General features: G+C 39.7%; 1 protein-coding gene across 11 annotated transcripts; it reads left to right on the top strand.

The window, feature by feature from the left end:
- Nucleotides 1-1757: 1757 nt before the first annotated feature.
- Nucleotides 1758-46669, top strand: LOC116061847 (serine-aspartate repeat-containing protein I-like). Of its 11 annotated transcripts, none has more exons than XM_035995255.1 (36): nt 1758-2456; nt 10198-10413; nt 13927-13977; nt 15940-16065; nt 16184-16210; nt 17626-17688; nt 18013-18039; nt 19940-21363; nt 21463-22222; nt 22364-22798; nt 23548-23688; nt 26619-26825; nt 26914-26976; nt 27164-27202; nt 28132-28173; nt 28309-28377; nt 29712-29753; nt 30479-30526; nt 30677-30730; nt 30823-30870; nt 32441-32779; nt 33955-34002; nt 34096-34134; nt 34317-34349; nt 35354-35401; nt 35496-35546; nt 35665-35712; nt 35945-35992; nt 36094-36144; nt 36604-36636; nt 36797-36919; nt 37521-37556; nt 38601-38645; nt 38738-38764; nt 42130-42174; nt 43833-46669. In XM_035995255.1, exons 1-36 carry the CDS (start codon nt 2438-2440, stop codon nt 43976-43978), a joined length of 5061 nt encoding a protein of 1686 aa, XP_035851148.1. In that variant the 5' UTR covers nt 1758-2437; the 3' UTR covers nt 43979-46669. The 11 variants fall into 11 exon arrangements, with proteins under 11 accessions (XP_035851148.1, XP_035851150.1, XP_035851149.1 ...); XM_035995257.1 differs by having other exon boundaries at nt 21463-22359; nt 22663-22798; XM_035995256.1 differs by adding an exon at nt 40325-40357 and having other exon boundaries at nt 21463-22798.
- Nucleotides 46670-52035: the final 5366 nt, after the last annotated feature.

The raw sequence follows: 52035 nt of genomic DNA, 5'->3' as shown, positions 1-52035 counted from the left end.
GTCTGGAAACATCCACGTGAAAATGTAATCAGCCCAGATTAATAAGCAAACATTTTGGATAATGTCACCTGCCACCTAGTCTCGCTTTGCCAGACCCTCCTCCAAAGTGCGCTGAAGGAGGGTCTGGCTACTCCACATAGCATTCGGGGATGGGAGGAAAATGTGCTCTGGTTTAGTGACATTTCTTTAAACCAATCAGAATCCTCATGGGCGGCGCTAAACTCCGCACAGAGCCGCTGCAAAATAGTCGTGCTAGAGAAAACTCAGATTGGACAGATAGTCTAGCTAGCTGTCTGGATTTACTCTGCAGAGATCTAAGGAGAAGTTAACAATAGTCCTCATTAAATTTAAAATTCCAACACAAAGAAAGCGGAAAGAATAGGAAAATACATGCATCCGGCGGAATTTCCTGTGGCACCGGAGCAATCCTGGAAGTGGAACGTCAAGGATATAGATTACCTGCCACCTCAACTCCCTGAACCAGTCTGGCTTCGTAAGCAAATATCAAAGGAACACACTGACTAATTGGGACTTTAGCTTATTCACCGTATCCCCCAGAGTTAGATAAGTCCATACATACCCTTCTCATCTCCGTGCGTGTTGTAACTCTGTCTGGCGCACCCACTGCTAGCCTGGTTAGCACAGATCCTGGAGGTAACCGATTCCAACTAGCCTACCTATCCCAATAAGAGACAAAATAACGCCAACATGTTCCTATTTACATGTTGTGATTTGTATAGTCACAGCGTGTACAAATAACAAGGTCACATGAGACACAGTCATCTTCTAACCGTATACATACTGGGAACTATATTCTCAGAAAGGCGAAGCACTGCTACTTCTGCTACTTGGGCGGAGTGATTTGCTCGCAGCACCTATAGCCCTGTGGTGAGGAGCAGAGAGTTCGCCTGGAGTTCGCTCAGAGTTGGATTAATAGAGTCAACAATTACTAGATAGTAAAAGCAAAAGACTACACAAATCACAACATGTAAACAGGAACATGTTGGCGTTATTTTGTCACTTCTTGGGAGCAGTAAGCTAGTTGGAACCGGTTACCTCCAGGATCTGTGCTAGGCTAAGCTAACGCTGGGTGCGTCAGACAGAGTTACGACACGCAGAGAAATGAGAAGGGTATGTATGGACTTATCTAACTCTGGGGGTTACGGTGAATAAGCTAAAGTCCCAATAAGTCGGCGTGTTCCTTTAAAACTAGGTTCTGTAGAGACAGTTTTAAACAAAGCAGGAGTCAGCAACTGCATTGCCTATTTGTCAGAAACCAGTTTTGGTTGATAGTCCAAACTTGCTGAACCCCTCCCCTCTGGCAGGAGGCTGCGGTCCATCAGGACCAAAACTATGATGGCAGGCTTTTTGCCCCACCTTCGAGTGTGGCCATTTGGAACAGGTATAAACACTTTTGCTTTTAGATGTGGTTGGATAACATGTCTGTCGTACGATCTAGATAGTTTGAAGCATACAGAGGCTTCAACTTTGTGTTTACTTTGTACCTTTACTGGTCGCTTACTTGCAGTGCCATGAAAACACTGCAAATTCGACTCAACTTAAAAAGTATATTTCCCGGCACTCAGCCATTCTGATCTTGCCTCTCTCTCTCCCCTTGATGACAGCTCTGCACTGAGCAGTGGAGGTCTGGAGGAGGGGGATTAGTTAACATGGGAGGTGGGGGGGGGGGTTAAGGTCACGCCTCTGGCCTAAAAAGGCGAAGCAGAATACCAGCAGCAGCGAGCCGCTCTAAGAATAACTCGGGGCCTGAGGCTCAGAAATATGGCTTGAATGTAACAATATAATTAGATTCAGACTTTAGTTTGACTAATAAAAACTAATAAGCTTGATTGATTGATATATTTAGATCTAATAGTTGTTTTAGCAGCATGAAACCACTGTCCATATACTATAATCACATTACTCCAGCAGCAACACTGACTGGTGGGATAAAGTTACCTTGAATATCTCTTCCCTCTTTCCCTTCCATCGTCCGTCAGTCCCCGCCGTTGATCTAATTCTGTCAGAGCCGGTAGAGGGAGGGGGCAGGCTGCTCTATCTACAACCATTGCTCCAACCAGTGACCACCTTAACTTGGTCTCCGTCTGTCTCCCCTGCCTCATCCACTGGGACGGAAGTCAACTCTCTTTGGACCACACCGCAATTGGACCCATGCAACTTTTTTTCGACTTCTGGAACAAGAAAGGAAAATGCACATTAAAGTACTGAGAATGGAAAAAGAGGTGTAGAGTTTCTAGAGGGGGGGTCCGGTTTTTCCACATATCCTCAGCACCAGCCACACATGAGACGTTGCTAGGTTGGAATTAAACACTGGGATTAAATCGCGCAGAGGAGTTGAGGATCTACCAAGAGTATTTGTTTTCATGGCAACTTAATCTGCACAAAGGATTTACTGTTGGAATTTTACTTTGAAACTATGACTGAAACAGTTGAAGGTAAAGTATTATCACATTAAGGATTCCATTTCAACACGTTATAAGATAAAGGAAGCTTTTCATAATGTATTTATGAAGCTCTTGCAGGGCTCCGTATGTTTTGTTTTTGCACTCTGATGTTGTGCTGTCTAGTGTGTAGAAGAATTTCATGATTGGAAGTATCTAAAAATATGACGCTATCATGTATCGGCTATTTGTAATGCAGCTTTAAGACCCCCTGTGACACTGTACAGTGTCGTATACGATCAATCAGCATCAACACTGTGCTTTTTGTTGGATGTACATCAAAGCTACTGTAGTTATACAAATATATACATATGTTTTTTTTTTTTTTTTTTTTTACATTTGTTGTGGTTTAATAATGAACTCAGACAAATAAGAGGAGGTGGAGGAGTTGTCACTTATTTTTGGTTGATTAAATGTCTTCTGACAGAGTGGGCATGTGCAGACTGTACTTGATTGGCAGCCCCATCACCTGTATGATGTCTTTTTTTAACGGAAGACACAGTTGGAAAAACCTTATATTCTCACAAGTAAATGGAGTTTACGCGAAGCTCGCGTAGTGTGTCGAGTATTCCGTCTGTAATAAAGTGTCCTGCATATTCTCCGATCTGTACCAATGTATCCCGGTGGTACACATGTGCGGTAGTTTGAATGCACATAATTGTTGTAAAAGTTTTCTGCTGAAAAGACGGAGCCTGTTTAGCGAAGCTTCGAGATGGCTGACAATCGTTTTGCTTCGGATATCTTTGTGTAAAGACGACAGTCCAACCCTTTATGGGCGGGTTGAAAACATGCGGAAGTAGCTCCTACTACTGGCTGTAGTCCATTACCTCTGGGCAAAAAATCTTCCGATGACGCAAAAATCATTGTTTTCCGTCATCGGAAGATTTTACAGAGATCTATCGTCTCAGGGGGACATGAGGGAGGGAAGCACGCTCATTAGAAATTACTACCGTGTTTCTGCTGATACAAAACTTAATGCTAAATCGGTGAAGTATCCCTTTAAAGCTGTGGTAGGCAATTTGTTTTTGGCGTCGTTGGGCTGAAATTCCATTACAATCTTTTAGCATATTGTAATTCAAGTGATCTGAAAGAAAACTAGACTTCTGCATCTCCTCTTGGCTTTGCTTTCAGGCTTTAGAAAATCCAGCCTCTGACGGAAGACTTTGGCCAATCACAGATCACTTCAGAGAGAGAAAACGTTTCTATAGGGTGTTCTGCGCATGCAACAAAGAGTGGAGATGGAGAGCAGGAAGAGGTCTCACTCTAATTCAAATCCTGGCACTTTTCTGCTTTCCAGTTACTGCAGCTTTAATCAAGATAACGAGAGATTATCCTTGAGCAAAGACTGTTTTCCTGTGATCACAATTTACATGTCATCACTGTGTTTTCTCATTAAACATGTTTTTTTTTACAAAATCCACTTATTAGGTTTTCAAACACATTGTGTAAGGTCTTCATCTGTGGATGTAGTTGGAGATGACAACTGAGAACAACATGACAACTTAACAAACTCCAGCCGCTGATGAAGACTGTGACATTTGGTTGAAAGCTCCGGGAAAAAGTTAGTGTGTGGAGAGAATGAGCTAAGAATGAAATTCCACACTCACACGTTATGCTTTCATGGTGTTTGTTTATTTCTTAAACATCTCTTTTCTCGTATAACGTGTAATTGTCTCATCATCTCAGGATTTCCAATTGTTGTCATATGATTACCTTTTAATCTCCTTATAACAAGAAAAACCAATGATGGTAAGAGGCTTATGTAGTTCATATTCTTTAATTTTTGATGTCCTGTCCTCCTCCCTCTGACGGCCATGACGCTTGAAACACATAAATATAAGAACTGATTTGAGGTAATAAAGTCCAGTTAGTTAAGTCAAGATAACAAAATCAGAAATTTTGAGATCTCAAGATAATTAATCTGTTATCTCATGATAACAGACATTACGGTTTTACTGGAGAATGGCACTTTTTATTTTGGCTTTTTGAACATTATTAACATGTTTTGTTTTATAGCCTGACTTTGCTGTGGAAATATTATATTGCTGTTACTATGGCGCTTCTTGCATTTACATTTAAAGGCCCACACAGGTGTTTTCAGTTATTCTGGCTGATTAGACCTCTTCCCAGGACTCTGTTGGTGTGTATAAACATAGATTGATTGACATCTTCCTGAGCCTCCAGTTAGCTCTGTTGCACCTGTCAGGGCAGGACACATGACATCTTTATCATTCTTATTGGTAGATACAATTTGTGAAGTAATAAATTCCCATCTATGCTCCGGCCCACCTTTATCCTGGGCAGACGTCTAATCAGCTAAAATAACTGACAACACTTGTGGGGTGTCCAGGGCCTTTAAAAGACTATTCACGTAAAAAAAGGCTTTTGAATACATAGATTCTTATGTAGTTTTTGGCAGCAAGTGTGTTTAAAAGTGATCATGGGAGTTATGACAGGTCAGTCAGGAGTGTTTACAATCCTTTTGCTATGAAAATGGTCCACACTTGGGAAAGTGAGTTGATGTCTGTGAGGCAGTATGCAAATCCAATATAAATTTCTGACTGCAAAATGGAAATGGAAAATTGTTGTTTTCCAAAAATAGATTACAAAGAATAATCTTTGGCATTTGTGACTTTTTTCTGTGTAAAGATTTCTCCACTTCCTGCCATCCAGACCAGGCTCATAGTCATTATTGCACCCTAAACAGTTTGCAGTGTCAACACTGACATTACAGCAGATGCACGACACCTATGCTATCTGGAGACATGGAAATAGTGGTTTGAATCCAGCTCCTAATCTGATTAATAGCACCACCGTGCTCAACCAGCCGGATCGTAAAGGTCTCTGCTGTGCTTAGTTCAGCTCTGTGCACTCATTAAGGAAATATTATGACAACACTTCCCTGTAATCTGACTGAACAGGCAACCACTAGCTCCTAATGACTGCTCCGAGCGGAGCTGTCATGGATACCTAGTGAGAGCAACAACACAAATGTCATCCACAGTGTGGAGACAGGTCAGCCATAAAAGGAGGAATCGTACACGGATGGCTGGTCAAATCATTTAGAGGTGGTGGTCAACAGAGCCTAAAAAGGGTTTACAAGTTATTAATGTTTTGATTCCCACTGATTATGTCCAAAAAGTGCTCACCAGATATCATCCAAAACCAAAATGAAGAGTAAACAATCTGGACATTTAGAGTTTGATATTTCTTGAGTGTAGGTGGATTTCTTGACCTGATGTTGGCACCTGAGGAAAAGTCAGTCAGTGGTTTATTGTTGTATCATTAGAAGAGAAATCGGTGAGTGGATTTTTGCATTAGTGCAGCCCAACATGACAAAAGCAGGAACATAAAAACCACAACACAATATTTCACAAGATGGCCACAGAGCAATAATTTGACCTGACAGTACATAAAAGGTCACGGGGGGCCCCTGCAATATTAATGACTGAATATTCTACTCATAACGAATTTTATGGAAATCTGATCAAGATATGTTGTGATGACCAAAGTCTTGAATGGACCAGGTGGTATTCTTAGGCAAAATGTGTGGTTTTGGTCTGATGGCAGGTTTCATAAAATGATACAGCAGCAGGTTAGGAGAAGTGGATACAAAGGATGACAGTGCAACCGGGTTGCAACATTACGTGGTCAAGTCCATCCATAAAAGCCTGGAAGAGGAAGCAGGGTGTGTAACAGGGTGTATAACCACAGCAAGACCTCAGTGAATACCGTAATTGAACTTGGAAGCCTCCATTCAGACTGGGGTCTGTTGTTTGAACTACATTTAAGTTGTAGTCTAGTTGTTAATGAGTAGGCTACAGGTTTGGAAGTAATGTGACTGTAATCTGTAAGACTTTTTTTATTCAGTAGTTTGTGGAACTTCACAACCTCTTCATTGAGACAGAGCACAGCTATGAAGAGAAAAGTCAATACAGACATGAGGAATCAGCAGAGAGAATGGGGAGACTGGGGGATCCCACAGCATCATCACACTAACCTAACAATATGTCCGTTGTTACGTGTCTTTAACTTACAGACATATGGTTAGCCTAAAACTAACATTTGGATATTTGACATAGTAACGTAATGCTTGCTGCAAATGTAACGTCGGGCATAGCGTTAGCTTACTGTCAGGAAAGACTTGCCATTCTCTCTGCTGATTCCTCACATCTGTATCCACTTTTGCCTTCATAAAAATTCAGTTTTTCGGGTCGGCAGTTTATAAAAACTTAAGTCATGGGTTATTTACTCTGTTGATATGAATATCACCACACAGCAGCTTTTAGGCATTTTTCTGTTGTTTGCTAGTAGATGCGCTCTGTCGCTACAAACAAGAGCAAACTGGCAGCTAAACTTAAATGTTTACATGTATCCACTATGAGCTAATAAACATCAATGCAGGACCAACGGTACATCATTGATGGTTGTTAGCTTAAATTGTTCGTTAGCATTACATGATAGCTGAAGAAAAAAGATGACTTTGACTTTAAATTAGATTGCACCTGTCATTATTACATACCACCAACTTAAAACATGTTTGTTTGAGTAGTACAAAACATAAAGTTATGTTTAAGTAACTCATTAACTTTAAAGCTATAGTGCGTAGTTTCTGTCGCCCACATGAGGAATTAAGTAATGACAACAAAACTGTCGGCGCGCCCACCCTCCTCCACGCAGTTGCTAGTAGCCAAGGAGGAAACAGGATTATCTTATCACTCGAGTTTCTGCATGGGAAAGTCACCGGACGCCACAATCTACTGAACATAGCCATACTGAGAAATACAGAGAGAGTTGTGTGGAGCTAATAGTCTTAATTAGCTTTGTAGCAACTCATTTGGCAATGGCTTGAATGTAACGGACCCTCATTAATATCAAAAAGTTACACACTAAAGCTTTAATTATGATTACATTAAAAATAAACAACAGTGACTGTTATTCAATAGCTTTTCCTCCCTTCCAACTATTTCTGTGCATTGCTTTATGCTGTTATGAGAACTGCTGATGTCTTATGTATTAGGTTAGAAAAATTATACAAATATCCAGCAATATTTGTTGTTTTTGTTTTAAGCTCAGTGACAACATCAGTGTTGGTCAGGGGGGAAAGGTCTTGGTGATGGTGACACTTGATAAATGTTTAAGGCATATCAAAATCTTCAGTAAGCATCCTCCCAGGAGCTGGAATATTTTTTAATAAACTTCATTGCAGTGTGGTCGGTAGTTGTCAAAATATCTTGTTCTGGACAGGCGGAAAGGCGGACATTAGCATGCTAAAGCCATCGTGCAAGCGGTTAAAAGAAGGAAAATTCATACAGCAGAGGCCATTTGGGTATTTTTTTCATCATGTTGGTCTCTGAGAAGGGTGTTTTGTACTCTTTCTAGCTATATGTCCTTGGAAAAAATCACATTTACTTACTCAAACCAGCCATCCACTGCCATGACAATCAACCCACAGTAGCCACCGGCAGGTTTTGTAATGCCGTCACTCATATTTTGAACTGACCTGTTGGAGTAAGAGTAATGAGGTTAGGCAGAGAGTGTGTGTGTGTGCATGTGTGTGTGTGTGTGTGTGTGTGTGTGTGTGTGTGTGTGTGTGTGTGTGTGCGTGTGCGTGTGTTTAGAGTGCTGCCAAGCTGTTTGAGTCAGCAGTAATGGAGCAAACCTACTGCCAACAGTGAGCTGAAGAGAGTCAACAGGTGGCCTGAGCTTCCCTAACACATCCACAGTTACTTTAGCAACTACAGTGTTCCTGATGTTACCTGACAAACCAAACCATTATCTTGCATCAGTGTTTACAGGCACAAAACGTGTTGCGTCTTACTAAATTGTATTATTGTGAACCATATAACTCTCATTGTAAAGTAAGTGAAAAAAAAAGATTGCACTCTTTCCCATTTAGTAAAGTGGCTATAATAACAAGACCATGTAAGACTGGAAGAAGCTGTTGGTAAACGTGGTCCGAAATGAAACATTTGACCGGACCATAAATGGTACTTGACCCACTTTCCACACATTTTCAGGTAGATACTTTCTCCCTTTAAAATGTGTTACCCCGTGGCATAAAATGAATATGGATTAAAGTGCTTGAAATGTACACATAGCCTACTGAAAAAGTGCTTATAGCCTACTGAGAAAACTACACTATCTAATGTATTTGCATTTATCAAAAGACAAGGCTAGTTAGTTTTAAAGAGAAAACTAACTAGCCTTGTTAGTTTTCTTGTTTTTCTAAAGCAAATTTTCTATACATTTACTGATGGGTTAATGTAATGTAGGCAGCCATTTACAGCAAAAACGGCTCTAATAAACTCACTGTACCTTACCTGCCCAGTACCAAACGGGAGACAAATACAGTTAGCAACTAAGCTAGCTTGAGAAGAAAGTGGAGCATGTAACGTTAGCAGCTAAGCTAAAGAGCCAGAAATTTTTCTCAGGAATTGGTAGAGACAAATATAGAGCTAAAATGACATATATTGGACTTACAATTCTCAAGTAGACAGCAACATGACTCCAAATTAATGCTAATGTTGGTCTGTGTCTAGTCTGTGTCTAATGAATATGTAGGCCTAAGTACAGGGGGCATCTGTTTTGCTACACGTTAGCATAGCGCTCACTGTCTGTTTAACCATTTATACAACCATTTTCTATAATTAAATTAAAAAAATACCACAAAATGCTACAAGAAACAATATCACCACTCTGCAAGAGCTAAACATAGGTTACTACAGTATACATGAATAAATAAATGAAACTATCACAAGTTTTACTTACAGTCAGTGACCAGAAAACATGAACCCCTGTTTATTGGAAGAACATTTGCACCTTATTTACAGCTAAAAACAAATCAATTACTTTTTGAAGTTACTCTCTTTGGGAGAAACATTATGGCCATAATTGGATAATCCTGGTCTGCTACAATAAGTATTAGAACATGATTTAACAATGCAGTCTCTCTAATTGTTTTGTTTTATTCTCCAGTTTGACCTTGTCGGCCCATTGCCAACCTATGCTCCTTCTCTCTCTTAATAGTTTTTTTGAATTGGTACCTGCTGATTTATTTTATTTTATCAGTTGTACTGTTGATTCTGTTGGTAAAGATCAATTTCTTGTTTCTTTCTTGTGATCAGAGAGCCCTGATTGCGACGTCAAACTATTTTTCACAGCTCAATATCACAAAGGCTCTCTTAATGTTCATAGAATTATTATGTCGGGAAAACTAAAGCAGAAACGAAAACATGAGAAGGTTGTCAGTTTGATTTAACTTTATGGTCATTTGGAGGATCTAGTTTGTGGTGCTGTTGTAATTGTATTGTGTTCATATTTAGTCTACCTTTATCGATATTAATGAACAGCTGACAACATTATAACTTTCATAAAGGGAGTATTCATTGCAGGACTGCTGTATTAGACTGCATTAGTTCAATCTGTCAATTTACAATAATGCTCTCGTGACAACTACTACTCTACTTCTAATATTAATAACGATAATCATGTTGATAATGACATTAATGGAGTAATATTTATAGGTATATATCAGGTGACACATTGTAAATAACCTGATGTCACTTCCCGGTGTTTGCACAGGGCAGCAACTAATGGCTAATAATTGTGGAAAATGTATTGATATGAAAGATTGTGTTGAGTAGTAGAATATTAGGAATTGAGAAATAAAAAGTATTCTATGAAAGGCCATATTTTATACACTGTATCTGACCACAGTTTCTTTGCTCCTCAGCGCGGTCGTCGACCACCACCACCACCATGGTCATCGACGGTAAGCATGTAGACGCCGGGTCGGCGTCTTCACGAGGACACAAGAAAACTTTTTCAGATGATCTCCACTCTACCTTCAGCTCCCCACTAGCCTGGATCTTGGTTCTGGCTCTCATCATTACATGGTCTTGTGTTTTTGTCATCATGTTTGATCTGATGGACTACAAGACCGTTTCAGGTAAGGAGAGGTTGGCTGTTTATTGCGCTTCTCTTTATTGTCCCCTCAGAAACAGATGTATTGTGGAACATTTGCCAAGCCAAGTCAGGCAGATTGTGGCTAAGTGTTGGCACACTTGGCTCTGTCCTGGCACCAAATGTGGACCTACTCTGGCTCATATATGTTTGTCAGATTGGCTCCATTTTAAGGGCTATTACTTGGGTGAAAATTAAAACAAGACTCTAGTTAGTGACATTCAAAGCAGTTTTGGGGATGATTTACCTCAATAACAGCTCAATATTTGTGTCAAGTTTTTTTTTAATCCAGGCTACCAATATGCTGTGCACATGGTGTGATTTATTGTTGTAGAGATATAATTTGGTTAGAGATTTTAAGTAGATCAGTTTTCTATGGTCAAGTGCAAATTATTGAAGCAATATAATGCATTACTGAGTTCAAAGGGCTTTTGACTGGACTTGCAGATGTAGGTTTGGTTTCAGAAGTGGCCGGGTGGGTATGTGTGTATGTGTAATATACACACACATACAGCAAACAGATGTGGTATAGAGGTAGTATAACCTTTGCACATTTCCCACATTATCTCTTCTCTCTTTAAGGGTTTAATTGGAAATCTTGTACACTCTGGCAGCATTTCTTGTAGTCTTATTGCACTGTTATCAACCTCAGCTCTGAATGCTAAAGTATAAGACGGGGTTAATGTGGTTAATGTCAAACATTGGGCTTGCAATGTTTCAGCATGGAGGGTAGGTTTTTTTGCAAAGATAGATGTGAAGAATAAAACAGTGCCAAGACGGTAGTCTACTAAGAAGGTCTTCATATGATCAGCATTGTAACATATTATCAATAATTGTTCAGTTGGATAAATTACTATTTTGCCTGCACATGTCATGTAAATGTTGTTTTGTATCTTTCCTTTTCCTCGTGTTAGCATGATTCTTTATCTTAATATTTTTTTTGCACAACACATTTAACAGGTATAAAATGTACTAATTTCCCCATGTTTCTCCGTAGAAGTGACAGTACGTAGTTGCAAGCATTGGATACATTTCTCCTCACAACATTAAAACAAACAATGCTTCCAAAACTTCATTAATTTCGGTTGTGTTCAACTCAATTTTCTAACCCTAACTTCAACATCTTTCTTAATTCCTCCTTCATTTCCTAAACTATTACACGTGATTCTCACTGTAAATCTATAAAAAAAAATCATGCAAGAAACTGGAATACCATAGCAAAACCAAAACATAGCAGTGCATACATTTCCACTAGACTATAATATTGCTAATAAGATATCATTCATATTCACAATTTCATCTTGAAACAAAGGAAAAAAGAACATGAGGACAAATCGATTGATAATAGAAATTAGGGCTGCACGATATGAGGAAGATATGCGATATGCGATAACATTGTTGAATATCGCGATAAACAGATATTAAAGTGTACTCTGTTCTGCTGCTTACAGTATTCTGCTAAAATGAAACACATTGCTTGTTGAATTTAGAACAAATGAAAAGGAAATAATTTCCAACATTCTTTTATTGAACCAACTGAACATTGAATTGAATATAAAAGGCAGCACTAAAAAAAGAATGACAGTATATTTTTTGATGTTTTGCAGCCTTTCGCGATATGGTTATCGCGCCAGTTGATATAGTTTCTCTGGAATAGTTTGGAAGACGAAATCGAATTGAGTAAAAATGTCATAGTTTAAAAAGAAATACAAAAAAGTGTTACGATTAGGGAAATGGTGGACCCAAAAATGCAGAGACAACAGGACAGTGGTGAGCTTGAGGATTTAATAAAATAAAAAGCGATACAACAAAAGGAGTCCTGAAATAGGCAGGCAAAAATGGTACCAAAAACCGTTGAAGAACCAAAAGACCAGGCATCCAAAAATAAACTTGTGCACCGAGACAAAGGGGATAGACTTACACTTACAATGATCTGACAACAGATAAAGATAGCACAGAGACTAAATACACAAGGTAACAAGGGTGAAACAAGGGACAGGTGACACGAGGGCTCAGGAACAGGTGAAACACATCAGGGTGGGGCAGACAATCACAAAGGCGGGAATACACAAGGCAGGAAGTAAAACAAGACATGACATAGGAGAAACAGACTACAAAATAAAACAGGAAACTGAAACATAAAACATACACAAGGATGAAAACAGGGTTAATGCAACAGAGAACACAAGAGACAGTAAACAACAAGGAAACGGGGAATGAATTAGCACAATAAAACAGGAAAAACTATAACAGAAAATCGCAACCATGACAAAAAGTAATTCTAGAAAGGTACAGTAAAGAGGAGGGAGGTTGTAACCCATGAGTAGAGATGTTCAAATTATTGATGGGTAGTGTATAATTTTGTACGAACTTGTTTCAGTTCTGTTCTGATCTATTTAGAAGCTAATTGTGCTTGATAAATATACCGGATGGACAGTAGCTTAAGGATGGTACATGGACAAATTATTTAATTAAGAAAATCATGGAATAGTAACTTGACCGATTAATTGATCTGCAAACGTTTTTATTTTTATTTTGATGAGATTTTCAGTTAAAGGGTTGTATGGTTGTTTATTTAAAAACAATAGATTGAAAACACTTTGAGAAGGGTATGGGCATTTCAAAAAGGGCATAGGACCAGAAAAGCATGTTGCTTCTCAGAAAAGAGAATTTTATTTAAGAATATTCATTTATTTTGCTTATTTTTATTTTTTAAATTGAAATACTTTGTGTCTTGCTTTTTAAGTATCTTGTTTATTTATTTATTTTTTTGTATGTTGTTTGAAATAAAACTATTCATTCAAAACTATTCATTTATATTGCAATGACGATAAAAAAAATTACAAAAACACTGATATGTTGTGCAGCCCTAACAGAAATATCAACATCTTTTGTTCTTTCTGACAGTAGTAATTACATTTCATGTTTGGTTATAATGTCACAGGCAGTAGTCTCTTATGTTTCATCTTAACCCTTGTGTTGTCTTCCTGTTGACCATGAACTTGTTGTCTTTCCGGGTAAAAATTGAAAATGAACTTTTCACTTTTTTCAACGTTTTAAAAAAAAAAATTCATGGTCAATAAACTTAATGTATGTGACATTATACCTTAATTTTTTTTTAATTATTCTGACTGATAGCCAAGATCAGAGGGTTTTTTTTTTAAACTTTTTTTTCAAATGCTATAAATTGAATAAAACACCCAATATTCAATGAACGAATTTTACCTGTGAAGAACTTTGTATGGGTTCCATACAACATGCATCCATGCGTCCAAGTTATTTTTGGGCATTTTGGTTGAAAGAAACCTACATATCTGATAGAAATAAAGTTTAAAACGGGTCACATTTGACCCGAGGACAACACAAGGGTTAATAGTCATCATGCCATCACAGAAACACTTTCATTTCCCTCCCTCTGCCCCTCCCCTCTCCTCTTTCTGCTTCACCACTCTGTGCTAAAGTTCTTTGCTTATTGCCGCTGTGTTTCTCATCCAACCAGGTCGCCCACCTCCTCTCGTCAGGAAAGTTTTAAAGGATTCAGGCCGTAGAGGCAAGGCACCTTATATGCTACTAACACCTCAGACCAGAAGCTTTTGTTCTAAAAACTACTAATTACCTAACATTGAATGCTAATATTAGCTATCAATGTTAGAAGGTCCTTCACTGAGCACAGTACCAGCGGCTTTATTTCTGCATCTCTGTCTGATTCTGACTGAGCATTTTAATCAGATACATGATGTGATGAATGGAGTTTAGTTTGTGTAGTAGAAATATTTAGGATGTGTATTTTTTCTTTAGCATGTTTGTCTCCTATTTTGTATGTCGCCTCTATTGTGTGTAAAGAGAGAGAAAAAAAAAGGTTTAAATACGTGAAAAACCAACATTTTGATTCCAACCAGGAAATAAATAAAAACATTTAGAATATTTGCTTCAGGTGAGCTTGACTTACCAAAGCCGTCCGTGAAGATGTCTTGTCGGAAAAATGTATGTATGACATGCCAATTCGTATGCATTATTAGCGTGTTATCAAGACGCATACTCACTTTTTAGTGTGTTTATCAACGCTGTTTGGCCTCCATTGACTTACATTACCTTGCAATTGCGTGTGAATTGACGCCGTAGCGAGTAGTATGAAAGGGCGAAAATCTGCGTAGGGAGGTTGGTCGTGGTGGAGGATGGATAAAACACAGGAGAGCGGGGATCGTGTCCCGCGTCACATTTCCTTTGTGTCCCACGTGTGACATTTCGTTTCCACGTTTGTTTTTTTCCCAAACCCAGCCGGTTATTCTTTTCCTAAACCCAAGCCGTGTGTCACGTTTCCTAAACCCAACCCCGTTCTTCTTTTTCTAAACCCAACCGTAGCTTCACGATAACACCTAGCCTCGCGATAACACTCCACGTGGCTTTAGAAAGTGGCGTGTATGTTTACGCTGTGACGTTGCAGACTGCCGTCCGCTGTATACAGTGTAGACATACACGCGGATAGCTCAAAATGCGTACAGGTAACAGTGGCGTGTATGTTTACGCGAAGTCATGATGTCATGTTGCATCATCATAGGACAAGCAACATGACAAAACATATCTGCAGGCAGGCAGCAAAAGTCAACAGGCAGTCAGCAGTCTAATGTGCACATCTGGTCAATAAGCCAGTTCTTCAGCTGACCAGTAAAAGAACGATAAGTATTTTTTTTTCTATATTTCTCTGTTTGCTTTTTGTGTAGATCTTGTTGCATTCAGGGCTTGGTAAATTATGAAACATGCTAAATTCTTATCTGTGGACAACCTAGTTTAGGTTCATTAATGAACAAATGCACTTGATACAGAGATACTATGCATTACATAATGTCTAAATAAGAAGAAAAAATATTTAGTTTCTTTCCTTTTTCACCAACTTGTGTCTACAATGATTTAGATCTGTTCAACTACCCTGATTCAAAATGAACCATGTTTCAAAAGTGTTTGCGCTGGAAACCCCGGTCCTCCTTCATCAAACTGTCTTGGAAACAAGTTCATACATACATACACAACTACTGGGAGACTCAGTCTGTTTAACTTGAAGCCAAAATCCCCACTGTAGAAGTGACATTAAAACTTAAATGTGATGAGAAAAACCAATATTCTCATACGTTTAAAAGCATGATTAGAACCCATGAGTAAAAAGTTGATGAAAGAGGATCAACGTGATCTTTTGAAATGCTTTTTGCACAGCAATAATGTAGAAGGCCTTTTGATGTGGTTAAACTGGACGATGGGTGAAGCCTGGTGCTAATAGAATATTGATCAATTCCTGAAATCCAGAAGTTCAGCTCCTGTAACCCCACCACAGTTTAACCATTCACTCTATGTTTTCTGACAATTCCTCAATGCAGAGGGATATCTGCATTGAGGAAATGTATGAGTAAAAGTTCAGAATTGGATATGTTTGGCTTGGTCAAAAAGAACAAGGAAAACAACTTCAAATCAGACTAGATTGAGTAACTGAATGAGTGTATCCGTGTCCCTGCTCCACCAGGAGGCCTCACCAAGATCGGCTCAGACCCCATGAAGGTGGTGAACGATGTCATGGACGAATCGACAAACGTGATGAGTGCGATTTTAAGCTTTGTTGCCAACCTGGTTGCTCCTGAAGACGACGAAGGTACAGGCAATCTCAACAACAAACATCCAATAAAGCTACAAAAAGCTGAGCTATTACATGGTTTGATTAAATGATGACATTACAGTGCTTTTACTCATTCTCCTCTCCTCTCTCCTAGTAACTCTATCTGCAGTGAGAAAAAAAGGTTTGTATTGAAGCAATTTTTTATGTATTTCCTGTTGCAGTTATCTTTCTGCTGCAGATAAAGAGATGAAAAAGCCTTGCTCGCTGCTATGAATGTCTTCTTCATGCTGCAATGCATTACACGTGCTGTTCTTTATACGCATAAAAACAGCTCATGAAGCCATACTGCTGTTTTAAAGGAGCAGTGTGTAGGATTTAGAGGGATTGATTGGCAGAAATGGAATATAAAATTCATAATTAAGAATCGTGTTTTCGTTAGTGTATAATCACCTGAAAATAAGCATTGTTCATTTTGTTAGCTTAGAATGAGTTTTTCATATCTACATAGGGAGCGGGTCTTCTACTACAGACCCCGCCATGTTGCTTTGTTATGAATCCCACTGCTTTCCTTGGCAAGACACGCCCTGCGTAGCATTTAAGGGTTAGGATTGGCCAGGCATCTATGCTGGCACGTTCAGGTCCTGTCCCCTGACCAACCGGTCAATGCCTAAACTCAACCATCTGCCCAACCACTAAGTTGCTAAGCAGGTTGGGTCTTGCCAAGAAATTCATAATAACGCCACTATGTTGCGCCACCATCTTTCTACATTAGCCCAGAGCGGACAAACCAAACTCTGGCTCTTTTGCGTATTCAGCTGGTTGCAATCTGCAACCTCATCGCTAGATGCCACTAAATCCTACACACTGCTCCTTTAAGTTTAGTTTAGTTTATTTGTACATTCAATTCATGGATGAACATTCTTAAAGGTCCCATATTATAGAAAGTGAGATTTCCTGTTTTTTCTATTATGAAGCATGTCGAGGTGCTACATACATACTGTGAAAGCATCAAACCGCTCAATCCACAGAGAAATGCACACAGTCCGTATTCAGAAATTGTGCCTTTAAATGAGCCGTAAGGACTTCCGTACATTTGCAATGTTACAACTATACTATATATAGGCAGGAAGCCGCTGCAGTGCTGTTACAGTCATTCCCCGGCTGCATCGACGGTGCAAAGACGCAGAGAGCACAGATGCGAAAGACCCGGAAATGCTGACCAATCAGAGCAAACTGGGAGGGGGGTCTTAAAGAGACAGACACTAAAACGGAGCGTTTCAGACAGAGGGTGAATACAGGTATATTTAGACAGACAGTATAAGAAATGTAAAGAAAGAAAAAAGAGAAAAAAAATAGAAAATAAGTATATAATTATTAAGTTTAGTGAACATTAAAGGATGTACACATATTCTTGCAGAAACCCAAAACACAAGTATGAACCTGAAAATGAGCATGATGTGGGATCTTTAAGATGGATAATGATGCTACTGCAGGAACGTTCTACTTTCATAGACATAAAAATAAATCAAACTTGGGACTGAAAGGATTGTTATTATGGAGTCTCAAGCTGACTTTATGTATTAAACCATCTTAAAGATTCAAGATGGTTGGAGGAAGAGGAGAAAGAGAATATGGAGGTGAAGATTAAAAAAGCAAAAGGTATTTTATGATTACTATTTTTTTACGAACGTGTGGATTAACTCTAGATGGATATAATCAATCCTGTCCCCCACCCTTTTAACAGTAATGGAGGCAGTAATTCAATAGTCAAAGGTATGTGTTGTTTATTATTTTTCTGCCCCGATAACTTTTCTTAAAAGAAGCTTGTCTGTTTTTCACTAACTTCAAATGATAACTGCTTCCACAGAGCTACTAATCTTCTAAAACTGACCTTTACTTTATGTGTATTGGCATCCAAACAGTGACATGTTTGATCCAGTTTAATCTGTAGTTATGTTGCTGATTTCCGTTTCTGTGTTCTAGGAGAATTTCTACCCTCCCGAAGTAAAGGTATGTAGCTTGTTTTAATTTTTATTTATTTTTTTACCTGTAATAGGTAGATTGGATGCTCATTTTCTTTTCAAAGCTAACTTCACGAACTAAGCTATTACACTTTGGAGATTACTTCACCAGAATCTGCAGCTCCCCTTGGCTTTGCAGAGCTTTACAGAGCTTTATAGGGAGTTTTCATCTCATCACTCGGGTTTACACTGGCTGCTGACGCGATTGACTGCGCACCGGGCAAGTGCTGCCTGACTCCTTTTCGGCACCCATGTTAAGCAATTGTGAAAAAACTACTGTGCATATTCAGTGGGCCGCATCTCAAGAAAGTAAACCCAGAAGCTTAGGAACGTTTTGGTGTATGCGCCAGATGAACAATTATGAGGTGACGTTTAGGCCATTTATCAAGAATGCATGCACATACTCCACTTTTTCTCACACACACACACACACACACACACACACACACACACACACACACACACAAAAAGCATGAACATACACCACTATTTCTCGCACACGCATAAAAAGCATGCACATACACCACTTTCACCTTGCACACACTACTTTTTCTCCCAACATGTCTGTGTGCAAGCTATAAAGATGTCTCAGTGCAAGCTATTACGTTATCTGTGTGTGAACTAAAAAGAAGTGTGTGCAAGCTAATATGCAAATGAAGGTGGTTCACTCCCAGCCCCCTGTAATCTACATTTCAAATTGTCCCTAGGGAAGACATTGAACCATAAATTGCTCCTGACACTGCCCCATACGTGTGTGTGAATGAGAGTTGCTTTAGATAAAGCATCAGCTAAGTGTAATGTAGGCTAATATATTATTTTCACTTTTTATCTACAGTCCTTATTTCCTATTGGTTTATGCTCAGTCATAACCTACAGTTATGACTGAGAGTAGAGGCCGCCCCACAGTACAGAATCACTGCACAACAGATCAGTCATTGTCTGGCTATTGGCATGAACTGACAAAGAATGGCATCACGCCTTGGCTTAAGCTGTCATACTTTGTACAAACACCAACAATACCTTGGCATTCAACCCCTTGAATATACAACTATGTCAAATGAGAACCTGAACAGGGTAATATTGGTCATGCTCCAGCATACTCCCAATGCTAGAGAATTATATGTTCTTGGAAGGCTTATAAATGTCCTTATTTTCTGTTGGCATGGGGAACAATGAGGAAATAGCAGAGTTCAGCTTGCACACACTTTCTTTTTAGCTTGCACAAAGACAACTTTTTTAACTTGCACACAGACAACTTTGTTGGAGAAAAAGTTACGTGATGCATGTGTGTGTGTGTGTGAGGTAAAAGTGGAGTATGTGCATGCATTCTTGATATATGGCCTAAATGGCCTCTCATAGCCTATGCTGTACAATACACTTTTGGTTGGAGTTATTCCACAACTGTTGCATATTTATTAGTTCAGTAATTATTAATTCATTGCTTACAATGTTGATATTTGAGCAAAGTTTCATGTTGTGTCAAGCCTTCTTAGTGTTTTAAAAATAGCTATTTTGAGGCTAGCATAAAAGTGCTTCTAGCACTCCCATTCAAAAGGCCATTTGACCGAAAAACGAAAATACGGTACATCTTAAAATTGGCGCTTCCGTCCTAAATATGCTTTTAAACTAGAGTTTGACTCGGGTACATTCACAAAAAGACCCTAGGTTGCATTTTGGCGAGAGTTACGCTTTAAGGTGCTCATTCATGTCCCCACTTCAGGGTAATTTGTAGTACAGGGGACAGTTGTGAGAGTAAAAGTGAAGTATCTCTCAGGGTTGTATGAACCCCAAGAAAGTGTGCAACAGTTTTATTGATTTGTTTGATGTTTATGTTATAAAAGAACATAATTACACTGATAATTAGAATAACATTAACATGTTTCATACAGTTGTAGGGATGCAAGCAAAGGCGATACCACCAGTGATTGAAGTTGTGGAGGAGTTAGAAGAAGAGGTGGGAGAGGAGGAGGAAGAAGAAGAGGTGGGAGAGGAGGAGGGAGAAGAGGGAGATGAAGTGGAGGCTATTGGCGAGGAAGAGGAGGACGAAGAACTAGAGGAGGAAGAGTATGAAGAGGAGTATGAAGAGGATTATGAAGAGGAGTACAATGAGGCATATGAAAAATATTATGAGGAGGAGGAAGCTGAAGGAGAGGAGTTGGAAGGAGTGGAAGAGGAGGAAGAAGAAGAAGAAGAAGAAGAAGAAGAAGAAGAAGAAGAAGAAGAAGAAGAGGAGGGAGCAGAAGCCATGGATGAAGAGGAGGAAGAGGAGGAGGAAGAAGAGGAGGGGGCAGAAGCTGCGGATGAGGAGGAGGAGGAGGAGGAAGAAGAGGAGGAGGGGGCAGAAGCTGTGGATGAGGAGGAAGAAGAAGAGGAGGAGGCAGAAACTGTGGCAGCGGAAGAGGAGGAAGAAGAGGAGGGGGCAGAAACTGCGGATAAGGAGGTGGAGGAAGAAGAAGAGGAGGAGGCAGAAACTGCGGATAAGGAGGTGGAGGAAGAAGAGGAGGAAGAAGAAGAGGAGGGGGCAGAAACTGCGGATAAGGAGGTGGAGGAAGAAGAGGAGGAAGAAGAGGAGGGGGCAGAAACTGCGGATAAGGAGGTGGAGGAAGAAGAGGAGGAAGAAGAAGAGGAGGGGGCAGAAGCTGTGGCAGCAGAGGAGGAGAAGGGAGAGGAAGAAGGACAAAGAGAGGAAGAGCAGGAGGGAGAAGGACTTGAAGCAGCTGCTGATGAAGAGGAGGATGAGCAGGTGAAGGTAGCTGCAGAGGTGGCGCGAGATGAGGATGAAGACGAAGAAGAGGAGAAGAAACCTGAAGCAGCTGCAGCTGAGATTGATGAAGATGATGATGAAGAAGAAGTGAAAGAGGAAGCAGCAGAAGAAGAGGGTGACAAAGATGATGATGATGAGGAGGAAGAAGAGGAGGCAGATGCTGCTGATGAAGATGATGCAGTAGAGTCTGAGCCTGCAGCCGCTGATGCCGAGGATGATGATGATGATGAAGAGAAGGCAGATGCTGCTGATGAAGATGATGCAGTAGAGTCTGAGCCTGCAGCCGCTGATGCTGAGGATGATGATGATGATAATGAGGAAGAAGAAGAGAAGGCAGATGCTGCTGACGAAGATGATGTAGAAGAGACCGAACCTGCCGCCGCTGATGCCGAGGATGATGATGATGATGAAGATGATGCAGTAGAGTCTGAGCCTGCAGCCGCTGATGCTGAGGATGATGATGATGATAATGAGGAAGAAGAAGAGAAGGCAGATGCTGCTGACGAAGATGATGTAGAAGAGACCGAACCTGCCGCCGCTGATGCCGAGGATGATGATGATGATGAAGATGATGCAGTAGAGTCTGAGCCTGCAGCCGCTGATGCCGAGGATGATGATGATGATGATGATGATGATGATGATGATGATGATGATGATGATGAAGAGAAGGAAGATGCTGCTGATGAAGATGATGCAGTAGAGCCTGAGCCTGCAGCCGCTGATACTGAGGATGGTGATGATGAGGAGGAAGAAGAGAAGGCAGATGCTGCTGCTGACGAAGATGATGTAGAAGAGACTGAGCCTGCAGCCGCTGATGCCGAGGATGATGATGATGAAGATGATGCAGTAGAGTCTGAGCCCGAGGATGGAGATGCCAAGGATGATGATGAAGTTTCTCCTGAACCTATCTCCACTTCTGAGGATGAAGAGTCGGCGGTGTCTCCTGATTCTGAGTCGGACGCACCTGTTGACGTCATAGACAGTGACGATGGAGATGACGAAAAAGACAAAGACGACGAAGATGAAACAGACGAAGACGAAGACGACGACACCAGTAACGACGCAGTCATTGACTCCTCAGAAGTCAGTGAATCTGCACTCCTTTCCAGCGAGGAGGAGGAGAAAGAGAAGGACGATGACGACGATGAAGACGACAGATTAGCGGAGGGTGTCGAGACGTCCGACAGCGACGGCGTTGTTGCAGAAGACAGCGACGACGACCTGGAGCTTGATCTTCCTCCTCTTCCTGCTGGAAGTGAGGACGACGAAGAGGAGGAAGATCACAAACTTGCTGAGGAGGAAGATCTTTCTGCTTTACCTTTTGTCGAGGACGACGACGATGAACACCTGGACGAAGACGTCAAAGTTGCCGAAGAGACTGATGAGGAGGATGATGATGATGATGATGGTCTGGACCAATCAGACGAGGACATCTCCGTTGCCTCCTCTGATCACTTTGCAGACGATGAAGACGACGAGGACGACAGTGACCTGAAAGACGAAGAACTCAAACTCGACAAAGACGTCCTCGCAGACCTCGACGATGAAGATGACAAACCCGATGATGTCATTGAAGAAGACATCCATGACGACGACGACAAAGTGGAGGAGGAGGAGGAAGTCAACGCTTCTTCCTTTGAGAGTACAGACAGCGGAGTCTTAGGCGATGAAGATGATGACGACGACATTGCTCTTGAAACTGATGAAGAGACGGTCTTCAGCAGTGACATCTCCTATGACTCAACCGACGATGACGACGATGAAGATGATGGCGTTATTGACACCAGCTCGTTTGAGCTCACCTTCGATCAGGAAGAAGAAAAAGAAACGGTTGTTGACGCGGTAAAAGATGATGATGATGATGATGATGATGATGATGAAGTCACATCAGAGTCCTTACCTAGTGAGGATGAAGAAGACGATGATGAAGATGATGAAGATAAAGAGGATGATGATGATGACGTTGACGACGTCTTGCTAGCAGGTATAGTCAAGCATTATTGATAACTTTCATTTTGACTTATATTACAGGACTCCACAGCCAGAGAAAAATGCTTGTTTCTGATTGGTCTGGCAGCAGGTGTACATTTAAATTATAATAATATAATATGATAATGTCAATTCAATTTCATTCAGTTTATATAAGAAGGGGACAGTGCAAATTAATAAAACACATAATTATGTTTAGGTTATAAATGCCAGAATTAGCCAAAAAGCTATTTTTCATTTGCAGTCCCCTGGCCTGGATGTTAAAAAAATACTTTTAAAAGATAATGTCAACAGTTGAATTATACTTACAGTATATTCATGATATATCAAAGCAAAAAATATAAAAAGGAGAAAAGTAGATGTGGATGATTGGTGTACTATTTTGTACATATTTATTATCTATCAATTTTATAAGATATATATGTCTTTTTATTCTATTTTATGGTGCCTTTTTTTTTTTATACATCAGATGGAAATACATCAGCAATAATATTATAATGCTAGTAATAGTAACTCATAATAACTATTTCTTCAGGATAAATCTGACTTAAAAATGTATAAAGAAAGAAATACATTTTATTGCTGTGGTGCATTTCAATCTTTTGATTTAGTTGTCTTTTCCTTGTAACATCACTCTAGATCTCTAACGTTCCTATCCCAAAATGTTGCCCAGTATATCTCAATTAATGTAAAAGTCATTTTTGTACACAGGCTGTGTAATTATACTACACTGTGTGTTTGTAGCTACCACTGCAGCAGCGTTCACTGTCCAGGAGGAGGCAGTAAAGACTGAGGCAGACACCGACGAGGACGAGGACGAGGACGAGGACATCAAACAGGCTGCTGATGAAGATAAGACTGAAGAGGCTGAAGCAGAAACAGTTGGTGGGTGTCACACATCCATTATACATTTGGTGGGTGTCACACATCCATTATACCTGCTGTGTTTTACACACTGCTCAACACCACAAGCTTATCAGAACTCATTTGTCACGTCATAAAACTGTTTCTCTTTTTTGAAAACTGTTAAGGTAGGCAGTGCATCATTTTAGCTGAAGTTAAGTGTGTACATTAAATATTCAGTGTTTTTAAAGGAAATATGAAGCTACTAATAATAGTACAATTGACACAATTTCTTATATAATAGCAGCAAAACAGTTGTTACAAAACAAAAAAAGTATTTGCTACATACATTTAAAGGTCACATATTATGCTTTTCTGTGTTTTCTGTCATATCTATAATGTTATAATCAGGGTTCAAAATTAGCACCATTTACCAGCCAAATGCTGGTAAAATATGCAATTGGCTGGTAGATTTGCTTCACTCACCAGCCAAAAAACAATGGTAATCCTTTGAGTGACTGGTAAAATTTGAACATTCACTAGCCATTTGGCTGGTGGACGAAAAAGTTAATTTTGAACCCTGGTTATAATGTTGGATTTTCATGTTAAACGTGGCCAAAACTTTCAAATAATGAGGTAAACGTATTTTAGACAAATCCCTGTGAACTAAAACTTTCAGATTTCCAACTATTCTGAACACTCCGGTTTCAACAGTTTTTTCTACTCTCGGCTAAGTCTTACGCAACTCTAAGCCGGCCTGCTATGATTGGTCATCTGCTCCAAGTAGGCAGGACTGGAGTGTTTTTTTTTTTTTTATTTAAGCCACTGCGGTGTTAACATTGTCCCATGTAACTACATGCTAACGGCAGTAAACAATGGCACCTTGGCTGCCAGTGTCATTAAATTCTCCCCAATTCCGGGTCACATTAGTCCTGAAACATTTTCTGTTAGTAGTATTTGGTTTAAAAGCCTTTATTTGTGACGGTAGAAATTGCTTCTATATTCTTTTAGTGTCAACTGCTAACTAAAGTAGCAATATGGCTAACGGCAATAAACAATGTCATCTTGGCTGCCAATGTTGTTAAATTCTCCCCAGTTTCGGGTTGCATTACTGCTGAAACGTCCGATTGGGTAGTTTTTGGTTCAGAAGTCAGTATCTGTGATTTTTGACGGTAGAAAGTGCTGCTTTGTTCCACTACAATCTAACGTTAGCATACTGCTAACTATTAAGTAGCTACATGCTAACGCGACATAGCTGTAATCTCGGCCAATGCTGGTCATTTCTGCTGCATTTCTGCATTACTGCTGGGACATGTCCGGTTGTGTAATATTTGGTTTAGAAGCCTTTATTGGTGATTTTTCACGGTACAAAGTCCTGCTATATACTCCGTTGCAGTAACTCTAGCTTCAACTAGTGAAACACGGAGCGGAGGGCTTTGGACATTCCAGGAGGCGCGCTGGCCAATCAGAGCAAACGGGGAGTTTTTTTTAACATTAAAGCATGTAAACATGTTCTAGGACAAAATAGAATTACATAGTTGTACACAATTAAATAGTTGCCCTTTAAGTCAAACACCATTCTTGTGTGGTCCTGTCCGTTTCATGCACTGTCATGCATAACACCTTTTGTAAAAAAAACTATTGCGAAGTCTCTCTAGTTTCACACATAACTTATTTAGCAAATTACATCTCTGAGGTTTCTTTACTTTACTTCATTGGCGATTTTAGACCCTTTTTAGGGGGGCTCAAGCCAATGCAGCTTATTGGACAAAACAATCAAATTAGTGCAAATAAATACAATAAAATGAAATATAAGCCAACATAATTGCAATAATTGCATATGTTTTTCTTAATTGTAATGCTAGGTGTTTTTTTCACCGCACTGCTGTAATTTATCCTTCATATGTATATTGCATATACATTTACATTTATTACGAACAGAATACAAACTATTACACTATTCTGTTACACCAAATGTATTATCTAAAGGCCATCAGATCTTTTTTCATTGCTGTTTTTCTCATCCAACACCTTCCTGATATGTGATAATGTGCAGCACTTTAAAACTTTTTGTTGCACTTCACACATATTTTAGATTTGTCTTCAATTAACTGAACCTGCAGCAGCTTGTCCCGTTTGAAGAGAAGGATGAACATGTGAACAGTAAACCCCAGATTAGTGTCATATGACAAATAAGTACAAACCACACATGTCAACATGTCAAACTAAACCTTCACTGTTGTCCATTCACAAGTCTATAACAATATTACGCTGTCCTCACTAAAAGGTTGTTGCAGGCAACATATTCATCAGCTATACAGCTAGCTTAACATTATATTCTCCAGCATTATATTCTCCAAGGAACAGGCAGGTTGTTGTGTTTGGCAGGATTTCATTAAGGAAAATATCACTTTTTTGAAAAACTGCGAAAAAGAACAACACAGTAAGTATCTTTGCAAGTACCAAATATCTCTCGTACATTAGTAGAGAATTACTGATATAAATCAACATAAACAGGTGCTTAAAATGATGTATTGTAATCTGTAAATATCATTTACACAAGCACCAATGCTTTAACGACCAATGATTGAATGCATCCATATGTAGTTGACAATAAACTAAACATCCTCAAACATACTGTACTCAAACCAAATAAATATTAACATAAACATGTTAATATAACTGTAAATAGTGGATAACTTACGGATGAAGCCGGTTGGTGGACTTTAAGGCACAGGATTAAGCGGATTCGTACACTGTGATGCTCCCACTATGAAGCCATGGGAAAAAGGAACTTCCTAAACATTACTTCCTACTCCTATTCTCATTAACTGTTACCTCACTTCCTCTTTAGTGCAGCTACTTACAATCACCAGTAGGGGGTGGAAAAGGACACACAAAAGAAACCACTACAAGAATGTAATCAGTCACATCACAAATGAAAACCTAAATGGTGCTGCTTTCCCCCTCAGTCACCAGTCAGCCTGCTGCTCTTGAAGAGGAAGAGGAGGATGAGGGGGAAGATGAAGCGCCAACAGCTGAACTGAAGAAAACTGTAGACGAGCCTGAAGATAAAAAAGAGGAGGAGTACGACGAAGACGACGACGAGAAGGCGACGGTGGATGTGATCAAGCCTGTGCCTGAACCTGCGGAAGAAGCACCAAAGACTGAACCCACAGGTCAGAGAGCGGAGATTATTACAGCGGTTGTACCACATTTAAATGTAAGGATACACTGTAACTTCACCTGTATGCGTTGTGGTTTCAGTGTGTCCCTGTATGCACTCTGCAAAGGCCACAGAGTCAGCCACTGAGACTGCAGAGAAAAAAGGTTGGAGATACTCCACTATGTTCATTTATCGTCTTCACAAAAACAACTTGCATTTAGTTTCAAAGAAGTAGGGAAACTTTAGACTCATATGCTTTTTTGTTTGAGTTCTGCCGCTGCAGATGTACTTCTGTTTAATCTTCCAGTTCTCCAGCTTTAAGTGATCATTATCTCATGTTTGTGTCTTCAGATGCTCCAAGAAGAGTTTCAGCTGTACGAAGGAAAAAAGGTACGGATAACAATTTAAAGTTTTGACTAAAGAGATTCCCATTGAAGTCACCACACAAAACTTCTCAGCTCTTTACGTCCAAAAACCTATGAAGCGAATGTATGATAACAAAGTTGATGTTTAGTGTTATTCTATAAGATAAAACTAAACATTGATTGACGAAGCAGGTTGGAGGCCAGATTGCGAATAAATACTACATTAGAGGCAGAATTCAGGAAATCTCTAACCCTCTAAAATGTGAAATCAGGGTGATGGCAGGTTAAAGGTGCCCTGCCACACGTATTTCATTACTTTCATTACTTTGTGGTAAAGTTCTTCCATGGACTCTGTAACATTTTTTTGTGGAAAAAATGCCTTGGTTACCTTGTTTCAAGCCATTCTAGCGTGGTATAGAAAGGAAGACACAGCTCGATTTGTGCCAGTTCTCATTACTATTCAATGAGCTAAGCTGCTTGACTCTGATTGGCTAACAGCTAGCCAATGAGAGCCTGGCTATCAGCATCCTTTACCCAGTGCAACTGGGCGAGCTCATGAATAGTAATGAGCTCAGGCAACACCACGTCAGACTGACCGGCTTTTGTAATTGGCCGGATTTCTCCGCTTATTTCTTTTCAGTGGCTAGAGCTGACAGGAGGTAGCAGTTCATTTTCACATTCACGACATAACACACACACACACATATGGACCTAACATATTTCAAAAAATAAGTAAAAATGGTTTTGTGTGGCAGGGCACCTTTAACAAGGGACTGTGTTTTGGTCATTTTGCTAACAAAGGGGATGGCATCTCCCCTCAAAATCACCTTAACTGACTATAACATGAAGCTAGTGATAACTCTAATGGCGCAATGTGCAGCATAGCCAAGTAAAGGGTTATGGTTATTTGTATTGTTTGTGATTTTAATAACTGTTTTATTTATTTATTTTAAGAGCGTGAAGGTGAAAAGACTGATGAAAAGCCAATGAAGAAAGGTAAAACTGAACACTGAAACATACCATCTTTATACCTTGTTTGTCTCGTAAACGTAATAAGTGTAATAGGTTATCCCTTTTAATAGTTCTCATTGTGATGAAATGAATTAAATGATGTGCAAGTGTTGCATCCAGGTCTGCCCAGAATTGTAAAACTGGAGCCACAAACCAGGCGGATCAGGAAACTTCCTGCTCCTTTCAGAGGTACTTACACTTACTATGGGCATATAATTAAGCTTAGCCATGTCAAGGCCGAGTTCAAAAAAGTTTGAGTCCAAGTCAGGAGTCCAAATTAGAGACAGTCAATACCGAGACAGAAAAAAAAGAATCCTCTTCAAGACCACTCACTTAACTGTTCATACTTTATGTGATGCATGAACTTACTTTAGAACGAAAGCATTTAGTGCTGACCTTTGTCAAGACCAACTAGAATATTTGGCGAGTCCAATGCCCAAGTCCGAGTCAAGTCCGAGTCCAAACACCAACGAGTCAGAAACGAGTCCGAGACAACAGAAAAGCATCCGGACTCAAGTACAACAGCCCTGGTTTCTGCATGGTGCTCCCTGTTTCAGCTTAGCATGCTGCTTGGCTGGTCCAGGGAGCATTATCAAGAGCGGAGCTATCAATTCAATTCAATTCAATTTTATTTATAGTATCAATTCATAACAAGAGTTATCTCAAGACATTTTACAGATAGAGTAGGTCTAGACCACACTCAATAATTTACAAAGACCCAACCATTCCAGTAATTCCCCCAAGAGCATGCATTTAGTGCGACAGTGGCGAGGAAAAACTCCCTGGACAGACCCAGGCTCTTGGTAGTCGGTGTCTGGCGGTGATATGAACAATGGCAATAATAGTCACAATAAAGATAATGGAACAACTGTATGACTAGAAATAGTAGTTGTAGTAGTTCATGGCGTAGCAGGGCAGTGCAGGGCATAGCAGGGCATAGCAGGGCACTCAGCGCCAAGCATAACTGTATTTGTTGCTTTAGTGGTTAAATCTATGACGAGTGTGTTCCTGACTGAAATGGTCTTACTGTAAATCAGTAGGTTAGGAGTGAGTTTAAAGGAAAAAGTCAACATTTTGGGAAATACCCTTGTTTACTTATCTGTTCATTAAATATGATGCTACAGCCAGCAGACAGACCAACCTAATGAAATTAATTAGTGAGCTGTAGAGATGCAGTTTTTGTAACGTACCTGTAGTCTGGACAGAGCCAGGCTTTGCCCCGTTTCCAGTCGCAATGCTAAGCTAAGCTAACTGGCTGTAGCTTCATATTTATCGTACAGAAACGAGAGTGGTATCAATCTTCTCGTCTAACTCTCCAGCAGGAAGGGCATTTCACAAAAAATGTTGACGTATTCCATTAAATTAAGCTTAAACTGAAAGAAACGTGCAAAGAAAGCTTCAATAAGATCATATGAATAAATGCGACTTTACCTTTCCAACGACACCTTTTCAAAATTTATGTCACAGTGTTGTCATAACTTAAATTAATGAGATGTCTCTTTTTTTATATTACAATAATAAAGCAAGGAGAGTGGAGAAGACTCCCACCAAGACTCCCAAAAAAGGTAAGTCACCTTCACACTCATTCATGTGATGAGATCCATTAAAAGGTATTGTACTGTAGATATTAACCTATTCATTTGTGAAGACGTCTGTTGTCAAGTCAGATTTTATTTATATAGCCCAATATCACAAATCACAAACCTCAAGGTGCTTTACAATCTGTACAGTCCTCAGACCCTCGATAAAGATATATACAGTGTGTTGTGTGTATAGAATAGACGCACATAGTAATATTACAGTATAGACAATCAGGATGACAAAAAGTTTTGTCTCCACAATGGAGACCTGGAAGAGGACAGACTGCACAAACACACAAGACACAAAACTGGAGCACATCATTCACACGGACAGGAGAAAGAAATGAACACACAGGGGAGAGAGAGGCTGAATCTCCTGCAGGATGAAGATCCAGAACATCTGGAATGAAAGAGAGAGAGAGAGAGAGAGAGAGAGAGAGAGAGAGAGGGGTCCAGCACAGAGAAGCCTGGGTGGTGAATGAAATAAATGAATTAATGAATTACTTTATTGTCATTGCATGTTCACATACAATGCAATTTCCTGTCTCTCATAAAACTGTTCCCATTCACTTTGCTCAAACAAACACATACATACTCACACATTAAGATATAATAGCTGTTAAAAAAGGTAAAATATGCATATCCATATTATTAATATTATAATTTTTTTCCTTCTTTTTTTTCCCCATCGGGTGATTTTTTTTTGACAGAGCCAGAGACCAAAAAAGAAGAAGAGGTCTCAGAATCTGAACAAGAAGGTATAACACCTGTTATTTTCATGATGCATTTAAAGTACCTATTCAAAAGTAAATATACAATATATACCGTATAATTAGTAGAATATCTTTCACGCAGTTATCTGGAGGGACATGTTTATTGTAACAACCAACAACCCTCATCTGTTTCAGTTGGCCCTTGCAGACCTGCACCAGTCTACTGCCCCTCCCCGCCTGGCTGGTACGGTAAGTAACAAAGTTATCATACAGGGGAAATACACATCAGTTTTATAACTCTGGAGATGACAACCTGCTTCAAAAATCTATTTTTCTTCCAGTTCATCACGTCGTCACGGACAACCCGTACCCTCCTCCGACCATGTCAGGTATTTACACTGTTGTCCTGTCAACTATGAGTGATGTAATATCAGTAAATAACTATTCCTTTAAAAGGATAGTTCATATCTTTTATAGTGTGGTTGTATGAGCTACTTCTCCATAGTTAGTGTGTTAGCTACAGTAGATGGCGGTTGGCACACCTCCAGTTTTTGAGAAGCAGGCAGGTATCAGGAATGCTAGGCTTGGACCCAAAAATGCAGAGTAGAGGTATTTATTAAACAAAAAACAACTTACAACATAAGGTGTCCTGAGGAAGTCAGGCAGGCAGGCACAAACGAAGATAAACCAGAAGACATGACAGGGGGAAAAAACAACCAGGAAGGAGCGATGCAGGGAAAACCAGGAAGGGAAGACAATGAACCGACACGAGACAAAGACAGCACAGAGACTAAATACACAAGGTAACGAGGGTGAAACAAGGGACAGGTGACACGAGGGCTCAGGAACAGGTGAAACACATCAGGGTGGGGCAGACAATCAGAAAGGCGGGAAAACACAAGGCAGGAAGTAAAACACAACGTAACAGGGGGGAGAGAGAGAGAGAGAGAGAGAGAGAGAGAGAGAGAGAGAGAGAGAGAGAGAGACTACAAAATAAAACAGGAAAAACTACAACAGAAACCCAATATCGTGACAGCAGGAGTACCAACACGGAAGCTAAGCAAAGTACTGCTATGGACGTGGGCAGCAGCTAAACACATTTTAGACACCAAAAAAAAATGACAACCTAAAAATATTAGTATCAGTTAAAGTGGATGATATATTTAGAATATTTTCAACACTTTACTTGCCGTCAGACAGCCCTTTCCACACCAAACGCCAAAGTCACACATTAACTCAAACAAACTAGCCGATCGACGCAGTGGTAAACCAGCAACTCCCGTGTTCTGCGAAGTAAAAAAAAAGGAGTCTGGTGGCATTGAAGAGAGCAGAGACAACGGCTTCAGTTCCCCGTCGTAAAGGGCTGTTTGACGGCAAGGTAAAGCGCTGAAAATATTCTAAATATAGTCAAAATATCCCTTAAAACAGATCTTCAACAGGGGGTCTGTGACCCCTAATGGGTCCTCAGAGTTAGTGCAGGGGGGACAAATATTTGTTTTGAAAGTTTCTTTTTCAAAATTTTAAACATGTCTGAATATATACTTTAATATGACTCCAACATTTTAATAGCAACGATAAATTGCCCTACAGTATTTGTAAAATAAAATATTAATTTACACATTGAAGATAAGCTTACTATACTGTAAGTAATGTAGTTTCAGTTTAGCTTAAGGATTCATAAGGATTCACTGTGCCTTCCACGTGTATGTTTAACATTAAAACATGGATGCATAAATTACATATTAAAATCCATTTATTTTCGTCCAGTCGGCCCAGTTTAATATGCAGCTAAATTTTATACAGTATTTGTAGTAGGGGAGCCCTACTCTGTGTCTCTTTCAGCTAAGGGGACCTTGGCCTAAAACATTGAAGACCCTGTCTTAAAGTTTGGACCAGAAGGATTTGTCCATATTTTCAGCCTCTTCTTCTGAAATATTAAAACACATTTTTATATTTCAGCTCCCTCTGCTCCTGTTCTGACCGCTCACCCCGTCAACCCCGGAGCTCCACCGCCTCTTTATCAGCAGCAACCACCACAGCCGATGCACCCGTTCTACGCACAATATCACCCATATCACCCATATCACCCATATCCACCAATGCAGCCAGTGATGCAGCCTCAACCGGATCCAGTCCAGCCAGTTGACCCAGTCCAGCAAGCTGAACCAGTCCAGCCAGTTGACCCAGTCCAGCCAGCTGAACCAGTCCAGCCAGAAGCCACAGAACCAGAGGCTCCAGTTCAGCCTGAGATCCCAATTCCAGCTGCCGAAGCTCAGCCGGCTGTAGCTCCAGTCCAGGGTGAGAAGATATGATTTAATCACAACTGAGACTCTTTTATTGTTATATTCTTAAACAGTATGTGCAGATTAAAACCTTATAGTCAATAATCCATCCATCTTCGTCCGCTTATCCGGTATCGGGTCGCTTATAGTCAATAAGGCAGAACTATTATCTCATACACAATCTTTGAGTGAGAAATCTGTAACATATTGTGTCACTCAAAGGCATATAAAACCTTTATGATTTTATACTTGGAACATACATTTTTTTAAGAAACCCCTACTGTAAGATGCAAACTTTTATCAGATTTGACCAGGTAAGGCTGGTTCGTCTGTGCACAGCTCTGCAGACTTACAGATGACTCTCAAAGAAACGTACCATGCTTCAGAGATAACAGAATGTCACACACCAATAAAAAGCAAAACTGGAAAAAAAATGAAATTGCTATTTACCACAAAGGTAGAACAAACTTGCAGAAAGATGCAGCCCCACGTTAAAAACTTTTATTTTCACTGCTGTCTTTGGCTAGCCCTCATTATTTATCCTAAATTTTGGCCTGTGAGATATTTATGTCTCGCTTTTTGTCTTTATATTGTCATTTTAATTTGTTTCTCTTCTTTTAATTCACATTTTGTTTTCGATGTAGTTACTTTTTTTTATAATCATAATGCGCTATAGAAATCCCTTTGAATCGCCTCAACATATGAAATAGGTTTAGGAAGAAAAACCCACCATCATTTAACCTCTCTTTTCTATTTCATAGAGTCAGAATGTGCTGCTGTTTAGCTGCCACTCAATATTTTTTGATGGAAAAAAAAATAAAAAAAGTTTAATGTTGAATAAAGATGCTTCATCAAACTGTAATAACGTGCTGCTGGTACATACTTGGAAACTTTACAGTAAACACAAAGTATCTTAGCCTCAGAATATGAGTGAATGATTCAGATTTAAAATCTTACTCCTGGAACATTAAATTAAATCTTTGCTTTTGAAGAAAAAAAACTTTCTGGTGGACAATTGCCCTATTAACTTACATTGTAGCTTGTTTTGCCGGTGCCGACTGCAGCAATCTTGCTTAATACTGGACCAATGTCAAAGATTGTTGTTCCCATCAGTCACTTAGACACAAAAACAGGAAAATAGGGTCCATGTTGAAAAATATCCATAGTTACCCTTTAAACTCTTTTTCTTAGAACCAGAGACTGTTGAGGAAGAAGTGTTGGCTGCCTCCACTGAGAAAGGTACAAACCATTTCATTTGCAGTTAAAATCACACTTAAGTATTTTTCTTTTAATTAATGCTGTGAACAATAATAAACATGTGATTGTTTCCAGCTGCAAAGAAGAAAAGCAAGGCTGCCGATACAGAAAAAGGTACCGCATGCTTCTCCAGATCCACTAAAAAAGCCTAATTTTGTCTGTAAACCAGAGGATTCCTTGTAAATAAATACAGCTGCAACACTTAACATGATGTACAATGACACATAGGCTGCAAGGATGCATTCATTATGGAAAATTAACTCTGCTCGGCCATTTCCCTCCAATTATCCCCTCAGAGCCAGCAGCAGCCAGAGAGAAAACAAAGAAAGGTAATTTATGTTTACAGCTAAGTAATTGGCTTTTCAATGGCGTGCACTTGAGTGTTTTTACAAATGATACAGACAGCAATTTGAGCCGTGCTTTCCTGTAAATATACAGACAGACATTACACACTTGAGTAAGATATTGTTGGGGATTTACTTCCTCTGTGTCTCCTCTTTTGGGACAATGTGTCTGACTCCAATAAAAGACCTATATATCCCCGTGCATTCGTTAAAACATTAATCCTAAGCAAGAGCCAAATAAGACGATAAGATAAAGTCAAATACATTTGTTTAATCAGTCAAGCATCGGAGTTTCAATACACAGATCTGTTGGATCACAAAGCACGCAGAGACTAAGTTTCCCTAGCAACAGACAAAAGGCTGGAGCCAGTCCACATATCTCTAGACTGTCAGACTGTGAGCCCCGTTCTTAGTTTTTTTATATTATTTTTTTGGCATTTTCAGCCTTTATTTAGGACAGCAGAAGACATGAAAGGGGAGAGAGAGAGAGGGTAATGACATGCAGCAAAGGGCTGCAGGTAGGAGTCGAACCCGGGCCTGCTGTGTCGAGGAGTAAACCTCTATAAATGGGCGCCCGCTCTACCAACTGAGCTATCCCAGCGGCCTTGTGAGCCCTGTTCTATCCTTTCCCTAAAATCTTATACTTTCTTTATTGGCCCCCCTCTTCTTCTCTGTTATCTTCACACAACATACGCCAGGGTGGGGGCCACTGTATTATGTCTCGTCCTCATTTGCTCTCACGCGAAGCGGTACATTCTGTTCCTGTTTCATTTGTTATTATTACTCAAAGTACTTTGCTCGCGACTCATGACCTTTAACTACTCTTTAGTTATGTCTTGAGCTAAACCTTCTGTGCAATAAGCATACACCAAAACATACTTGATCTCTTATGGAAACCTTTTACATTCTTATTATATTTATCTACAAATAGTAAGAACATTATTCTACAATATGAATAACATAATTCAACACTAATCATCCAAATCTAGATGCTGCTGCTTCGAAAGAGAAACCCAAAGCTGGCGCTGCAAAGAAAGGTGAATTTAACGCCGTAACCAACTGTGGGTAACCAACTGTGGATATCATTTTAATTTAACATACACTGCACTTATTAATTTGCTTTTGTTCCAGAGCCAACTGCAAGAAAAGAGAAAACCAAAAGTCCTGCAGTGGCTAAGAAAGGTAAAGGACATTTTCTGTAGAATATACAGTTTCTGTTTTACATAAATAATGTGAAAATGGCTTTAATGTGTTAATTTATATTTGCTATCTTTGAGTCATTTGCGTTTGTTTTTAACAGAGCCAGCTGTGAAAGAGAAAACCAAATCTGCTGCAGCTGCTAAGAAAGGTAATGGACATTTTGGTAGAATATAAAGTTTCTGCTGCGTCGAGGAGTAAACCTCTATATATGGGCGCGCGCTCTACCAGGTGTGCTTACCAGGTGCCCGGAAACTTTTTTGATTTTATGGGGGACGACCCCCCCACTGTTATTATGTGTCTCCCCAAAAGTTGAAAAAAAAAACTTACTTCTTTGGAATAAGAAGACTGAAAAGGAATTACCATTTGTTTGGTTTTTACAGCGCCAGCTGTAAAAGAGAAAACCAAACCTGCAGCAGCTGCTAAGAAAGGTAAAACCCTTTTATTTAGGCCAGAGGGTGTTCGGCTAAAACTTTACTAAGAAAACAAATGATTCAGGCCACTGATCACAACTCGTTCCTCATTATGTTAGAGCCTGCTGCTACGGTCCGACAGAAGAGGAAATCAGCCTCTGACAAGACAGGTACACACACAGTCAGACACACACACACACACACACACACACACACACACACACACACACACACACACACACACACATAAGTGCGTCTCACTATCTTTGTGGGGACCTGCCATTGACATAATGCATCCCCTAGCCCCTTACCCTAACCTTAACCATCACAACTAAATGCCTAACCTTAACCCTTACCCTCACCCTAACCATAACCTAATTCTAACCCTAATCCTAAAACCAAGTCTTAACCCTCAAACAGCCCTTTACCCTTGTGGGGTCCAGCATTTTGGCCCCACAAAGCTGTCAGGACCCCACAAATATACTGGACTCCCGGTTTTTGGACCCCACGAATATAGTTAAACAAGAACACACACACACACACACACACACACACACACACACACACACACACACACACACACACACACACTCTCACGATTGAAAACTAATTGATTTTGCTCCTCTTAGAAGTGTCACCCGTCAGGAGCAAAGCCAAGAAAGGTAAAACTCTTTAAAAAGGATGTTTTGTACTTTTATGATTTGATTTTAATCATCCAATTTAGTACCATTTCCCATTTGCATTGTCTTTTCTGCTTATGCAGATTCTAAACCGGAGTTTGGTTCAAGCGATATAAATTTAAATCAAATTAATCTTAAACAGATTCGGCTCCAGAAGCACGTCCACAGCCGATCAGACTGAGAACGAGACTAGAAGCTGTGAAGAAGGAGAATGTGACCTCTCAGACAAAGGAGGAGAAACCTGCCAGATCTTCCTCTGAACCAGGTAACACTGGTTACTGCTTACTTTCTCTAATGTGAGCTACGGCGTCATTTCCACTTTTCAAAATCAATTTTGTGTCCCCCCCCCCCACTTTCAGATTTGTATCATATTATTATATTTATCTTTATTATATATATGTGTATATATATATATATATATATATATATATATATACACACACACACACACACACACACACACACACACACACACACACACACACACACACTCCTTTATTTTCTTAGTCTCTGTGATAGGCCCCTATTTTAAACAACAAAGAAAGTACTATTAGTAGTATTATTAGTACTATTGTTTCTGGAAGAATTTATCATTATGATCAACTTAATTAGTTCCGGGATTTTGTATCACCATAGTGCCTAAGCTTACGTAGAAATGCAGGAGATGGCATTCAAATAGAAAAAATATTTTGGCGGATGACCCCCCGCAGACCCCCACTTCTCAAACCAAAGTTACACCCTTGAACGTGAGACACAAATGCTCTACAGTACCTTGAGCATTTAGGGTTTCACTGACCTGTGGAGCAGAGCAGGACTCTTGTGCTGAAACCTGCAGTTTTTCATTTTAATTTCTTTTTTATTTTCAGCCAAAAAACGATCAAAATCGTTGGCCGACAAGAAAAGTAAGTGTACATTTTAACATACACATGTACGATTTTATTTGTTGGTGAACGTCTGGATTAAATCTGTTGCACTTAATGTGGTATACCTGTACATCTCAGGCCCAAACCACCGTGATGTCCCACAAGTTTCTCATTTTTTACTGAACAATAAACTATTTTAGTTTGAGCCTTATTGTTATTCCAAGCAAACACTGAAATGAAGCAAACACAAAATCATTCATTTTGAAAAAAAATTTTAGGATTATTTTTTGGGGCATTTTCAGCCTTTATTTTGACAAGACAGTTGATGACATGAAAGGGGAAAGATATGCATTAAAGGGCCGCAGGTCAGAGTCGAACCCGGGCCTGCTGTGTTGAGGAGTAAACCTCTAGACATGGGCGCCCGCTGTACCAACTGAGCTATCCGGGTGCCCATTAATTTTGAAACTTAACAAGGCTACCTCGTCTACCTTTTTATCGCCAGTCACGTTCCAATAATTCAGTCTATTTAACTTCCTGCACTGAAAATAGAAACTCATGACATACATTTGAATGAAGCATATACTAAATGAAGATAAGAGTAAACTTGTCGGCAACACAGAGTTGCTCCCAAATATTCATATGATTAGAGGATACACATGAACAACATTTAGATTTTTGAGACATTAAACAAATGTTCTGGTCATGTTGAAGAGAAATGCTCGACAGCATGCGAGACAGTTTTTATAAACGCTCTGTTCTGCTCTGTGAGAAGTTCTAAGAAGCTGATCGGAGGAATTAATGTCAAACAGCGGAAGAGCAGGCAAAACAAACAGCCTTGGGTATATTAGAGACGTGTTGATGTTAAATCTCTACCGACATCTCAGAACAAATCACTTCTTGCAAACATAGTTGCAGATCATGAGATTAAATTTGCCTGTTCTATGCACGATAACGTTCCAATTAGGGACATGTCAAGCTGTATTACACTGAGAGGAGAACAATATGGCCAGCATATTGAATGTACACCACAATTACGGAGAGTTATTTGGCAGGATGTAATAAGGCTGTCTCAACTTTTCGCAGGCAAAGATGAGAAGGCTGAAACGAAATCTGTCAAAGAAGCTCAAGGTATGGATTCACAATTAGAAAGTGGGTCTATTGTGTGCTAGGATGTTTGACATTGTTTAGATTCTCTCCTTTTTCTCCCCCTCACGTTTTAGATAAAGAGAAACAACCATCACAAGCTAGTGAGTATGAAAGCCATATATATATATATATATATATATATATATATATATATATATATATATATATATATATATATATATATATTCAGTCACCATGACAACTATTAACACTTTGAACTCAAATGTGAATGGTGTTATTTATCCAGAAGTTGTACTTAGGGTGGCACAACAAATATTGTTGGAAAACAAATTGTGTCCGATCAGGCAGATATAGAGACATAAATTCTTGCCGAGAATTCGGCCCGAGAGACATGACTACTACTACTACACACGTTGGTTCCCGACCAATCATCGCTTGCCATCTTTTATGAGCATGGCTGCTCCGAGCTCTGTGCACTGGCTCCGCGGAGGGAAGGCAAACACCGTTCATATCAACACTGCACACACAACGATGACATAGCTGGATTTAAATCGGCAAAACATTAACACACCTTGATGGGGAAAAGGATAAACTCTGTCACGGCATTAAGAAAAACATGTCTCCTCCCAAACTCTGACTCTCCATCAGGGTCCCTAACCTCTGCTTTTGTAAACTCCTACAGCACTATGATGCAGGTAAGCCACACCCAACCAATAGAAACGACTGTGATGCGACAGTCAAAAAACAAGGGTCAAAACCAGGCAAGCTTGTCCGAAAAGGGGTCAGGCATGGAGAACAAAAGGGAATGAGTGGAAATGAGCCGGTATTTATATTGCAAGGCTGATGAGGGAAATGGGAAACAGCTGAGCAGGGAAGGTTAGGTGATGGGAAAGGTGGGAAAAGGATGTTACTGCAAGGTAGGAGGGTGGTGATTGGCTGGCTGTATTTCAACTAAGGATGCACCGAATCCAGATTTTTGGGGTTTCGCCGAATACCGAATCCACTGGTTAAGATTCTGCCGAATCCGAAACCGAATACAGAATCCTACTCCCATCTTCAGTCCATTAACACAGTAAACACATTAATGAAATAAACAATGTCCACAGCAGTGTATTTTTCATTTTATTTTATTTTAACTGGCTGCTGTCTGTAGATTCCTTCATGCACAACTCGTATTCTTTCGGATGTTTCATACGCAAATGTTTTAACAGCGGTGATGTTGTGTATTGTTTAGGGTCCTTGCCACCATGAGACAAATCGGCATTCCAAATTGAACATGTAGCTGTAACTTGAATTGCCTTCTTTTGACTGAAAGTACTGCCAAACATCACTTTTTCTGCTCATGAGTTCCATTTTCACTTTCTATTGCATTGAACGGTCCACCTACATAAACACCTTCCTAATCAACGGTGTTGTCATTACGTTGACCAGCGTAGCGCGCGAGTAGGGTTCGCTTCAGTGGAAAAAAATTTGAAGATTCGGCAGAAACCGAACCCCGTCAAAAAGCCCAATATTCGGCCAAATCCGAGGCTGAATCCTGGATTCGGTGCATCCCTAATTTCCAATCAACAGAACCGATGAAGCTTCTTGGATGAACAGAGAAAGTACTTCTAGTAGTTCTTACTCACCTGGAGGACTACGACGCAGATATAAAGTCGAGGTTGTTTACATGTTTTATACCATATGCTTGTTGTTCATAGAGAATGGAAAAAGATCTTCCCGTAAAGCTTAAGGTATTCCGTTAATTTCCATCATCTCTTTACTGGTTGACTCAATACGAATATGCTTTAATGACATTAGGAACATAAGGGATAATAATTTAATGAGATGAGCTGATTGAGACGAGATTACCGGTCTTTTGAGCCGCCTCGAGTCATCGGAAGAGATTACGGCCTTTGATGAATTTAGCAACAATAATACGTAGCTGGATTGATTAAATCCATGAAGCAAAACCAATTAAATTGGGGTATTAGTGTTCTGTTCTTATTGAGTCATCCAGTGGAGTATCAACACTCCCCCACTGCCCCCGAGTGACTCCACATTTTCCTGATATTAACGTCTGACACTGTTTCTTAGCGTGTGATCAAAAATGGCTTGATTGCTTTGGTGCAAAGTTAAGTTTGTTCGTCTAATTTGCCGCGAGTTTTGGATCTGGGTTGTTTCCGATGCTCAAAGCAAGCAAGACAAACATACATGGATCTGTTAAGATGGGCTTTATTTTTGAGATGTCACCATTTTATGGACACTGCCAAACAATATTCAAATGGTCTGTATGTGTGATGAAATCCCGAATAAAACCATGACCATAAAAGGTTAACAGAAAAGGTCCCATGCAGAGTCTTTGAAAAATTAATTCCTGCATAAATCATAGCTAAAGTCAAACTGAAATTGGAAATCTCATAATTTGTGTGAGGAAATATGAATTGGTAATTATATAGCTCTTGTGAGAATGCCATATAGCTAACAAATGTTTATAAGACATTTATCTACCATCTGCAATTTAACCCTTGTGTTGTCTTCCCGTCGACCATGAACTTGTTGTCCTTCCGCCAACCTTTTTGGCGTTTTCTTCGATGCTTTTGATTGTTTTTTTTTTTAAACGTTTTTGCCACTTTTTTCACCGTAAAAAAAAAAATCAATGGTCAATAAGCCTAGCATATATTATATTATACCAATACTTTTTCTTAAAAAAAAAAGAAAAAGCAGAAACTATGAATTATTTTCATTAATAGTTAAGCTCAGAGGATGTTGCGTGGATCACAGACTGGTATATGTCAAAGTTTGGTAAGGATGCTGTTTTGAAACTATTTAATTTTTTTTTTTTGCAAATGCTATAAAATCAAATAAAACAAGCACAATTTCTAAATTCCATGAAAGTAATCATTGATTTTTCCTGCTTTTCCCCATGTTGTTTTGGGGGCAATTTGGTTGAAGGAAACCCATGTTTCTGATATATTTGTTTATGTTTATATATGAAAACAGGTCAAATTTGACCTGAGGACAACACAAGGGTTAATATGTCGCTCCCTTTCCACAGTCAACATTTTGTGGACTCGTGCTTTTTTTTCCCCATTTGGGAAGTGGAAGCTAGCCAAGGTTGCTAATGTTATGTGAGCACTGAATCCTAATAGTTGAGTGCCAATCTGCAGAGTGCCACTGGTAAACTTAAATCTTCATTGCAACGGGAAAACATCAAAATATAGGACGCCTTCATTGCAGACAAATTACGTTTGAATGTTTTTTTGTACAAAAGTCATAACAAATATCAAGGAGATATATGTTGATTTCCGGAACAAAATTAGATTTAAATTTCAGCGGGACATTTAACAGGAGAGGAAGAACATCACAACCTTTTTGAATGAAACTCTTGTTTTTTCTCTTTCCAGGCTGTTTTTCATCCTTTATCTACTTACATGCATGTCATCCTTTGTCTTCTTTCCCTCTCACAGACTCACACGCACATACCAACTCTATTTAACAATGTATTTGATCCCATTTCTTGCAGAAGAGACCCAGACTGATGACAATACGACAGAAAAGAAGAAACCAGGTAAGAGTTGCTGACATTTTATCAGACATTTTTTATAAAAATGTTTTCTAAATTTAAGGGAAGTGACTTTCTGAAGAACGTAACAAATATTTAAATTTTTTTAAATTTAAAATATTAAAATTTAAAAAATTTGTGCAAACCATGTTTTTTTTAAGGTTTTTTTTTTTTTACCTTTTTGCCTGCATTGGATAGCTGAAATCTTAAAGTGCCCATATTATGAAAAAATCACTTTTTCTGGGATTTGGGGTGTTATGTTGTGTCTCTGGTGCTTCCACACACATACAAACTTTGAAAAAAATCCATCCATGCTGTTTAGAGTGAGATACAGTTTCTGAATGTGTCCTGCCTTCAGTCTCTGGGTGAGCTGTTCAAAATCGGCATGGCTTGTGACATCACAAGCCGAAACGAGCATGCTAACCGCAACCATTAGCTTGTAGCGTTAGCATGCTAACGCTACCATGCTAACGCTAGCATGCTACCTAGTTCTCAATAGCAAAGCACTGCTACAACACACACAAGTTCACCATAATCTACAAAAGAACTACTTCCATGTGCGCCCTCATTTAGAAGTCTCCCAGCTAATCCTGCCTTGTAACTGACTGAAGTTGTAGAAACAGCCTTTCTTTTACTGTCTATGGAGCTAGCTAGCTGACATGATCTACATCTGAGCTACTGGGCATGTGCAGTGCAATCAAAGATAGTACAGAAGAAGAAGAAGAAAAGAGGTCTCACTCTGTAGCTAAAACAGAGACCAGGTGAAAAGAGGATCTGCAGCAGTGAGAGAGAGCACTGCAGTACAACAAAAATATGGTGTTTTTTGAAAATTAAACCATGTAAACCTATTCTGGTACAACCTTAAAATACAATTATGAACCTGAAAATGAGCATAATATGGCTGCTTTAAAAAACAGACAGGAAACAAGGGGGAGCACACAGGTGTTTCTTTGTTGGATCTAGAAGTTACATTTCATGGTGATATTCCTCTCTTTAAATAATGAGTATTGTATTTTGCTTTACTTTTGTGAACCAGTAACTCCCTGAGGTTGTTATAATCTCAGCTTCAGTCTCAGCTCTTAATACTAATGTTAGCCGTGGTGGGATGTAACTAAGTACATTTACTTAAAGCTACAGTGCGTAGTTTCTGTCGCCCCCATTTGGAATTAAGTAATGACAACAAAACTGTCGGCGCGTCCACATGATACAAGCCTTCCATGACCGCGCACCCCCCCCAACCGCTCCTATATGCAGCTGCTAGGAGCCAAGGAGGACACAGAGAATTAACAATACATGATGGACTCTTCAGAAGAGGTAATTATCTTCACTCAAGTTTTTGCGCGCGAAAGTCACCGGACGCCACAATCTTCTGAATATAGGGACATAGGGGTCCCTGCTCCGCCTCTCTTTCAGTTTAAGTTAAGCGGTTCTTGGTCTCGCTTTGCCAGACCTTCCTCCACAATGTAGCGGAGGAGGGTCTGGCTAGTCCACACAACCTTTTGAGAAGGGAGAAAAACGTGCTCTGGTTTATTGGCATTTCTTTGAACCAATCACAATCGTCATGGGCGGTGCTGAACGCTGCACAGAGACCCGTTGCCGCTGCAAAAGGGTTAGTAACTAAACTAAACCACTCATCTATCCATGTTATATTGCTGTGTTCACAGGCCAGAGATACTTCCAGTGCATTTACGTCCCTGGTAAAAATGCACAGTACCCCTTGCGACCAGCCATGTCCCCCGCCATGATGACTCCTGCTATCAGATCCATGTTGGAGCAGCAGCAGAGAGCAACGAGGGCCTCGGGCCAATAGGACAACCTGATCTCTCACCTCTTTCTTCTGACAGCACTGCATCTCCCAGTCCAGCAGGGGGAGACGCTCTGAATCTGTGGGATCCTTAAATCCTGAGGAAATACCACAGACAGACAGATAAGAGTGGACAGAACTATTTTGTCTTTAATTTATTCATGTATTTATTTTTCTCTCGATGTGGTCGAGCTCCTGGGGTTCCTGTTGATATTTCATATTTTTTCGCTTAGCTGATGCTTCACCAGTCGACGCTGCCATGCCTCGCTTGTGCCTTAGATTTAACGTAATGTCACCAAAATCCAAACACGGAAGCTTTTATGTGAATATTCTTAACTCAGTATGTGTAAATAATGCTTATATTTGTAATCTAGGCTGAAATAAATGTGCACACCTTTGGCATGTTGTTTTTGCAGTTTACTCTTGCAGTCCAGTTTAATTTAAACTTTCTATGGCACCCTATTTTTGTTTCATATAACTAATTTATACTTAAAGGCACTTGTGCTGACAAAACAATTATGCACAGTGAGAAACGTGCTTAAGAAAATATAATAGTAAATAAAAAACTGATAATGCACAAACAAACCAAATAGTAAGTACAAACTGGGACAGTATTTTGTGTCAAATATTAAAGGAATGTATATCAGAATATCATTAAGAAATGAGTAAAACTATTTTTTTATTGAATTTGAATGGGATTAAATATTACTTGAGTCCAGCTTTGTTTCAATATGAGAGCTATAATCAACAGTTTGTATCCCCTTTTATTTTTAATGGTAGATTTCAATCACCTGTATCCTGCGTACCGTAACAACAACAGGTGTGTTTCGCTGCTTTGCTGCATCTGCAACAGATTAGCGTGCTAATGTTTGAAGGGTTAAATCCCAGGAGCTCCCACGTTTGATCCAAGCAGACTCCCTATCTCTGATCGTGAGTCTCGTCAACGTGTTAAATGTTGATGAGTGATGAATAATGATGAGACCTTTTCTTCTTAGATGACCTGATATCAGACAGGAGCTCATCTCAGCCTGTATAACTTCTGGACATGTTCCAGTTTGTATAACTGCATTTTAATGAACGACACAACGCTTTTAAGTTTAAAGAGATACTTTGACATCTTAAATGCAATTGTTGGATGTTTTTCATTCCCCACACACTGGCATGCTAATAAGTTGGGAGTAGTCTTGGTCATGAAAATAAGGGCTTAAAGTAAAAGTTTACAGTATTTGGTCCCCTCATCAAATACTAACAATAGTTTAATACTTGAACCCTGTTATTTCTCTTTTGTAAATAATTGGCCTTTCTGTTTCCCATGTAAATCTCCCAAACCTCAAAAGTAATCTTTGTTCTTAAAAATGAAGTGCAGTTTGATCACATAGGATCTCAAACTGTTTAAAGTTGAGCTGTCGCAGTTCGACACAAAACAGCTACCAGTTATTTTAGCTTTGTTTAGAGACGGGGGGTCTGCACAGGACAACTCTGATGTGACCAACTAATGAGACGCTGTGATGTCTGCTACAGTGGATATATGTCATGTTAATCATCAGCTGATTGACAAAAAGCCTGATACATTGTCATATTTTCAGTTACCTCACTCGCTCTGGTTTTGTACCTTATGCCGACAAGGCTGCCTTGTTGTCGCTGCAAAACTGTCGCTGAGCATTATCGGCAATTTGCTGTTGTCTTACTGAATGAAAACCTTGACTACAGAGAACCAAAAACATTTTAATCCGGGGATAAGACCCACTTTAGTCTGCTGTACTGTTGGCCCAAGGCTACCAGTTTATTCACACTTACAGTTCCTAAGCTGTCATTTGAATTCCTCCATGTTTTGCAGTGAAAGGCACTCACAGTGGTTACCTGCAGTTGAACACCTTGTGGACTGACTCAGAGCAGTTCTTTGACTGTACACTGATGAGGTGTGGCAATAATGTTTATCCCACGAGTTACTAATCCTCATTGTATTGCATGTCTATCCTCAACTTTTTCAGGGTTATCCCCCAAAAAGTCTTAAGGTGTGTTCAGACTAAACCCAAAGCTAATTTCAGAGGCGATGCAAATTGCATCCAAAGTCAAAGGAAAGATGTGAGTGGATACGAACAGTTGCAGATCAAAAACTAGGTCGTGCAATCATCTAAAAATGCTTCCATTCGAGCAAAATAAATTGCATCCATCCTGCAGCTGAATGACTCCACTGCAGACACAAGAGGACAACAACATAAACTGAGTGCAACCAAGCTAGCAGCAACAGCTAGCCTCTGTGGAGATTGTCGAACGGATATTTGTGGCAACTAATTGCACAATAAAGCGAGAAAAAAAAACGCTTTGTGTTCACTCCGAATGCACCTTTAAAATCACTGGTGTGAATCCGAGTCAGAGCCAAAGCAGTCTCAGCTAACTGTTTGCCGTTAGCATACTGATTTTTGAGTGTAAATATATTTAACCCGAGGCTCGGAGTAAACTCGGGGTTAATGAGTCCAAGAGTGAAATGAGGTCAAGCTATCCCTGGGCCGCTCTCTGTCGCCCTGCAGGGTTTAGGTCAACAGGCCTGAAAAAAAATGGAAGTGTGAAGAGGCCTCATGTTTCAGGGGCCAAAATGAGATCTGACAACCATTTACAGAAGCAACCTGCCGAGTGGATGTGGTTGTTGGAGCGGCATTTTAAATTCACCTGGCGTTCAGGTGTTTTTGAGGATTTCTTTTTTTAAAATTCCAGTGGGGCGATGCAGCAGTAGGTGTCTGCTCTGCTGTCTGGAAGCCCTGAGACGCAGGCATGTGCACACACAGACATCAAAGGGGAGCTTTTTTATTTTTATTAAATTAATATATATATATTCCTGTTTGCGCACAGCAACAAATGTATTTATTGAATTAAAAAAATCTTAATATCCGGTCGGAAGTTTAGATTTTTAGTTGGAGTTTAGTTTTTAAACAAATAATTATAAGAAGTGCCTGTCTGTGCACGTCCCTGCTGAGACGTCAGCTGTAGCAGCTCTGCAGCTGCACGATATTAACAGACACTAATTACACCAAACAGCTTCAACTGTGTGCTGGTAATATGTTTTTTTAAATCGAATCTAATCTGACGAGACGGTATACAACACATTTCATAGCACTCATAATATCCATGTGAACCTAAAGAGTGGAATCCTGGCTTTACCCTTGACTTCATCCAGTGATTACATGTTCTTAACATAGGTACGTATGTCTGTGTGAGGCAGTTAAACAAGTCATTTATTCCCCTGCCTGGCAGTTTCTAAAGGAAACAGTGCGTACACTTGAAGCAACAAAAAAAAGTACTTATTAGTATGTTTCACTGCAGTTTTTCAGTTTAAGTTAAACTGGTTAAACAGAGACCATGTTATATTTGTCGATCTGTACCTTCTCTGTATTTATAATAAGACATATTTTATTACAATTACAACCCAGTCTAATGCTGTTAAAGTCAACACAGACTGCTTTCCATTCAACCAACCTGACTATCCGCTGTTAAAGGATTCCTGTGGAGTTTTTTTTACCACTAGTGGTGTGCTAGAGGAATGTTTCCAGGAGCAGGACATACAACACAAATACACTTTAAATCATTTTCTAGCTGTAAAGTCAATGTATCAAAGTTAACTTTTTGGACATGCAAAACAGAACTCTTCAGGTGCTAACTAGGCTTACCTGTCACATCACCGGATGTTCCGGTAAAAAAAAAGAGAAATGCTCTGCAATGTCCCTTAATTTAACATAATTCCCATTATCAACTGTTGGTGGCGGTTAGGTGTGAAAATGCAGCAATAAAAGCAGAGAACAATGCAAGCTGATGTAAACAATGCAGTTTGTAAAACATTTAAATGTTCATATTGTACATTGAAAACTACACAAAGTCGTTAACATACAAACAAAACTAGTCTATAATTAGTTTCATGCAACATTAGCATACAAAGTACAGACGTGACTTTTTTGCAACGAGTCCTCCAAACCATACGACGATATTGGCCGTTTATTCCTCCCCTCTAATACGACCCACAGGAGCGTTTTCCATCCTCATATCTAAACTTAACGGGCGCGGTTTTAAACGCGTCGTTAATGCTGTGTAACGGTGACAGTTTGGTTATGTTAAGGCGCCAAAACTACTTTGTTCAGTTTAGAAAATGATTGTGGTTTCGGTTCAAATCCCTACATTGGTTGAGTTTTGGCGCTCTTATACTTTGTCACCTTAAATACTACGGCCACTAGAGGGCGCCGTCACTTGAAACGTTAATATGAGTTGAACAAACAACCTATGCGGTCGTTTTTCAGGGGAGGGCGGTCTTCTTTTTTGTTATTGCTCTTCTGAGCATGAGGGTCAGTTTAGAAACATGACACAGTGTTCACAGTGTTAAATAAAGTGCAACAATAAAATATGATCTAATAAATAGCTGGATTTGAGCATTAAGGTTTGCAGTGGAACACATGTAGTTGATGTGATTTATAGAGTGAACTCCTATCAACTCTGTTCCTTCCTTAACTGAGCCGCGTAAAAAGAGAGAAACCAGCTCCATGTGTGCCTTGTATCAAACCGTTTATGGCTCTTGTTTAAAGGATTGGTTACACTTTACATGAAGGTATTTACATAAGAGTGACATGACACTGTCATGAACGTGTCATAAACTTTATAAACATATCATAAACGTTTATGACATAACACTTATTTTAGTAAGTGTCATTCGGTTTTTGTCATCACAAGTTATGGTTAGGGTTAGGGTTAGGGTTCATGTGTCATGTGTTCATGACAGTGTCATGTCACTCTTATGTAGATACTTTCAAGTAAAGTGTTACCAAAAGGAATCAGGGGATTTAAAACCAGGTTTCGGTTACGTGTAAACCCTGCATGAAACAACGGAACATGCTGCAGTGGCTGCAGTTCCAGAATAAATGTTTTAAAACTACTTTCGAATCTTGACTTTGTAAAAGTAAAAAAAAAAAAAAAAAAAAAATGGTTTAAAAGACTTTTTTTCCGAGGTGTTTCTGAATGTTTTTCGAATGACATCTACAGTTTTAGTTTCACAATTTAAAGTCAGTGGAAAAAATAATAATAATTGTGTTGCAATAAGAGCAAATCATCTGCTACATGTGAGAGTTGTATTCATTTTAAACACTGAACAAATATGGTTTGAGGTTGTTTGGATCTTTTAGAAGGATCACGTGTTTTGTTAATGTTTTCTAATGTGACATGCATGACGGTGTAATTAACAAGAAGTACAGCAACACATGTTTGAGTTGTAGTTCGCACAGGCATCACTCCAGTGTAAAATACACAACAGTCAGTCAGGTGCTGTATAAAGACTGTAGATAATAGTTTATTTTATGTGTTGCACTCTGGAGCTCACTAGGCTGAAGAGATTGCTCAGTAATTTGTTTCAATTGGAGAGGATTTTTTTTCTGTTGTTAAATATCAGACTGTAATGTGGGCAATCATTTTAACAATGTATGAACTGCCTGTTGCATGTCTGATAAAGCAGAGGTGTATGATGTAATCACAGGAGGAGGCGAGTAGCCTGACTCAATCACAGTTTTAAAACATTTCAGGAGTAAATGTCACATTTGTGACGTTTCAGTGACATTTCAGGCACTTAAGAGACTTGACTGAGGATGTCTGCTGTGGTAGAATACAATCACCAAAATGCATTTTTGTGAGTCAATAAATCTTTGCAGAAATGTGTGAGGTCATTAGTGTCTTTCTTTGTATATTTTTTTTACAAGATAGAACAATTAGTGCAGTGTTATGGGGACACAGAAGGACATTTAAAACCTGCTTGATGTATGAGGATATAAATATACAACCCGTCTCCTGCGAGATACGAACACACACATTATTTACCGAATATGTTTTGACGACGCACAGTTGCTGCCTGGAATACATTTTTATCAACATAAAGATGAAATGTGCATGTTGAACGCATCCACAAGCAATTACTGTTGATGTTTTTCAGTGACGTCCCTAAAATAATTAAAAACAATAAGCCTGAAGCAGAATCTGAATTTTTAAAGTCAAATGTTTTTGTGCACCCTCTTAACTATCTGCCATTAAATTATTTATTTTTTTATTAATTATTGTAGATTTTGCTCTTCTACAATTAAAGGCAAAGCAACGAAATAGAAATAGAACTAGATAAACAAACAAACAAAGCAACCACACAATCGTTGCCTTCCTTGCTGGGAAACTCTCTCCAGAACCAATTTTTCTCCTCGGTCCTCGGCTGAACCAGAAGTTGTTCTGTCCCTCCTCGGTGAAGGCCGTCTCAAAGCTCTTATTTCTGCCCCGAGGACCGAGGAGGGATCATTGAGGAGCTATAGGCGAGGATACACGAGAGCAGCCTTCCTGGAAGCCGTGCAGCTGAAGGAGCTAACTCCACCCAAACAGCTGACGAATTCATGTGATCCCTCTATTAGAGAAGACACACCAGCCCGATAATCGGCCGTCGGACCGTCTGGCGAGGTCAGTGACTCGAGTCTGTTCAGTGTGTCCCGTGCCGTCGGCCGTCCGAGGAGCCGTCGGCCTTCATTTGGGCCGACCCGACATGTTCAGTTGGGAGACAGGGCAGTCGGGACTCACCCGGAAATGGCGAGCAGATGAGCCTCTCAAAATCTGACGAAAATCTTTTAAACTGACCTTTGTCAATCTGAAATGAAGACAGATTCAGCAACTGCACGGCCTATTTCTCTCTTAAAATGTTTTCAGAAACACGTTTCGGTGAACTATTTTAGTACAATATGAGATCGTATTCTGAACAAGCCGCCATGACAGTCTGGCTGTGAATTTCCGGAGAAAAAAGAACCACGTGATGCGTTCGTCCAATCAGCTGCCGGTTTTCATTTTCTGGGAAATAATCAGACTGTTATTGGAAACAATACAGCGCAGAGCGTACGCTCAAGTCGGCGTCGCCTCAGTGTGTTCTGAGGCATTTTTTGGACCTCGGGGACCCGACTGATCAGTCCGACTGCCTTTTCTTTCTTGGTGTGTCAGGGCCCTAAAACACATTTGCCCGTTGCCTCTCTCCTCCGATAATTTCCTCGTGTCTCTCCCGTACCTCCTCGGTGGGAGGGACTAAGTCGCGAGGAAGGGAGGCAAGTGGAGGAGTCGAGGAGGAAATTTAAGCAACATGAGAAGCACAGTGTGTTCCTTTTCAGGTTGTCTTTGACTCTTGTTACGTTTACACGTGGCCGGCTAGTTTTCATAAACGGACATTTCAACCTCTCCGTTTTCAAAAATAACATTGTGCACAGCTGTCAGTTTTCAGAAAAGCGTTCGTTTACATGTACCCGTGTATATATGTCGTCAATGCCGTCAAGAGCATGCCAAACCTGTAGGTGGCAGTGTAACGAGAAGCTCAAGCCCACGTTAGCCAATCAGAATCCCGAAAATAGCAACAACAGCAACGAATCACTTCCTCTTTCTCTCTCTCGGCTGCCTAAACCTCCGTCTGTCTCAGTTTACATGCAAACGTGCAAACGAAGATTTCAAAAATCTCCACTATGGCTGGAGTTTTTAGAAAGTCTCGCAAATTCTCCGTTTGCGTGTAAACGAAGGGCACAAATGAAGGGAAATGTCTCCGTTTTTCAAAATAACCATGTACGTGTAAACAGGGCCTCTGCCTCACTCAGGAAACCAGGGGTCTTGATTACTGATTCAATGCAGCTGCACTTCAGACCATTACATCTCAAGCTCCAACATCTGCTGCCAAATAACTGCGTCATTGTTAAAGGACAGCCATAATTGAAGTGTTGAGACAAGGCTTCAGACACAAAAATCAGAGAAATATAAGAAAATCTACGTGTGTCCATATTTATTTTTGCTCGTTTTACATGATGCATTTCAGCAAATTGTCTTTGATGACATGATACACATTTAACACCTGCTAACTGAGCAGTTTTTTTGCTCCTATAATATAGCGGCTTTCCATAATAACTTCACAATTGAGTTTTGGTCTCCCCTACAGCGCCTATACTGTAACTATACAATCAAAGAACAGTGTTATGAAAATGAAATAAATATATAACAACGTAAATTATCAATCATCCAAATCCAAATCCTCA

The sequence above is a fragment of the Sander lucioperca genome, chromosome 19, assembly GCF_008315115.2.
Source record: "Sander lucioperca isolate FBNREF2018 chromosome 19, SLUC_FBN_1.2, whole genome shotgun sequence".
In the NCBI taxonomy this organism is placed as follows: Eukaryota; Metazoa; Chordata; class Actinopteri; order Perciformes; family Percidae; genus Sander; species Sander lucioperca.
Note: the sequence above shows the minus strand (reverse complement) of the source record. Positions and strands in the feature narration are given on the sequence as shown.

Excerpts from the sequence above, each read along its gene's own strand:
- LOC116061847 (XM_035995248.1), top strand. Across the intron at positions 32,780-33,954 it reads GGCTGTAGCTCCAGTCCAGG|AACCAGAGACTGTTGAGGAA; the intron begins GTGAGAAGATAT and ends TCTTTTTCTTAG. Across the intron at positions 35,713-35,944 it reads TGCTGCAGCTGCTAAGAAAG|CGCCAGCTGTAAAAGAGAAA; the intron begins GTAATGGACATT and ends TGGTTTTTACAG.